We start from the raw sequence: 72,089 nt of genomic DNA on the forward strand, positions 1-72,089 counted from the left end.
CCTATATGCATGCAAGTATGTATATACTATCTATACCTATATATCTATCTATAGTATTCCATCGATTTGGTGAAAACAAATAATCAAATTTCCAAGCAAGTCTATAGACAAATAGGGCCAAGCAAAGAAATAATCCAATGCAATAAAAAATCTAAAGAATTGATTTAACTCATCAAAATGAAGCAACTTGCAAGAATACATGATAAGAAGTATGGAAACATACAGTTGAGGGATCAAACCCTCACTTGGTGCGTATACACTCTAGTCACTCGGTATTTAGGGTCAATTCACTCAAGTTTCCTCTAATCATGTTTTCAAGGATTTGCTTTTCATCTAACAATCAACAACAAGTGATGCATGAATGCAGTTATCATGAGGACTTCATATGGTTGTAATGGGGTTAGGGTCAAGGTGGGATAGATATGGCTAAGTGGACTAAAATGATTGGATCTTTGATTAGCTCAAGTATCTCACTCAACCTATATCAACCAGATCACAAATTACGCAACCTAACTTCCCATTCCCTTTTTATACACATTCATGCATCTTTTTCATCCAAATCCACATATGCATTTCTTATTCATTTTTTTCTTTTCTTTGGGGCAACCTTTGTCCCTTCTTATTATTTTTTTCCATATAATTTTTTTTCTTTTTTTCTTTTTCTATGATAAATGCATATGGTTAAAGCAAATTAATACATGAATTCACACCCATTTTCCAAATTTTTTTTTCAATGCATACCCAATACAAACTTTCTCATTGACTACCAATGTTTTCCAAAATTCCCCCCACACTTAAATGAAACACACTCCTCAACCTAAGCTAATCAAAGATGCAATTCAAGGTAATTCATGGTTATCCGCTTAGGGTTGTGATGTGCTAACAATTAGAACAAAGGGGATTAAAAAGCTCAAAAGTGGTTAACAAGGGTAAATACAAGGGTAAGTCCATATGGGTGAGTGAGTTTAATTTAAAAATGGCCTCAATCATGCTAAATGCATTCAAGACATCAAACATCAGAAATAAAGAATCAAGCAAAACCAAGATCACAATCATAGAAGAGATATAGCACACAATGAACAAAATAGTGGTTAAAATATGCAACCACTCATTAAGGCTCAAATACTCACAAGGTATTTGTTCTTTAGTCTTCTATGTTCCATAAAGAAATCATTCAAGCAAGTTTGAAAACAATTATCTCAATCAATTCAATAGAATGCCCTTGAAACAAAATTCTAGGAAATCTTTGTTGTTTTTCACCAAAATTATTTCCTATATGTATGTATGATGCGATGGATGCAATTTCAAAAACTTCCCTAGTTCTTCCTAATTTTCAACATCCAAAAATTAACATGAACAATTAGGACAAAATTAAACTAGGTGCAATACTATTCACATCATCCAATCACAACATCTATCTATAAAATATATACTAAGAAAAAGATGCAAAAATGCAATATGCAATAACTAGAAATGAAGTATGCATAAGCTAAGATATATATACTAGAAGAAAAATGCAATGCAACAAACAAATGCACTCTAAATATCTACAAGAAACATAATAAAAAGAAACAAAAATAAAGTGCAAAGTGTTCGGTAAAGAGAATTTACACCCCAAAAGGACGAATCCTCCCCCACACTTAAGCGGTGCACGGTCCTCCGTGCACGAACATAATCTGGGGAGAATGTCTCTAAGTTCCTCCACCTTCGGTTGGCAGATGCAGGGGCTCGGGTTGTGTGGATATCCCCAAGTCTAATGTATGCTCGGCATCTCCATCCTTAGTATCCTCCTCCTCTCCCAGCTCCTTGCCTTTATGTCTTATCCTAAAAAAGAATGAATAAAGTATATCAAGAATCATAGGGCAAGTAGCATGAAAGGGTAAAGTAAGAAGCCGATAAGCATCTAATTGAGGAGGTTTACATAGTGGTGTGGAATACACACAACGGCTGCTTAAAATGGCATCCATACAATAAAAAAATAAGCATGAGTTCCTAAACTAAATGGCCTAAGATGCAAGCAATGAATGAGCATCAATTAAACACAAGCAAACTTAGGCAACTACAAGAGTGAATTGAATTGAGGAAAAATTGGATATTGAAGTTGTGCAAGTCAAAGTGCAAAATTAATGAAATGGCACACAAGCAATAACCAATTCAATGATGAAAAGAAAATTACTTATTCATCCTTAGGAATAAGCAAATAATGACATGGTTAAGGTGTTTGTTGCAAAAAGTGACAAGTCTTGATAGGAATCAAGTCAGGTCAACTAAAAAAATGCAAAGTATTAAGAAAGAACAAATACCTTGTTATGTTATTATATTGACTTAAAAACCACGATGAACAAGCAATTCCATTCAATTCACTAAATTCAACATGTACTTGTTAAAAATCGCACCAAATAAGAGATAAAATGTCACTCTTGCATATCAATTTGATACTAGCAACCCAAAGCAATAAACAACAAGTACATTATCGAAAATATAACCATTCAAAGGTGCACAATTCTTGATTAGAATGCCAAACAAGGATATAGTCTAACACATATGGTCGCGACAACACATGCATTAAACAAAAGTTCATTCAGGCAATATGTCAAACATATGGAGTGCATTGCACATATTCATCAAGTCAAGTAAAAATTCAAGCATCGATAACCCACAAATCAAAATTGAACACTTGCAATGCAACAAACAAATAAATGATTAAGCTAACTTAAACTAAATAACCAAAGTTAAATATAGAAACCAAAAATCAAGCACGAAACTAAACATAACAAATAAGATTAAAATAAGAAAACTAAAAAGATTAAGGATAGAAAAGAAAAAGATAGGTAACAATGGCACTTGTGTTAGCCACTGCGAGGCTCACGACGGTGGAGCTTCCTCAGAGAAGAGAAGAAAGAGATAAGAAAAAGAAAGAAGAAAGAAGAAATAAGAGAAAGAAAAAGGAGAAAAGAAGAAGAAGAAAAGCGAAGAAAGAGATACGAAAAAGAAAGAGAGGGAGAGAGATAAGAAGAAAGAGAGAGGGATGGTGGCGGTGGCGGTTCCAGCGGCTCCGGCGGTGGTCAGACGGCGACGGTGGTGGTCGGCGGGAGAAGGGTTGGGCTGGGTTGAGGGGTGGTAGAAGAGAAAAGAAGGAAAGAAGAAAGGAGGTGAAGAGTGGCACAACAGGGTAGCTTTTCTCATTACTGCCCAGACCGCGACTCGTGCGTACGCACAGGAAAGTGTGGTACACATACCAACAATAATCGGGGGCTTTCATACGCACAGGACGTACGAGTGCTGCCGCTAGAGGGGGTGTCAAGACTTGTGCGTGTGCACGAGTGTGTGCGCATGCACAAGACTCTTTTTTTTTTTTTACCGAGGATCATGTGTGCATGCGCACACTGGTCCGTGCGCACACACAGGGGAGAAAAGGGTTGGGTGTGCAGGTGCACAGGCTGAGCCAGCGCTCCTACCAGAGGGGCCGCAACTTGGCGTGCAGACGCACACGTCAGTGCGGCCGTACAGATGGTGAAAATAGCAGTTGTGTGTGCACGCACAACAAGGTGCGTACGCACAGATGTCCTATTTCACAAAAAATTTTCTTTCATTTCTAAGGTGTTATGCCTTAACTCACTCAACATTTCAACCCCAAAACATTCAAAACATCACAAAATCATGATCCATTTGCAATTCAACTTATCTAAACTCAAAATTAAACCAATCCTAAGCTAACCAAGATAAACAAAAAATGAAATAAATCAAGACTATAAACAAAGAGAAAGGGTAAGAAAGATGTTACCATGGTGGGGTGTTTCCCACCTAGCACTTTGGTTTATAGTCCTTAAGTTGGACTTATTGAGGAGACTCTAGCTAGGGTGGCTTGTGTTTCCACTCCTTCTTGAATCTCCATCCAAGCTTGGTCTTTGACTCTTGACAAACCCCAATTTGACGGTTTGTTTTGTATTGATTTTTGGGGATTTTATCACCTTTTACCCATATTTATTCAAGAAATAGCATGGTTTTGTATATTCTCCTTTAATTGTGCTTGAATGTGAAAACATGCTTTTTAGGACTCAAAATAGCTAAATTTAATTCACCTTGATTCTATTAGATGCCTTGATATGTTTGTTAAGTGATTTAAGGTTTAGGAGGCAAAGATTGGATCAAGGGAATGAAGAAAGAAAGCATGAAAAGTTGGAGAACTCATGAAGAAATGAAAGAACCGGAAAGCTGTCAAGCCGACCTCTTTGCACTTAATCGGCCATAACTTGAGTTACAGAGGTCCAAATGATGCGGTTCTAGTTGGGTTGGAAAGCTAACATCCGGGGCTTCAAAACGATATAAGATTTGCCATAGTTGCTACACGTATGGTGGCGCGCACGCGCAAGGTACGCGCACGCGCTGTTGCTGCCACCTAGTTCACTTAAAGCAAAACGTGGCCAACGAATTCTAAAGCCTTGTGGGCCCAATCCAACTCATTTCTGATGCTATTTAACCCAAGGAGTGAAGAGGGAAACATATGTTAGTTACCATTAGTTTAGTTTTAGCTTAGTTTAGTAGTTAGAGTTAGTTTCTAGAGAGAGAAGCTCTCACTTCTCTCTAGAATTAGGATTAGGTTTAGTTCTTAGATCTAGATTTTAATTCATCTTCTTCTTCTCTCAATTCCTTGTTGTTACATTCATTCTTCTTCTACCCTTTTGTTATAATTTCCTTTATGTTGTTCTTGCATTTTGTTGTAGATCTACTTTTGTTCCTTCCTTTCTCTTTCAATTCAATTCAAGGTAAATCATAATAATTGTGTTCATTTGATTTGTTGTTGTTTAATTCCTTGCAAATTGAGTAGTGTAGATTTACTCTTCTTGCAATTTTACTATGCTTTCCTTTTATGCCTTCCAAGTGTTTGATGAAATGCTTGGTTGGATTTTAGAGTAGAGTTTTATGTTCTTGGCTTGGAAAGGTAACTTAGGAACTCTTGAGTTACTAATGTCCAAGTAATTGATGATTGGGATTCATTGACTCTAGTTCTCACTAATTGAATTAGTGGAGAGTTAGGACTTATGGACTAGGATTGATATAGCTCATTTGACTTTCCTTTACTACTAGTTAGAGGATGATTTAATGAGACTAATCCTTGCCAATTCTCATATTGTGGTTAGTGATTAGGATAGAGATCCTTGACCACCAACCCTTGCCAAGACCTTTTTAGCCATTAGTTTACTTTCTTACCATTTATCTTTCATGCTTCATATCAAAACCCCAAATATAACTCACAACCGATAACAAGACACTCCATTACAATTCCTAGGGAGAACGACCCGAGGTTTGAATACTTCGGTTTATAAATTTTAGGAGTTTGTTTTAGTGACAAATAACTTTTTGTATGAAAGGATTAGTGATTGGTTTAGAAACCATACTTGCAACGAGATTTCATTTGTGAAATTCTAAACCGTCAAAAATCCATTCATCAACTCTCCTTCGGGATCCCATGCAAAGTACATCAAGCTCTCAAGCAACCTCAGGCAAACAATTGGGATCCAAAATTGTTGGTTGTAGAGATGTATGCCTGGATCCCACACGTTGGTTCCTCTATCATCCTCTTGTTGACTTTCACTTGTACCCTTGGATGAACAACCTCTCCAAGAACCTTTGAAGCACTCACTCAAACCTTGGAATCCTCCTAATTGTATCTTGCACCATTTATAGCTTGTATTCCTATTGCAACCAACACTCATTGCTTCACCATTTAACACCCCAAGAAGCACCTTAAGTTGGTGGTCCGTTTCCAAGAGAGCATGCTGGTATGGGCCTATGAAGCTTATGGAAGAAATTGTTACCCACTCAAATTGCCCTTGGGTTGGAATCACTCTTGTAAACCCTTGTATGTATGCCTCCACTTCTTGGGTGATAACCTCTTCATCACAACTCTTTTCAAGCTCTTCCCTATCTCTCTCATACTCAAGAGATAAGAGTTCTCCTAGATCATTGAGGTGGTTGACCAAGGTGGACAAAAAATCATTGTTGATGCAATCCATTTCTTGATCAAATTCCCTCAACTCTCTATTTACCTCTTCCAGTTCACTAGCTCTACCTTCCTCCTTATGTTGCAATTCTTGTCCTAGCTCTTCTTCTTTCCCTTGAGGCTCCATGTTTTTCTCCTCTCTACACTCCTTCCTTGCTCCTCCACATTCCTCAAGGGAAATGTCTTGATTGCTTGAGCGCAGTGAGGCTAAGTGGTTCACCGCCTCGGCTATGGTAGCCATGGACTTCCCTTGTGTCCTTCGGAACCCTTCTTGCTCTCGAAAGAATGCTTAAAGGTCTTGTTATTCTTGGGGCAAGGGTTGGGGAACTTCACAATTTGATGGAAGAGAAGGTTCAAAGGTTAGGAGAAAGGTTGTGTAGTTAGAAAGTGTGTCATGTGGATAAGGGAATTGAGTTGGTGTATACGGGTGTGGCGGTTCATATGGTTGATGGTAAGCTGTATAAGTACCTTGATTCCATGGAGGTGCCTAGGGTGGTGGTTGAAGGTTTGGTGGTTGAGGGTTGTGTATGGGGTATCTCTCATATCTTTGGGGTTGATATTCACAAAGGGGAAAGTTTGGCTCATTGTAGTATAAAGGGGGTGTTTGCCATGAATGTTGCTCATACACAATTGGTTCCTCCTTAAATTGATTCTCCCATTTCATGAAGCAATCCTAATTGGAAATTCATCACACCCTACAAAACACTCACAATCAAGCTCCAAGCAACAAGGGTGATAGCTCATAGGGAAAGTAGAAAATAAAAACAAAAGACATCAACAAACAAGAAAAAACAAACACCTAGATATTAACAGAAACAACCAAAAAGTAAGATATTTACACTATCAACATATTTACAACAACCAAAAGATAGCACTCAATTGCATCCTCGACAACGGTGCCAAATTTGATAAAGAGAGATTTATTGTTGATTTAGATTTTCACAAAATAGAATTCTCTCGTTGAAAGTATAGTCTAGACCAACAATGAATTCCCCAATCAAATGTTTTAAATTCGAAACATAATAACCGAGAGTCTTTTAACCCCGGGTCGTTCTCCCTAGGATGCAATTGGAATGTTACTCTTTCAGTTGTGGAGGCAAAAAAGGGTTTTGCAATCAAAGAACAAAAGATTAAAAGAACTAAGAAATCAAAGAACTAAGGAATGAGCAAAATTGGGAATTAATGCAAGTAAAGAGAAAACAAGATCAAAACTAGTGAAAATGATATAAATGCAATAAAGAGCCTTGACTTGGGAAAGAGAGGATCCAAGGAATCCTATCATTGCCATAACCACAACTATGATAATTATGATGAGTCAATCTCACCTAATTAACCCCTAACATCGAGGAGTAAGTCAAGCAAGCATAATTGACCTTAATCCATAAGTTCTATCCAACTTACCAAACTAGTTTATAAAAAGCTAGCGTCAATGGAAACAAGAGTCAATTAACTATCCAAGAATTACCACTAAATGTCGGACATTATGACTCTAGTATCCTAGGAACTCAAATCCCAAGCCAAGGTGTGAAAATCTACTCAAAATCCATAATTGGCATTTTCACAAACACCTTGTGTGCATAAAAGTAAAACATGGAAAATTGCAAGGAAAAATGGAAAACTATAACCAACTATCAACAATATCTTCAAGAGACAATCCAACAAACATAAAGAAAACATGAAACATTAAATTCATCAATCAAAACTTCAAGAAACTCAAATTTGCAAATATGAACAAAGAAACTTGAACCAAAAGAAATTGAAGATAAAGACAATGTAATTAAAGAGGAATTAAAGAGTACTTACAATTAAAGAGGTGATGGGATATTTTCGCGGAAAAAATGAATTTCTCCAAAACACCCAAACTTAACCGGCAAGTGCCCCGGGTCGCATCAAGTAATAATAACTCACGGGAGTGAGGTCGATCCCACAGGGATTGAAGGATTGAGCAATTTTAGTTTAGTGGTTGATTTAGTCAAGCGAATCAAGATTTGGTTGAGAGATTTGTGATTTGCAGAATTTAAATTGCATAGAAAGTAAAGGGAATGGGTAATTGGCATGAAATTAAAGAGAACAGGAATTAAAGTACTAAATCTTAAAGAACAAGAAATTAAATGGCAGAAACTTAGAACGCAAGAAATGTAAATTGCGAAATCTTAAAGTGCAAGAACTGTAAATGGCTTGAATTGTAAAGGGAATGGGGAGTTGGATTTGCAGAAATTAAACAAGGAAATGTAAAATTGCAACAAGCAGAGAAATAGAAGAAGACTTGGATTGAATCGGATCTAAACCAGAAAAGTAAAATGAGCATGAAAGCAGTAAACAGAGGATGTAAAATTGGAATTCAGATCTCAGGACCCAAGAGACTAGAAAACCAAGTCTAGATCTCAATGCCTTCCTATATCCAACAAGAACAATTGCAAAGGAGATTGTAAATTGCAAAGAAAGTAGATGAAGAAGCAAGTAACCGAAACTGAAATTCAATTAAGCAGAAAATTAAACAAGATCCCAAGGTGAGATTGAAACAGAATTTCTTCAATTCTCCATCCAAAATCCAAGACAAGAAAAGTAAAGAGTGCTGGGCAAGAACAAGGAAGAAGAGAGATCAATTCTCCTCCCAAATTCTCTTCAATTAAACAACAATGCTAAGAAAAATAAAAGTGAGCTCTCCGCAAAACTCAAAAGAAAGCTATTCTGAAAAACTAAAAGGGAAGCTCCCTTAAAAACTTAAATCCTATGCTATTTATACACTTTCTTCAAATGGTCTTAAAGCCTTCAATTGGGCCTTTGCTCTTGATGGAATTGGGTTGATAGAGGCCTTGGTTGATTGCTCTTGGAGTTTGGAGAAGAACCGAATTGAACCGGGTTGGAATCATGAAAGCTTGAGTAAAAGTTGGAGTAAAAGTTAGGGTCTAACTTTTGCTCCAACTTTTCACATCAGCACCCTTCCTTGCTGATACCAACGTTGGGGCAAAAGTTAGGGGTCTAACTTTTGCTCCAACGTTGGCCTCCCCTTGCTTATTCATGGCTCCAACGTTAGCCAAAAAGTTAGGGGCTAACATTGGCGCAAACTTTTGCTAGCCCAGGGAGTGTTTTTCATGTGCCAACGTTAGCCAAAAAGTTAGGGGCTAACGTTGGCGCAAACTTTTGCTCATCCAGGGAGTGTTTTTCATGCCAAAAGTTAGCCAAAAAGTTAGGGGCTAACTTTTGCTCCAGGTTTTGCCCAAAAGTTAGCCAAAAAGTTAGGGGCTAACTTTTGCTCCAGCTTTTGCCCAAAAGTTAGCCAAAAAGTTTGAGGCTAACTTTTGGTCCAGCTTTTTGCTTCCTGGTTCATTTTCAATTAATCCAAAAGTTTGAGCTAAATTTTGAGGTAAACTTTTGCTCAAACTTTTTGTTCTCTCTTCCTCCTAGTCATTCCTTCTTGCATCAACCTTTCTCCAAGCTTTCTTCACCTATCATTAATCAACCAAACACATCAAAGCTATGCTCAAAATCATGAGATATTCATTCTTTCATAATATGTGACAATTATAGCATAAAACCTCATGAAATAGCATGAATTCATACATGGTTGATTAAATCAAAGGAAACATGAAAATCTACCCAATTGGCTTGCTTTTGGCTCAAGAAAGTGCATAATTCAATTGAAAACAAAAGAAAAAGGCTAGTGAAACTAGGCTAAGATGACTTGTCATCACAACACCAAACTTAAAGCTTGCTTGTCCCCAAGCAAGAAATGATTTATTGAGAAGAAAGAATGAAATGGAAGAGGATGTTCATGCTAGTAGAGTGTTATTGGTAGTTCATGGGGTTTTATGTGGATATGTACACACTCACCTCTTATTGACTCTTAAGCCTAGAAAGCCTCCTTCAAGCTTCAAGTAACATACTGCTATGACCTCTCATTATTCCTTTATCCTTGGCTATTATCTTGTTCATAAGCTTTATTTGAGTGTCATGTGTAGCAAGTTCATTTCCTTTTCTTTATACTTGACACATTATTCACTATAGACACTTGGCTCACATTCCTTCTTAGAACATTGATGCCCAGCACCTCTTTGGGCTACTAAATGCCTTGTAGTTAGGTTGCTCTTGATAGTGGACTTTCAGCTGATGATCCCGGGTTAGTTAACCCAAGTCATCAAGTGTTGATGCACTCCAAAGAGCTTAATAATCCAAGCAGATCCTAATACAAAGACACCACAGGCATATATTCTAAGGTTCAAGCTATTGGTGTCCAGCTTTGTTTCTTTTTGTTTTTCTTTTGTTCTGCCATTTTTTGGCTATTTCTTTTTCTCCCCTTTTTTCTTTCTTTTTGTTTTTCTTTCTAACCAAGGATTTTTATTTGATTGAGATTCATAGACAGTAGCTACTTTCTACTTAAGAGGAGACATCCTAGTGTTCTTATTCATTAAAGGTGAGCTATTATACAATCACACACATACCACCACTTACTTTTATTTTACTTCTATCTAACAGAGAACTATCTCACTTCACATTCAAACATTTCTTCTATTGAATTGAAAATGCAGGGGACAAAGCATGCTTTTTGTTAAGTGAAAGTAAATACACAAGCACATACATAGACTAGCTTACTTATTCTAAGAGAAACAAACAAGATGCAAAGACTATTAATTATGACAACTACTTAAAGATGCAAGGACCACTTAAAACAGACACAATGCATGCTTTCTTAGTGCTGAACAAGGAGCAAGTCCACCTTTTATTTGTCATGCTTTTTCTTTCTTCTTTCATACACCTGGTTGCTGGTGTTCCCTATGTCCATGTCTGTTGTCTGTTGATCCCGCCAGAAACCAGCTCTATTCATTGCTTCCTCTACTCTATCTTCAAGCTTCATTGCATTGCTTACTTCTATCTCACTTCTCCTTTAGAAGAATTCATCAAAAGTTGGAAAAGCTGGATCCATGTTGTGCAGATGCTCTCTAATATAGTTCAGCTTGATTTGACTATTTATGTTGTAGTCGGCTTGGACTTCATATCTTGCATCTTGGAGTGTTGTGAACTCTTTGAGAGCCCTCAAATTTTCAGCTTGCATTTGTTCCAACTTTCCAAATGATTCATGAGATTGAAAAGCATGTTCTTCTTGCATCACAAGGAATTTTGACTCGAATTCACTTTGTTTGTTCATCATTCTTAGCTCCCGTTCTTCTTGTGCTTGTTGGTTTTTCATGTATAGTGAATGGTATTCCTCTTGCCTTTCTTGAATTCTCATGTACTGTTGTGATAATCTTCCAATTGCTTCCTGCATTTGAGTCATGTCCAGATTGTTATGTAGAGGAATGTGCTGCTGTTCCTCCTCCTCTTGTGGCTCTTCTTCCTCTTGTAATTCTTCTCCCTCCATTGGTTCCTCTCTTTCCCTTCTTCCATGTGGTCTTCGGCCTTGATGTGCTTCAGGGGGCATCATCATTCTTTCAATGGTTATAGGCATGCCTTGTGTAACAACCCCGATTTTCGAGTACGCGAGATCATTTCTGAATACACGGATTTCTCCGAAAGATCAGTAAAGGGAATACCTCTTCTGTATCATCAAGCATCTCAATCCTCATTGTCATTATATTATCTTTAACTCAGAACCTTAGTTGAGACAAGCTCGATAACGCGGTCACGAAGAACCTAGTTTTTGAACCGTATTGGTTAGGAGTTTTGATTCTGTTTTTCATAAATAGTCTCAGTTTGATGAACTGGACTCGATTTATGAGAGAAGAGAGATAATAGGATGATATTATCATTATATTAGTATTATAAGATGCTTGAATGATATTATAAGATTACCTAGTCTGTTTTAGTTAAAAACAGAAAATCGGTTTAACCGGGTTCACAGTTTACTAGTGCAGCTTAGCACCAGCACTCTCTGATGACTTTAGCAATGCTAAGGCCTCATCATACATGTTCTATTCTCATAATAAATATGTTACTAGTGTCATTTATGCTAGTAGCTCAGAAAATAATTTTTAGAGATGTTTTTACGATTGTTCCGATACACCTAGTTTTAGTAGTTGTACACCTGAGATATTTTAATATTATTTTAACCCACCTCCAAGCCAACCAATCACAACTCACCTTACACCCCCAAGACCTCCAAGGCTGTCTCATTTCATCATTTTGGCCGAAATTGAAAGGAGAGAAAAGAGAGAAAACTTCATGAACACTTAATCTTCAAAGCTTGATTTCTTCTGAACCAAAACTCAAATCAAAACTCCGATTTCACCAAAATGATCCTCTCTTCTTCCTCTACATAACCATGAGACTTATCAAGGCTGTAAATAAGGTGAGATGGCTGTCTCCCTTCCTCTTCAATTCGGTTTTCAAGGAAAACCATGCAAAACATGTGTTTTCTTGATGTTCTTCCTTAGGAATCATGCTTAACTTGACTTGAGGGCCAAGAAACATTAATTTTCAGCAAGTCTAAGGTGAGATATCTCTTCCTAACTTTCTGAGGGAGATTTGGTCAGTTGAGAGTTTGTGGATTTAAAGTTGTTCTTGATGTGTTTTAGGAGGAAAAAGTGCTTAAGGACCACCTGAAGGTCTAACCGAATTTGGAGCAGCAAATCAAGGTAGGGATTGACGAATTTAATCTTGATTGATTGTGTTTAAGTTGTGTGATTATGATATGGTTTGGTTATGCTTGAAATTGATTGTTTATATGAGTAATTCTTGTTGAAATTTTGGTGAAATTTTGATGAAATTTGATGAAATTCAAGCTTTAAAGTTCATGTTCTTGGGCAGCTGGAAAAACGAAACCCTAAGCTTAAATTGAGGTTCAATTTGTGTTGAAACCATGTAGAAAAGATGGGGTTTTAGTGGCTGCTAATTTATTATGAATTATAGTAAAAATTGGTTGCTGAAAAGACTGAAAAACGGGTAAAAACAGAGAAAGAATCTGAAGAATTTATGAAGAACATGAAGAACACTTTGAGTGTGGTGAAGAACAATGAAGAACACCTTTTTGATTCATAAAAGGGCAAGGAAGTAATTAATTTGGTGTTTGGGGGGTTATTTTGTGATTTCTGAAAGTTAGGGTGGTTAAAGTAGAAATATTAAAAGTTACGGGTGGTAAAAAGTGAATTTATAAACTAAAAGGTTAAAAGAAGGAAATTTTCGAAAATATATTAATAAAATAATAAATAATAATAAAATATTAAATAATAATATTTAATTAAAAATAATATTTTAATAAAAATAATAAAATAATGCAGAAAAGGCAGTTTTCTGTAAAAGCTTTAGAAAGACAACTTTAAGCGCTGAATCTCATCATTACCTTCATAAAACACTTAGGGAGTGGTAAGAACATATTAGTGAGGCAAAGATAAAGAAAAGATAAAAAGTTAAAGAAAAGATAAAAACCAAAGAAAATTCTGTAAAGTTTTAATGACAGAAAAACAGACAGAGACTAGTGAACAAACTAGGGCAACATAGTTAGTCCTTGAGTTGCGACTAGGGTTAGGTATTATATGAAAAGTTAAACTGTTTCAGTATAGACTTAATGAACCTATACTTGGGACAGGCATACTATTCATACCGAAATTTACATAAGCTTTAAATGCATACGTTAAGCAGAAAAATCAGAGCAGAGTAAAGAAAACACAGAGAACAGAGTAACCAGAGAAAAGTAAAGAGATATAGAGAAAAGATTAATCAAAGCAGAGTAAAAAGATAAAGTGAAAGATGTAAAGTCTGTATAGTATGATTGAACAGAGAAAGAAAGAAGTACTGCATAAGAATGTGAAAGTGATGATGAATAATGGGAATGATAATGAATGATGATAATGAGAAAAGAGTAATATCACAAAGAAAATAAAGGAGACGAGTATAAGAATAAAGAGTTAAGCCTTGTGGTATGATGTTCTGTTGTATGTTCATCTACTGCTTTTCTATTGGCCCTAGAGGTCCTGTAGGCCCAAGTTCACCTACAGTAAGTTGATATTTTTGTAGGCCGAAGTTCACCTACAGTGAATATCAATTGTGTATCTCAGGGTGTTGCTCCTGTAGGTCGAAGTTCACCTACAGAGAGTTGTGATACCTGTAAGCCAAAGTTCACTTACAGGGGCACTATTTCTGTAAGCCGAAGTTCACTTACAGAGGTGCTATTTCTGTAGGCCGAAGTTCACCTACAGAAAGTTGTTGTGATTAAACCATTTCTATAAGCCGAAGTTCACTTACAGAGGTGTTATTTCTATAGGCCGAAGTTCACCTATAGAAAGCTGTTGTGTTGTGTTTAGACTATTCCTATAAGCCGAAGTTCACTTACGGGAGTGCTATTTCTGTAGGCCGAAGTTCACCTACAGAAAATAAGCCATATCTAGGACTAGTTCCTGGGTAATGTCGGGCTGCAGGGTGTAAACCGACACGTGAGCTCATGGCCTGCATAGGACAGACATGCATCATACTTGGTTGCGCATTTCCTCTGTTATGATTGTTGTTTGAATGTATGCTTTCTTTGTTTTCATTCTATTCTCTGTGTCTGTGTTTTGTTTTCTTGTATTCTTTTGTTTGTGTTTTGCTTTCTATTTTCTCCATTTATCTATTTCTTCTGTCTACTGATTCTCGGTATTCTGCTATTTATCTGCTAAACAACACGGAATTAATGAACTTAACTAATAACCCCGACCCTACTAAGAACTCCCCAGTTCTTACCCCTTCTCTCTCCCTTTCCCCTTCAGATGGAAGTAAGAGTACCTTACCATAGTTCGTTGATGACCGTTCGCAAGAAGAGGATTCTGCTCTAGATAGTCTTCTGAGTCTAGAGTGAACTCCGTTACCTGTTTATATGTATATACTTTGAGGCCAGCCAACGTCTGTACCCCACTTTTCTACAAACTTTAGCCTAAGTCCTCCGTACGATGTTGCTGTTATGTGGCCACTCGATTAAGTACTTGAGAGACGCTCTTTGATGACATATGATCGTGCAGAGGAGTAGCAGATGATGTTCTACCTTTTGGGGACGTTCCACCTGACTTGAGTTTTGAAAACTTAGAGCGTACTTTCCCTCGCTTAGTAGTTTAGAGGGAATAGGTGAGTATAGAGTCTAGGCTAGCCTGGGCGCCAGCTTAGGGACTTCTTGAACAGGTCAGGGCCTAGGATGTTGTATGTATATATATGTATATAGTTAATATCTAGCTATATCTAGGGGTGTTCTAACTAACAGTCTATATTCTAATAAAGGCTGGATCACTAAATGTTGTTAGCTACTTGTGATGTATTTATGCGTGGTTGCTTATAACTGTTTTATCTGTTATTATTTGTGAATTGATTATGAATGATTCTGTTTATTAATTCAAATGTTTTCAAAAAAAAAAAGTACCTCGCTAACTAACTACGTTTTTAACAACGAATCAGGCTCATATAATAAATCATAGATAATAATTAGGATGACAAATTGGTAGCACTCAGTTTCTGGTATGTCCTAGGCGTACTGAAAATTGGGTCGTTACAATTTGGTATCAGAGCAGTTCGTTCCCAGTAGAGCCTGGGGAGTGGACTGACTATGCTTCATTGCATACTCTCTTGTGTGTCTCATGCTTATAGGATATCTATGTGATATGTGTTGCATGATTGTCTCTGTGTTTTCATTCTGGGAATGTTCACACTTGCTTGAAGTGTTAAGACTGATCACCTTAACAATGATTGTTTGGTGTGAACAAGACTACAATGGGTTCACGGAGACGAGGCGTACGGGAAGGAATTCCTAATGTTAACTACGAGAGGGAACAGGAGACGTTTATGATTACCATGAACGCTATCCCCGATGTGGGTAACGCATCTACAAAAACCATGGTGTTAACAAGGCCCTCCCTTCTCCTAAATCCCATTTTTTATTTAATTAGACTATGGGGAAACTCGCATACCCACTTTTGATTCAGCTCGCAGGTTGGACGATGGCTCGATGATTGTCTTTTAGTAGCTTTTCCAGGTGCTGAATTTGATTTATGATTAGCTATTGAAGATGCTTACTGTGCTACTTGATAAATGTGAACATACATACTCTCGCCTCCTGTCCCAGGAAGGCCACTTCTACTATACATCCAACTATACATCTCCAACAAGCCATCCTTGTAATCAGAATGAACATCTTTGGCTTCCTTATAATAAGGGATTTCTCCCGTTACTGAAGGAAACACTCCGTTGATTGCTCCGATGATCGTGACCCCGGTGCCGGTGGAACCTGTAGCTGAGGCAGTGCGTGAGGCTGCAGTAGTAGCGGCTAGGGCTGTTGAAAGTCTTGGGGTGAGAAACGGGAATAAGAATGAACATGGAGAAGATAGTGGGAATGATGAGAATAACTTAGGGCATCTTGAAAGACCTATGACCCTTGCGACTTTTCTGAAGGTTAAACCGCCTAAGTTTAAAGGTACACTCATTGCGACTGATGCTGACAACTGGTTTCGAGCTATTGAATGATCACTGCGAGCGCAGCATGTTCCAGAAGGCCAACACGTGGAGTTTGCTACTTATATGCTGGAAGGAGAAGCTGAGCATTGGTGGCAGGGGATACAGCGACTGTTGCAACAAGATGAAGGCGATATTCCTTGGAATACTTTTAAGGATGAATTTTATAAGAAGTATTTTCCGAGGGCAGCTCGTGACGCTAATGAGATGGAACTTATGCAGCTGAAACAGGGTAACACAACTGTTGCAGAATATGCCCGTAAGTTTGATGACTTGTGCCGTTTCTCCAAGATCTGCCAAGGGAATCCTGCTGACTTTGAAGAATGGAAGTGTTTGAAGTTTGAAGGGGCCTTCATGAGGATCTGATGAGTTCAGTAGTTCCATTAGAGATAAGAAATTTTGCTGAACTGGTGAATAAAAGTAAACTAGTGGAAGAATGTTCGAAAAAGGTGGCGATAGCTCGAGCAGATCGTAAGGAAACCTCAGGAAGATACTTTATTCAAGATCTAGCCCCTCAAGGTCGTAACTTTAAGTTCAGTGGTCAGTTCCATCGCCAAAATAGGAATCAATGAAATGGTAACTTTCTCGCTCGTAACAATGGCAAATACGACAACAATAATCTGGGAGAGGAAGAAAGAGGTCAACCTTAGGAAATTCAGGATATTTCAGTATGCTCAAGGTGTGGGAAAGATCATGGTAACATACCATGTCAGTATGGGACAAACCATTGTTATGCTTGCGGAGAACCTGGACACATAGCTAGGATTTGCCCAAGGAGGTTTGTTCGAGATCCAGCAAGGCCAAAACAACAAGGAAGGGTTTTTACCGTAACTGCTGGCAACACAAATGCATATAATTCTTCCACTCGAGGTGAGTACCACACTATGGTTTTGTTTGTGCTAGATAATACTATAACTTCTTATGCGCATGTTAAATTTTGAGGGCAAAATTTTCTTTTAGGAGGGTAGAATGTAACAACCCCGATTTTCGAGTACGCAAGATCATTTCTGAATACACGGATTTCTCCGAAAGATCAGTAAAGGGAATACTTTTTCTGTATCATCAAGCATCTCAATCCTCATTGTCATTATATTATCTTTAACTCAGGACCTTAGTTGAGACAAGCTCGATAACACGGTCACGAAGAACCTAGTTTTTGAACCATATTGGTTAGGAGTTTTGATTCTGTTTTTCGTAAATAGTCTCAGTTTGATGAACTGGACTCGATTTATGAGAGAAGAGAGATAATAGGATGATATTATCATTATATTAGTATTATAAGATGCTTGAATGATATTATAAGATTACCTAGTCTGTTTTAGTTAAAAACAGAAAATCGGTTTAACCGGGTTCACAATTTACTGGTGCAGCTTAGCACCAGCACTCTCTGATGACTTTAGCAATGCTAAGGCCTCATCATACATGTTCTATTCTCAAAATAAATATGTTACTAGTGTCATTTATGCTAGTAGCTCAGAAAATAATTTTTAATATTATTTTAACCCACCTCCAAGCCAACCAATCACAACTCACCTTACACCCCCAAGACCTCCAAGGCTGTCTCATTTCATCATTTTGGCCGAAATTGAAAGGAGAGAAAAGAGAGAAAACTTCATGAACACTTAATCTTCAAAGCTTGATTTCTTCTGAACCAAAACTCAAATCAAAACTCCGATTTCACCAAAATGATCCTCTCTTCTTCCTCTACATAACCATGAGACTTATCAAGGCTGTAAATAAGGTGAGATGGCTGTCTCCCTTCCTCTTCAATTCGGTTTTCAAGGAAAACCATGCAAAACATGTGTTTTCTTGATGTTCTTCCTTAGGAATCATGCTTAACTTGACTTGAGGGCCAAGAAACATTAATTTTCAGAAAGTCTAAGGTGAGATATCTCTTCCTAACGTTCTGAGGGAGATTTGGTCAGTTGAGAGTTTGTGGATTTAAAGTTGTTCTTGATGTGTTTTAGGAGGAAAAAGTGCTTAAGGACCACCTGAAGGTCTAACCGAATTTGGAGCAGCAAATCAAGGTAGGGATTGACGAATTTAATCTTGATTGATTGTGTTTGAGTTGTGTGATTATGATATGGTTTGGTTATGCTTGAAATTGATTGTTTATATGAGTAATTCTTGTTGAAATTTTGGTGAAATTTTGATGAAATTTGATGAAATTCAAGCTTTAAAGTTCATGTTCTTGGGCAGCTGGAAAAACGAAACCCTAAGCTTAAATTGAGGTTCAATTTGTGTTGAAATCATGTAGAAAATATGGGGTTTTAGTGGCTGCTAATTTATTATGAATTATAGTAAAAATCGGTTGCTGAAAAGACTGAAAAACGGGTAAAAACAGAGAAAGAATCTGAAGAATTTATGAAGAACATGAAGAACACTTTGAGTGTGGTGAAGAACAATGAAGAACACCTTTTTGATTCATAAAAGGGCAAGGAAGTAATTAATTTAGTGTTTGGGGGGTTATTTTGTAATTTCTGAAAGTTAGGGTGGTTAAAGTAGAAGTATTAAAAGTTACGGGTGGTAAAAAGTGAATTTATAAAGTAAAAGGTTAAAAGAAGGTAATTTTCGAAAATATATTAATAAAATAATAAATAATAATAAAATATTAAATAATAATATTTAATTAAAAATAATATTTTAATAAAAATAATAAAATAATGCAGAAAAGGCAGTTTTCTGTAAAAGCTTTAGAAAGACAACTTTAAGCGCTGAATCTCATCATTACCTTCATAAAACACTTAGGGAGTGGTAAGAACATATTAGTGAGGCAAATATAAAGAAAAGATAAAAAGTTAAAGAAAAGATAAAAACCAAAGAAAATTCTGTAAAGTTTTTACGACAGAAAAACAGACAGAGACTAGTGAACAAACTAGGGCAACATAGTTAGTCCTTGAGTTGCGACTAGGGTTAGGTATTATATGAAAAGTTAAACTGTTTCAGTATAGACTTAATGAACCTATACTTTGGACAGGCATACTATTCATACCGAAATTTACATAAGCTTTAAATGCATACGTTAAGCAGAAAAATCAGAGCAGAGTAGAGAAAACACAGAGAACAGAGTAACCAGAGAAAAGTAAAGAGATATAGAGAAAAGATTAATCAAAGCAGAGTAAAAAGATAAAGTGAAAGATGTAAAGTCTGTAAAGTATGATTGAACAGAGAAAGAAAGAAGTACTGCATAAGAATGTGAAAGTGATGATGAATAATGGGAATGATAATGAATGATGATAATGAGAAAAGAGTAATATCACAAAGAAAATAAAGGAGACGAGTATAAGAATAAAGAGTTAAGCCTTGTGGTATGATGTTCTGTTGTATGTTCATCTGCTGCTTTTCTATTGGCCCTAGAGGTCCTGTAGGCCCAAGTTCACCTACAGTAAGTTGATATTTCTGTAGGCCAAAGTTAACCTACAGTGAATATCAATTGTGTATCTCAGGGTGTTGCTCCTGTAGGCCGAAGTTCACCTACAGAGAGTTGTGATACCTGTAAGCCAAAGTTCACTTACAGGGGCACTATTTCTGTAAGCCGAAGTTCACTTACAGAGGTGCTATTTCTGTAGGCCGAAGTTCACCTACAGAAAGTTGTTGTGATTAAACCATTTCTGTAAGCCGAAGTTCACTTACAGAGGTGTTATTTCTATAGGCCGAAGTTCACCTATAGAAAGCTGTTGTGTTGTGTTTAGACTATTCCTGTAAGCCGAAGTTCACTTACGGGAGTGCTATTTCTGTAGGCCGAAGTTCACCTACAGAAAATAAGCCATATCTAGGACTAGTTCCTGGGTAATGTCGGGCTGCAGGGTGTAAACCGACACGTGAGCTCATGGCCTGCATAGGACAGACATGCATCATACTTGGTTGCGCATTTCCTCTGTTATGATTGTTGTTTGAATGTATGCTTTCTTTGTTTTCATTCTATTCTCTGTGTCTGTGTTTTATTTTCTTGTATTCTTTTGTTTGTGTTTTGCTTTCTATTTTCTCTATTTATCTATTTCTTCTGTCTACTGATTCTCGGTATTCTGCTATTTATCTGCTAAACAACACGGAATTAATGAACTTAACTAATAACCCCGACCCTACTAAGAACTCCCCAGTTCTTACCCCTTCTCTCTCCCTTTCCCCTTCAGATGGAAGTAAGAGTACCTTACCATAGTTCGCTGATGACCGTTCGCAAGAAGAGGATTCTGCTCTAGATAGTCTTCTGAGTCTAGAGTGAACTCCGTTACCTGTTTATATGTATATACTTTGAGGCCAGCCAACGTCTGCACCCCGCTTTTCTACAAACTTTAGCCTAAGTCCTCCGTACGATGTTGCTGTTATGTGGCCACTCAATTAAGTACTTGAGAGACGCTCTTTGATGACATATGATCGTGCAGAGGAGTAGCAGATGATGTTCTACCTTTTGGGGACGTTCCACCTGACTTGAGTTTTGAAAATTTAGAGCGTACTTTCCCTCGCTTAGTAGTTTAGAGGGAATAGGTGAGTATAGAGTCTAGGCTAGCCTGGGCGCCAGCTTAGGGACTTCTTGAACAGGTCAGGGCCTAGGATGTTGTATGTATATATATGTATATAGTTAATATCTAGCTATATCTAGGGGTGTTCTAACTAACAGTCTATATTCTAATAAAGGCTGGATCACTAAATGTTGTTAGCTACTTGTGATGTATTTATGCGTGGTTGCTTATAACTGTTTTATCTGTTATTATTTGTGAATTGATTATGAATGATTCTGTTTATTAATTCAAATGTTTTCAAAAAAAAAAGTACCTCGCTAACTAACTACGTTTTTAACAACGAATCAGGCTCATATAATAAATAATAGATAATAATTAGGATGACAAATTGGTAGCACTCAGTTTCTGGTATGTCCTAGGCGTACTGAAAATTGGGTCGTTACACCTTGGCTTAACCACATTGGATTCTCCTCTTCCATTGGAACTTTAGCCTTTGCACACAACCTCCAAATGGTACTTGGATAGTACAACCAAGATCCGGCCGAATTCTTCTCAGCAAGCTTTTGAATGTCCTTTGCCAGAATTTCATGAACTTTTACCTCTCCTCCCACAATTATGCAATGCAACATAATAGCTCTATTCTTGTTAACTTCTGAGGTGTTTACTGTGCCCAGAATTGATCTTTTCAACAACTCATACCATCCCTTTGCTTCCGGCGTAAGGTTAACTCTCTTCAAATACTTGTATTTATTCTTGTCATCTCCTTCCCACTCTGTGTTCTCCATACAAATATCTCTAGCAATCCCATCATAATCCGGATCACCATTTACCCTTTGGTGGTATCCCGGTTCACTAAAGCGAACTGATTTTAGTCCCAAGACTTTCTTGATTGCATCCGAGCTAAAATCTACTTCCACTCCCCGCACATAGCTCTTGTATGTTGGCGCCTCACTCATGTCAAGCCTTGAGACATTGGCATAGAACTCTCTTATGATATTAGCATTGATTCGGGTGATTGGTGATATGAGTTCCTCCCACCTTCTCTTTTGAATTTTGTCCTTCATTTCTTGGCATCCATCGTCCGGCAGCAAGAGTGGAATTTCTGGATATATCTTCTTCTCATTCATCCATTCAATTTGCATCTGATGGTACCGAGATTTGAATCTCCATTGGTCATATTCAGGGGTGCTCTCCTCCACCATGGGATCTTTCCCTCTTCTTCATTTGGTTCTTGAGGAAGAGGCCATGATCACTTGGTTGTTTGAGACTCTTGAGGTTAAAGGGAGTGTGAAGATTGTTAGAGATTTTGATGTGTGTCTTGGAGAAAGATGAAATTTTGAGGCCGAGCTTGTTATGATGAGAAATGATGAAGGGAGGTTTAAATGGTTGGAGTGCAAGGATTCGGTCACATGCATGGCTTGGAGGTGGTATGTCATTTAAATGAACAATGAAGGGCTAGGATGCAATTAGATACTATGTGAATCAAAGGTGTGCATGTAAGGATGAATGAAGACAAAACTTCCTTCTTCAATTGTCTCTGCCGTGATCATTTCAAGGAGTGGCAGATTCTCTTTTTGAGGCATGTGATGAAATTTTGTCCTCATGCTACGCTTTCCTTTGTCTTGTCTCTTTCATAAAGTGTTCTTTGACCACCTAGTCATCACAACAAGACAACACACATTAGCTATATCAAACCGTGGCAATAGTGCTTCTTTTCATTAACACTATATGAATCATCATTCCTTATATCCATTTGAACTGTGACTTTCCTTGGAGGACACCAAACTTAATGTTTGGTCATATAGTTGAAAATATGTGGTTCTCCCTCCAACTAGTGAAATTGAAATCCCAATGTCATTCTTGGTCAAATGTTTATAAGAAATGTTTTCATCATAATTTTCCTTTTTCTCTCTCTTTTTTTTTTTTCATGAAGGATCAATTGTGTCCCTAAATCCGTGCATCAAAGTTTGGTGAACACCAAACTTGTATCTTGCTTAAGGGGTAAATGTGAGATGCTAGTGGTAAGTCATAATTGATGCCTTCATCACAGACTATGATTTCTTTTTAATTGATAAGTCTCAATAAGAGATAATGTATGATCATTGATGCATGATTTTTTTTTTCATGAGAAGAGAAACACCAAACTTAGTGTTTGGTCATATGCTAGGCATATAACGTGAAAATATTTGTAACACTGGTTTGGTGTGCTTGAAGGCACACCAAACTTTAGAAGTCTTAGCATATGAAAAAAAAATTTTGCATTCATTGAGTTAGTCCATGAAAACAAATTTCATGCTCAGATGATCATAGCTTATTGAATTTAAAATGACATAAATCTTAAATCATGGGTTGCCTCCCATGGAGCGCTCTTTTATTGTCACTAGCTTGACATTGGGGTTTTCTTTTATGGTGGTTGAGGATTGTAGTGCCTCAGCTTGTCTCCCCTGACTGTGATCCTCCTCTTTGTTCTCTGGTGTTCAATTTCAGCGTGCTCTAATGAGAGTATATTGCTGACAGTGTAATAGTCATCAGTCTGTTGGCTTGCTCCCAGCTGTTGATATGTCAGTTGCACTTTGTCACCTTTGGAAAGCCCCTCTATTGGGATCTTCCTATTCTTCCAACCCCTTTTTGTTTTGTTTCTGCGTTTCATCCTTTCTTTCGTTGACCTTTCTTTTCTGGCCGTAGGCTTACCTTGGGGATCTTTCATCCTTTCAGTGGCTAATACTCCAATATTCTCTTGGACTTCTTCATCAGTTTGCACAATCTTTTGCCTTGGGGTGTTGTTGTGAATCGCCTTGTTGCTTTCTTCCTTTAACTGTGATTCTTCCTTGTCAAGTTCCATATAGTTTTTCTTCTCATTACCAAACTGTGCTTCTGGTAACACCTTCAGAGTGACACTCTTATCATGCATTCTAAGAGTTAATTCTCCTTCCTCTATGTCTATGATAGCTCTAGCAGTGGCCAAGAATGGCTTTCCCAGAATAATAGAGTCACCATCATCCCCTTCTGAATCTAGAACCACAAAATCTGTAGGGTATATGAAATTGTCCACCTTGACCAGAAGGTTTTCAATCATACCCCTGGGGTATACTGTTGACTTATCTACTAGCTCTAGAGATATCTGTACTGGTTTAACTTCCTCTATATGTAGCTTTTTTACCAAGGAGGATGGTATTAAGTTGATACTTGCTCCTAGATCGCACATTGCTTTAGTGATGGTTAATTTCCCAATGGTGCAAGGTAGCAAAAAACTCCCTGGATCTTCAAGCTTAGGGGGAAACCCTTTTTGAATCAAAGCCCTGCATTCCTCAGTGAGCAGTATGGTTTCCTTCTCATCCCAACTTCTTTTCTTGTTGATAAGCTCCTTCAAAAATTTGGCATACAGAGGCATTTGCTCAAGTGCTTCAGCAAAAGGAATATTGATTTCCAGCTTTTTGAAAGTTTCAAGGAACTTGTGAAAATGCTGGTCCCTGGTTTCTTTGTTGAACCTCTGGGGATATGGCAGTGGAGGTGTGATGCTCTTTCCTATTTGCTGCTGTCCCTGAGTCACTTCTGTTGAACCGTGTGGCTGGTTGTCTTTCTCTTTGAGTTTCTCAATTCTCTTGCTTGGCATCACAACTTGATCCTTGGCTTCATTTGCCTTTGTTTGCTCTTCATCTTCTATTGCACTTTTGCTGCTCTCTGCTTGCTTCTTTATAGTGTCATTATTGCTCATCAATGTTCTCCCACTCCTTAATTGTATCGCCTTGCATTCTTCCTTCGGATTTGGAATCGTGTCACTCGGCAGAGAGCTTGAGGGTCTCTCAAGAGAAATCTGCTTTGAGATTTGCCCCATCTGTCTCTCTAGGCTCTTTAGGGATGCTTCATGATTCTTGGTTGTCATTTCCTGGTGTTTCAACATTTTGTCTATCACGGCCTCCAAGTTAGTGATTCTTTGGGCTTCAGGTGATACTTGAGGTGGGTTATGAGATGTGGGTGGTGGATGGTAGGCATTTTGGTTGGTGGGTTTGTTATTAGATTGGTACTGGTTGGGGTTGGGGTAGTTGTTTTGAGGTTTTCTGTAGGGGTTTTGGTTAGTCTGCTGTTGGTTGTGGTTTTGGTTGCTTCTTGGGTTGTTTTGGTTTGAGTTCCTCTGCCATGGTTGTTGGTTTTGGGTATGATTATCTCCCCATCTGAGGTTTGGGTGGTTCTTCCAGGATGGATTGTATGTATCACCATACACTTCATTTGGTCCTTGGTTGTGCATATACTATACTTGCTCTTGTTGTTGTTCTTCTTGAGTTTCTTCATTTTGTCCCCATGTAGTTGATGGTTGGCTAGTGTTAACTGCTGCAACTTGGAGACTATCAATCCTCTTGGCCATTTGTTCAAATTGTTGTTGAATTTGCTGCTGCATCATCTTGTTTTGAGCCAAGATTGAGTCCACTCCTTCTAGCTCCATTACTCCTCTTCTTTGTGATGGTTGGCGGTTTCTTTGATGAGCAAAGAAATATTGGTTGTTAGCCACCATATCAATGAGATTTTGAGCTTCCTCTGCAGTTTTCATGAGTTGCAAGGAACCTCCAGCTGAATGATCCAAAGCTTCTTGAGATTTCAATGTTAAGCCCTCATAAAAATTCTGCAGCTTATCCCACTCAGTGAACATTTCAGGAGGACATTTTCTGATTAGAGACTTGTATCTCTCCCATGCCTCATGGATGGGTTCAGCCTCCATTTGTGTAAATATTTGTACCTCAGTCTTCAACCTTGTGATCCTTTGAGGTGGGTAAAATTTGTCAAGGAACTTGGTTACCAGATCATCCCAATTGTTGATGCTGTCTCTTGGAAAGGATTCCAACCATTGAGTGGCCTTGTCTCTGAGAGAAAATGGGAATAGCAATAGCTTGTAGCTGTCAGGAGGCACACCATTAGTTTTAACAGTGTTACAAATCCTCAAGAAGGTGGATAGGTGTTGGTTTGGATCTTCAAGTGGTCCTCCACCAAAAGAGCAATTGTTTTGAACCAAAGTGATGAGTTGTGGCTTTAGTTCAAAATTGTTTGCATTGACATTTGGAGTTAAGATGCTACTTCCACAATGTCTAGGATTTGCAAAAGTATAGGAAGCTAAAACTCTCCTCTGGGGTGGATTGTTATTGTTGTTGTCTGCTCCACCTGGTGGATTGGTTGAATGTTCCTCCATATCTTGGAATTCTTCTTCTGATTCCTCTTCTCCAACAATATTTTTCCCTCTTTCCGCTCTTCTTAACCGTCTAAGAGTTCTTTCGTCTTGTTCATGAAAGATGGGTGTAATTCTTCTTGTACCTGACATACAAGCAGAACATAAGAAACACACAAACCAGTGACACTTCAATCTATTGCTAGAATGAAGTTTTAGTTAGCCTAAGCAAATATTCAAACAGTTAGTGGGTTAATTGAAAATTAAAGGACAGAAAATAAAAAGTGCTTGATCTAGATTACCACCTCACTTAATCATTGTCAATCTAATCAATCCCCAGCAACGGCGCCAAAAACTTGATGGGATATTTTCGCGGAAAGAACGAATTTCTCCAAAACACCCAAACTTAACCGGCAAGTGCACCGGGTCGCATCAAGTAATAATAACTCACGGGAGTGAGGTCGATCCCACAGGGATTGAAGGATTGAGCAATTTTAGTTTAGTGGTTGATTTAGTCAAGCGAATCAAGATTTGGTTGAGAGATTTGTGATTTGCAGAATTTAAATTGCATAGAAAGTAAAGGGAATGGGTAATTGGCATGAAATTAAAGAGAACAGGAATTAAAGTGCTAAATCTTAAAGAACAAGAAATTAAATGGCAGAAACTTAGAACGCAAGAAATGTAAATTGCGAAATCTTAAAGTGCAAGAAATGTAAATGGCTTGAATTGTAAAGGGAATGGGGATTTGGATTTGCAGAAATTAAACAAGGAAATGTAAAATTGCAACAAGCAGAGAAATAGAAGAAGACTTGGATTGAATCGGATCTAAACCAGAAAAGTAAAATGAGCATGAAAGTAGTAAACAGAGGATGTAAAATTGGAATTCAGATCTCAGGACCCAAGAGACTAGAAAACCAAGTCTAGATCTCAATGCCTTCCTAGATCCAACAAGAACAATTGCAAAGGAGATTGTAAATTGCAAAGAAAGTAGATGAAGAAGCAAGTAACCGAAACTGAAATTCAATTAAGCAGAAAATTAAACAAGATCCCAAGGTGAGATTGAAACGGAATTTCTTCAATTCTCCACCCAAAATCCAAGACAAGAAAAGTAAAGAGTGCTGGTCAAGAACAAGGAAGAAGAGAGATCAATTCTCCTCCCAAGTTCTCTTCAATTAAACAACAATGCTAAGAAAAATAAAAGTGAGCTTTCCGCAAAACTCAAAAGAAAGCTATTCTGAAAAACTAAAAGGGAAGCTCCCTTAAAAACTTAAATCCTATGCTATTTATACACTTTCCTCAAATGGTCTTAAAGCCTTCAATTGGGCCTTTTCTCTTGATGGAATTGGGTTGATAGAGGCCTTGGTTGATTGCTCTTGGAGTTTGGAGAAGAACCGAATTGAACCGGGTTGGAATCATGAAAGCTTGAGTAAAAGTTGGAGTAAAAGTTAGGGTCTAACTTTTGCTCCAACTTTTCACATCAGCACCCTTCCTTGCTGATACCAACGTTGGGGCAAAAGTTAGGGGTCTAACTTTTGCTCCAACGTTGGCCTCCCCTTGCTTATTCATGGCGCCAACGTTAGCCAAAAAGTTAGGGGCTAACGTTGGCGCAAACTTTTGCTAGCCCAGGGAGTGTTTTTCATGTGCCAACGTTAGCCAAAAAGTTAGGGGCTAATGTTGGCGCAAACTTTTGCTCATCCAGGGAGTGTTTTTCATGCCAAAAGTTAGCCAAAAAGTTAGGGGCTAACTTTTGCTCCAGCTTTTGCCCAAAAGTTAGCCAAAAAGTTAGGGGCTAACTTTTGCTCCAGCTTTTGCCCAAAAGTTAGCCAAAAAGTTTGAGGCTAACTTTTGGTCCAGCTTTTTGCTTCCTGGTTCATTTTCAATTAATCCAAAAGTTTGAGCTAAAGTTTGAGGCAAACTTTTGCTCAAACTTTTTGTTCTCTCTTCCTCCTAGCCATTCCTTCTTGCATCAACCTTTCTCCAAGCTTTCTTCACCTATCATTAATCAACCAAACACATCAAAGCTATGCTCAAAATCATGAGATATTCATTCTTTCATAATATGTGACAATTATAGCATAAAACCTCATGAAATAGCATGAATTCATACATGGTTGATTAAATCAAAGGAAACATGAAAATCTACCCAATTGGCTTGCTTTTGGCTCAAGAAAGTGCATAATTCAATTGAAAACAAAAGAAAAAGGCTAGTGAAACTAGGCTAAGATGACTTGTCATCAAGAGGCAAAATCCAATGTTAAAGCTTGCTATAAAATGATACAATGGAAATTAAAGTAAAAATCCTAAGAGAGCTCTCCCTAATCTACACAACTCCTACTCCTACTATGTAAAACTATGGAAAATTATGTCTAAGTCCTAATAATAGCTAATACCTTCATATGTGTTGAATTCCCCTTCATATAGCATCCAAAATCAGCATCCAAGCCTTCCAAAATGAGCCAAGAGGCCTAAAAAATCACAAAGTACGTGTTTCATTAATGCAACCATGTGCAGGGACCTGTGCATATGCACAGGTGGTTGTGCGCACACACACATGGAAATTCCTTCTTGTGTGCACGCACACTTCGCCGTGTGTGCTTTTCGTTATTTTCTTCATGTTTTCTCACTTGTACATGCTTTCATCCACTGTTGGCTATCCATTCTTGCCCCTGAGACCTTAAATCACTCAACAAACATGTCATGGCATCAAATAGAATAAAAGTGGAATTAAATTGATCATTTCAAGCACAAAATTGCATGTTTTCACATTTAGGATCAAATTGGGGACAAAACACAAAAGTATTCTATTTTGGTGCTTAAGTGTGAGTTCATGTGCTAGAATCCATTCAAATTGAGTCAAAATATATTATCAAATATGGACTCATCATCAAGCTAAGCAATAGAGATTGTTGAGTGCAGAATTCTAAATTAGCAGAAATGTAAATGACTTAAAGGTAAAGAAAAGCAATAAAGTGCAGAAAAGTAAATAACAAGAATGTAAAGTGCTAGAACATAAATGACTGAATTGTAAATGGGGAATGAGTAATAGCAGAAATTAAAGAAAGCTATAAAGAATAGGAAAGATAAGAATAAGGAAGATTCCTTGGGATGGGAGATATTGCTCTCTTTGGATTAGATCTAGATCATCTCTTCTTCAATCATGCAACTCATTGACCTCTTGAAAATTATGATTGATTGAACCCCAATCCCTTGGTGATTCAATCTCTCAAATCTTGATAATCCGCCAATTCCTTGGTCTAATTGCTCATGAAGAGAGATAAGCTTGGTCCCTGATTATACCACACATCCTCACAGATCCAAATAATGGGTGGATTTCATGTCACCATATCCAATCCCAAAACCCAAATCTACTCAAGTGTGAGAAGGGATTTCAAGCATGGTTACATGCTTCCTTTTCGAAGGTTCCCATGAAACCCCTTTTGCATTCAACCTCTTTTTCAAGATGATTGAACACTAACATGAAGAACGAAATTCTTTCTAGAAAATCAAAGAGAAAATGAAGAGAAGAAGAAATTCACTATCATTAATCCATCAAGTACAACAGAGCTCCCTCTCCTAATTAGAGGGAGTTTAGCTACTCATAGCTTAGAGAAAAGTACAAGAGATGGAAGAAGATAAAGTGAAGTGTAAAAGTAAAACTAAACTATCAACCCAACTTTCTAACCTACTAGCCAACCCCCTTTTCAGTGCTCCTAGGGGATATTTATACTACTCCTAGCACTAGAAATTAAAAGTTACAAAAAGAAAAAGAAAATTACAATTGAAAATAAGAGGAAAAACTCATAAAATGAACCATGTGCCTGGCGTGTGAGCGGCGTGTCACACCCAGCTTCTCAACTTGGCTTGGCGTGCCAGGCCTGGCTTCCAAGTGGAATGCCCTTCTCATGAAACTAGCCTGGCATACCACGCCTTCGAGCTTAAGTGGCACGCCCATATAGCCTTCTTCTCTTCTTCCTCTCTGGATACTTGAACTGGCGTGGCACTCTCAGGTCTGACGTGCCATGCCCTCAATAAAGCATGATCATCTTCTTTTGGTAATTTGAACTAGTGTGGCACGCCCAAGTCTGGTGTGCCACGCCCTTAGTGAACTCTTCCACCTCTTCTCTGGAATGTTAAACTGGCATGCCACGCCCTTGATGAGGGCTTCATTCTCTTCTCTGGTCAACTATACTGGCATGCCATGCCTAGGTCCCAAGTGGCACGCCCTTGGTGAAAGTGATATTGGCGTGCCATGCCTCAATCATCAAGTGGCACACCCCTCTTCATGTTGCCTTGGCGTGCCATGCCTAAAGTCCAAAGTGGCACACCCAATCATCTTTTTCCATGGGGGCTTGTGCTGGCGTGTCACGCCTTCAATCTCAAGTGGCACGCCCCCTTGTAGAAGCTGCATTCTTCCTCTCTGGACTAATGAACTAGCATGCCACTCCTTCGATCTCTAGTGGCACGCCCATTATGAGGACGAGTTTCTTCAAGCTTTGGTGTGCCACGCCTAGAACCCAAGTGGCATGCCCATTCATTCTTGACTTGGCGTGCCACACCATAAGTCTCAAGTGGCACGCCCTTGTTGGTGCTTCCTCCATGCTCCTCTGCTCAAATGTATTGGCATGCCACGCCTTCGACCTCAAGTGGCACGCTCATTGTAGATGATGGAGTTGGCATGCCACGCCCAGCCTGGCGTGTCACGTCCCTTATGGACCTTCAAGAATGCTCTTTGGAATTTATGGTTGGCGTACCACGCCTGGCCTTGGCGTGCCACGCCCATACTAAAGCCCATTATCCCTTCTCTGGAGTTTATAACTGGCGTGCCACGCCTGGCCTTGGCGTGCCACGCCCATTGTGCGTCATCTCCCTGGCGTGCCACGCTTGGCCTTGGCCTGCCATGCCCATTGAAAGCTCCATGGACTTCTTCTCTAGATTTACTAACTAGCGTGTCACGCCCTTTGGCTGGCGTGCCACGCCCATACAATTTGGTGGCATTTGTACCAAGTGGCACGTCCTACTCACACGCCCAACTTCCCTTTCTTGCTTCCTTCTTCTTTTATTGCTCTTTTCACCTGTGATTCAACAGAAACTCATTTCAAATCAATGTACCATAATATTCACCATTTAACTCATGAAATTGCATTGATTGAACAAGATTACACTCTTTTTATGGTCCTTTTAGATAAGAGAAAGAGGTAGATGATGCAAGTCATCAATATCCATTTCCGATGTGAAGTTCTAGGATTGCCTTTGGCGTCCCGAAATGTTACATCTTATATATTGGGCACTGTTACCATACTGAGAACCTCCGGTTCTCATTCCATACTTTGTTGTTGTTTTTCAGATGCAGGTCATAACCCACCTCGGTGAGTTGTTTGATAATGATAGAGCGGAGGACTTTATTCCATTTTTGTTGCCATTTTGGGCACTTGACTAGTTCTCTCACTTTTGTGTTTATATTGCCTTAGAGGCTTACTTTGAGAGAGGTACTTTGTATAAGCTGCTTTACTTTTGAAAATTCTGTATGACTGTATATACTAGTCGGCTTAAACTCCGTGAGCTGCGGCTAGTTCCTTATAATTATTATACTCTTATATCTATGTATGTTCTATTCTCTTGCATCTATACCTTGTATCTTAAGCGTTAGCTTCGTGTGAACATTTTGCGCTTTTGTAATTCTATTTTTTAGCTTAATCCTTCATCGGTCTTCTAGAATATATTATTTCCTTCTATATAAATATGTATAAGCTTTAGAATTGTCGTAACCTTTGTTTAACCTTTGCTTTACGGCTAAAGGTAAGGCTTAGGATAATTAGGGTGTAACATATAGTGGTATTAGAGCGGTTTGTCCTCGTGAGCCTGAGGGATAGACCGATTGTGCTTTGTTGCACACTCTGGGTCGTTTTTCTTTCATGCTATTTAGGTTCTGCTTGATATGCATAGCATGCTTGTTTGTGAGTGCCTTTGGGGATAATTGAAGCACTGAGCTCAGAATATTGAGACTGATTACCTCAATATCGATTGTTTAGCTTGGGAAGACAACTCGAATGGCAACTCACAGATGAGGTCGATCACATTCACGGAGAGATAGTGAAGATGAATAACCTAGACAATGTGTTTCGAGCTCAACATGTTCAAGAGGACCAGTTCGTGGAGTTTACGGCATATCGGTTGATGGGTACGGCTTAGCACTAGTGGCAACGAAAGTAACGATTGATGCTTTTGTGGTTTTAACTATGATTTTCAGTTTCTAACTGGTATAGTCTTGAATCATGCTGAAAAAGTTTTTGAGGTTTAGAATGATTTTCAAATTTGGTTTGGACCTTTGGTTTAAATGATTTAGTTTTGAAACTAGGTCGGAACTTTTTGGTTAAATGATATGATTTAAAAGGGAAAGTAGGTTATATGATTTTGTTAACTTGTTGGTTTGTAATTTAACTTATCAAACCAAACGGGCGTTAATCTTAAAGGTTTTGGCCCAAAGTGGGCCAAATGGGCTAAAAATGCTAACGAGTTGGACTGGGCCTAAACCGGGCCCAAGGCCCAACATTTATATGCTATATTAATGAGCATTCAGCTCATTCTTGCCCTAATATGATGAGAAGGGCGCTAAAAGAAAGAAGAGAGGAAGAAGAGAGTGCACTATTCACCTCCTCCTTCTTTTGGCCATAACTTGAGCTACGGAGCTCCGATTGACGAGCTGTTTGTGGCCACGCGAAGCTCTCAATGAGCTCTTCATTTCTATTTAGGTTTTACTGGTAAGATTTCGAAACTCAAGCTCCAGTTTCCAGCCCTAAATTTCTGCGTTTTTGGGTTAGAGCTTTTGAGTATATTTTGTGATTTTGCTTGTTTAAGTGATCTCTAGTAGCGGGTAATTGTCGGGCTTTACCCCAATCACCATTGAATAAGGTAAGGAACCTCTATATCCTTGTAATTTGATGTAGTGTGAGCTTTAGTTGATAATGCATGGTTATGTTGTATGTATGAAGCTTGTTTTTGGAGTTGGTGGTGGCTTTTGGTTTGGCTTTGGTGGTTTGGAGCATGGTGTAAGCTTGTTGGATTCAAGTTTGGTCTTTGAGCATATTAGAAATTGGCCAAGGTATGATTTTGGTTTTCTTTATGTAATATTTAATGTTTCGTGAACCTTAGGCTAGTTGACCTTAAGATAGGATTGGATGTTTGGGTGTATGTCTAATTGTATGTAACTTTGATGTTTGAAGATAAGTTGTATGGTGGTGATGATGATATAGAGTTTTGAGATATGGAATATATTAATTTTGATGTTGATTGTTGGTATTTAATGACTATGAAGGTTGATGATGAATGTTGTGATTTATTATTGTTGATGTGGGTTTGTTGATATGGTTGATGATTAATGATGAATATTGATATTGTTGGTAATTGAAGGAGAGTGTTGATATTGTTGATAAATGATATGGATTATGAATTTTGGATGATGATAAATTGATGCTTGGTGTTGATAAGTATTGTTGGTGATTTTTTATATTGATGAATAATGAGGATTATAAGAATTCATGGTAATAAGTTAATGTCAAATATTTGTGATGGTTTGGATTAAAGGATATTGATGATTATGATGTGTTATGATATATGTTGACGATGATTTTGGATTTTAGGATCTTGTGGTTGATGTGGATATTAGATGGTGGTTGAGGAAATTTGATGTGAATTTAGGTTGAATTTTAAAGTTGGATGAGGTGAGTATTAAATGATTTAGATGATTGAATGGTTGATTTTTGAGAAATGAGTGGTAGGAACCTTTGTGTTGTTTTGGTATTGTTTGGACTATAAGTAGTTTGGTGTTGAATTGAGAGATTTAGTGAATTTGAGTTTTTAAGGTTTTTGGTAAAAATGAGTTTTGGGCTAACTTTGACGGATCATATCTTGAGCTACGATTTTCGAAATTGAATGATTTTTGTAACAAAATAAAGATAATGATTTTTGTAGAGAAATATATGATCATTGAAAGTTGGTGTCCAAAATTTGGTTTTTGTGCACGCACACTCTTGTGCGTCCGCACACATGGGGATATGGCTGCTGTTGGGAGCGCTAGCACGCTCTGTGTGTAACAACCCCAATTTTTGAGTACGCGATATCTTTTCTGAATGCACGAATTTCTCCTGAAGATCACTAAAGGGAACACCTCTGATATATTATCAATCATCTCAATCCTCATTATCATTATGTCATCCTTAAGCTAGAACCTCTCTTTTGAGGCAAGCTCGATGACATAGTCACGAAGAACTTAGTTTTTGAACCGTATCGTTTACGAGTTTTGATTCTAGTTTTCGTAAATAGTCTCTGTTTAACGAACCGGACTCGATTCATGAGAGAACAGAGATAATAGTATAATATTATCATTATATTAGTATTAGAAGATGGTTGAATGATATTATAAAGTTACCTGGTCTGTTTTAGTTAAAAACAGGAAATCGGTTTAACCGGGTTCACAGTTTACTGGTGCAGCTTAGCACCAACACTCTCTGATGACTTTAGCAATGCTAAGGCCTCATCATACATGTTCTATTCTCATATTAAATATGTTACTAGTGTCATTTATTCTAGTAGCTCAGAAAATAATTTTTAGAGATGTTTTTACAAGTGTTCCAATATATCTAGTTTTAGTAGTTATACACCTGAGATATTTTAATATTATTTTAACCCACCTCCAAGCCAACCAATCACAACTCACCCTACACCCCTAAAACCCCCAAGGCTGCCTCATTTGCTCATTGTGGCCAAAAGTCATCAAGAGAAAAAGGAGAGAAAGTTCTTAGTTCATAAAAATTGTAAGGAAGTAAATATTTTTTTTGTTTGGGGGTTATTTTGTAATTTCTGAAAGTTAGGGTGGTTAAAGTAGAAATATTAAAAGTTACGGGTGGTAAAAAGTGAATTTATATAACTTTTAGGGTAAGGAAAGGTAAATCTCGAAAATATATTAATAAAATAATAAAAAATAATAAAATATTAAATAATAATATTTAATTAAAAATAATATTATAATAAAAATAATAAAATAATGCGAAAAAAGCAGTTTTCTGTAAAAGCTTTAGAAAGACAACTTTAAGCGTAGAATCTCATAATTACCTTCATAAAACACTTAGGGAGTGGTAATAACATGATAGTGAGGTTTTAATGACAGAAACTAACAGAGACTAGTGAACGAACTAGGAGCAACATAGTTAGTTCTTGAGTTGCACCTAGGGTTAGGTATTATATGAAAAGTTAAACTGTTTCAGTATAGACTTAATGAACCTATACTTGGGACAGGCTAACTATTCATACCAAAATTTACATAAGCTTCAAATACATATGTTAAACAGAGTAATCAGAACAGAGTAAAGAGATACAGAGAAAAGAGTAACCAGAGCAGAGCAAAGAGGCAAAGAGAAAAGAGTAATATAAAAAAGAGAATAGAGGAAAAGAGTGTAAAAATAACGAGTTAAGCCTTGTGGCATAATATCCTATTATATATTCATCTGCTGCTTTTCTGTTGGCCCTAGAGGTCTTGTAGGCCCAAGTTCACCTACAGTGAATATCAATTGTGTATCTCAGGGTGTTGCTCTTGTAGGCCGAAGTTCACCTACAGAGAGTTGCTATTCCTGTAAGCCGAAGTTCACTTACGGGGTGCCATTTCTGTAAGCCGAAGTTCACTTACAGAGGTGCTATTTCTGTGGGCCGAAGTTCACCTACAGAAAGTTGTTGTGTTGTGTTTAGATTATTCCTGTAAGCCGAAGTTCTCTTACAGGGGTGCTATTTCTTTAGGCCGAAGTTCACCTACAGAGATAAAGCCATATCTAGGACTAGTTCCTGGGTAATGTCGGGATGCAGGGTGTAAACCGACACATGAGATCATGGCCTGCTTAGGACAGACATGCATCATACTTGGTTGCGCATTTCTTCTGTTATGATTGTTGTTTGAATGTATGCTTTCTTTGTTTGTATTCTATCCACTGTGTCTGTGTTTTATTTTCTTGTATTCTTCTGTTTGTGTTCTATTTTCTCTATTTTCTCTATTTATCTATATCTTCTATTTACTGCTTCTCCGTATTCTGCTATTTATCTGCTAAGCAACACAGAATTAATAAACTTAACTAATAACCCCGGCCCTACTAAGAACTCCCCAGTTCTTACCCCTTCTCCCTCTCTTTCCCCCTTCAGATGGAAGCATGAGTACCCCTCCATAGTTCGCTGACGATCATTCGCGAAAAGGATTCTGCTCTAGGTAGTCTTCTGAGTCTATGGTGAATCTCGTTCTCTATTTATATGTATATACTGTGAGACTAGCCAATGTCTGCACCCCGTATGTACGTGAACTTTAACCTAAATCCTGTGTACGAGACTTCTGTTGTGTGGCTACTTGATGAGGTACCAGAGAAATATCATTTGGCAATGTCTGATCGTGCAAAGGATTAGTAGATGATGTTCTACCTTTTGATGACGTTCCACCTGACTTGAGTTTTGAAGACTTAGAACGTACTTTCCTCGCTTTAGTAGTTTAGAGGGACTAGGTGAGTATAGAGTCTAGGCTAGCCTGGGCGCCAGCTTAGGGACTTCTTGAACAGGTCAAGGCCTGGGATGTTGTATATATATATATATATATATATAGATATAGTTATTATCTAGCTATATCTTGGGGTGTTCTAACTAAAAGTCTATACTCTAATAAAGGCTGGATCACCGAATATTGTCAACTGCTTGTTATGTATTTATGTGTGGTTATTTATACCTGTTTTATCTGTTATTAATTTTGAATTGATTATGAATGATTCTATTTATTAATACAAATGTTTTAAAAAAAAGTACCTCGAAAAATAACTACGCCTTTAACAACGAACCAGGCTCATATAATAAATAATAGATAATAATTAGGAAGACAAGTTGGTAGCGCTCAGTTTCTAGTATGATCATGACGTACCAGAAATTGGGTCGTTAGACTGTGCGCGCACACAACCAATTAAGTTTTGCAAGCTGTGCGCACGCATAGCCTTGTGCGCACTCACACGTTGGAAGGTGCACTCTGTTGAGGGCGTTTGCACGCATTGTGCGAATGTGCAGAGTTGGAAATTTTTACTCCTGTTCATACTCACACCTCTATGCGTACGCACACTTAATGAAAATTCCTATGGGCGTGCGTGTGCACAACCTTATGCGTACGCACACTTACCTATTTTTCAACGAAAACCTTGTTTTTAACTGTTTTACCTTTCCGGCAAGCTTGCAAACTTCTGTAACACTTACTTAAAACCTTTTTAACAATTTTAGGCTTGGAATCAGGGGAGAAAATAATAAGTGAATAAAAAGAGGTATTTTAGTTATGAGTTTAGAAGACGGAGACTTAAGTTTCTGAAGTTGTGGGTAAACTAGCGAAGTGTTTTATTGGCAATGGCTTGAGAACTTATGAATGGATGGTAACTTGTGGAATTAAGAACTGATGATGGTTATTATGAGCTTGATGGATATCGAAGGAAAGTGTGCCAGGCACTATATCCTTGGAATGTTGAGAATTGTTAATTGAAAATGATTTGTGATGAGAAATGGTGATGACTGGTGATGATTTGAGGTCGATGGACTTGTTGGATGGGGATAATGTGCCAGGCACTATATCCTTGAAATGATAGTGTACCTATGATGAAATAGATGTTGTTGTTGTTTTCCTTCTCTTTCGCAAGAGTGTGCTAGGCACTATATCCTCAGAATGAATCCTTGGAATTTATTCATTTAAACAAGAGATGAAATTAGGCAAAGCAAACAAAACACATAGAAGATGCACATGATGAATGCCTGTCCTATTGGCTCGTGATATCACTTGTCGGTCTATAAATGCCAACCCGACACATCCTTTCGGATGTCGCCTTTCTGCCATGTCCGAGGGTATAGCGCCTGGCATGCTTTTATTCCAAGGATATAATGCCTGGCACACTATCGTTTTGAAGATATAGTGCCTGGCACATACACTTATTTCCTAGTTGTTTTACTTGCTATATATGTATATTACTTGTGTTTTACTTGCTTGTATTATCTGTGATTGTCTGGTGCTGAGGAGGTTAGGTAGGCAGTGGCGATGGGATCACACAGAGGTTAGGTTGGTGACGACTGTGGGATACAGCGGTGTGATTTAATATTAGTTAGAAATCCCCTAAAATAACCCTATTTATGATTTATGGTTTAAGTTATTTATTTTGTTAAGCATGAATATCCATTTTCGATGAGAAGTTCTAGGATTGCTGACGAACTGATTTTCTGCCAGTAAAGAATTTTATAAAAATAATCACGTTGTAAGTATAGTTTCTAAACCAACAAAGTTACAAAAACTTTGGTTGTCACAAGTAACAAAACCCAATAAAATTTATAACCGAAGTATTTAAACCTCGAGTCGTCTCTCATGGAATTGCAGGGAAGTATGATTTATTATAGGTTATGAAAAAGGATATATTTTTGGGTTTTTGAAATAGAGAACAGGAAAATAAATTGGCAAAAAATTAAATTAATAACTAGAAAAACTTTTGGCAAGGTATGAGAACTGGAAATCCCATCCTAGTTAACCTTATCAGGTGTGATGAGAATTGTTATCGCTCCCACTTAGTTAACCCTTACTAAATAAAGGAAAGTCAAGTGGACTAATTAACTTGATTTCCCAAGTCCTAGTCAACTCCTGTGGAAAGACTAGCTTTAGAGGGATCCAAATCAATCAGCAATTTCTAATTTTCAATCAATAGCTGAGTTTGACAACTCAAGTGTCACCAATTACTTAACCAAAGCCAAAAGGGGAAAAATCCAAATTATTTATATCATAAATAGAAGAAAGCAATCATAATTCTAAAATAACTCAAATTGCATTAAATAAAGAAATCAAATCTAACATGGAGAGTTCATAAATCAAATTGGGAAAATAAACAAACTAAAGTAATAGAACAAATAAAAGTAGAAGAGAAACTAAATTAAAGGAACATTGAACCTGGAATGAAGAAAACGAAGAAATCCTAATCCTAAACCTAAGAGATATCCTAAATCTAAAACCTAAGAGAGAGAAGAGAGCCTCTCCCTCTAGAAAACTACATCTAAAACCTAAAATTATGAATTATAAAAGTTGTATTGATAAATGAATTGATTCCCCCACTTTATAGCCTCTAATCTGTGTTTTTTGGGCCAAAAACTGGGTCAGAAACAGCCTAGAAATTGCCCCCAACGATTTCTGATACGTACAGGTCGCTGCAAAGTCACGCGTGAGCGTCATCCACGCGTGAGCGTCGTCCACGCGTGAGCGTGGATTAGATTTTTGCCAGGTCACGTGTGCTCGTGATCCACGTGTGTGCATCACCTATATTTGGAACAGCTACGGAAAATTATATATCATTGTGAAGCCCCGGATGTTAGCTTTTGAACACAATTGGAACCGCATAATTTGGACCTCTGTAGCTCAAGTTATGGTCGATTTAGTACCAGAAGGTAAGGCTGGACAGCTTTAGCAGTTCTTTCAGTTTCTTGTATTCCTTCCACTTTTGCATGCTTCCTTTCCATCCTCTAAGGCATTCCTGCCCTATAAACTCTGAAATTACTTAACACACATATCAAGTCATCGAATGGTAATAAGAGAGGATTTTTAATTAGCAATTTAAGGCCAAAGAAGCATGTTTTCAATCATAGCACAAAATCAAGAAGGAAAATGTAAAACATGCAATTTACATGAATAAGTGTGAGAATAATGGATAAAATCCACTAGATTAAGCATAGGATAAACCCTAAAAATGGGGTTTATCAACCTCCCCACACTTAAACATTAGCATGTCCTCATGTTAAGTTCAAGAGAACTAAAAGAGTGAAGAGGAATGGTAGATAGAGAGTATGAAATGCAACCTATCTATGTGAATGAGATAAGCTCAAGGATTGTTGTCGGTCTAGATTTTCTTCTTAGAGAAAGGAATTACTTCGTTGCAAGCATAGCTCCAAACCAACAAACAACTCTCGCATCAAATTAAGATATGGTTTTGTCACAAGTACAAACCCCAATAAAAATTTACCGAAGTATTTAGACTCCGGATCATCTCACGAGGATGGCAATGCGGTGGTCAATTATTGGCTTTGAGAATGCAAGGGGAGTTTGATTAATAAGAGGGCAAGAAATTAAATGAGCAAGAATTTAATTGACCAAACGTGTAAATCAAGCAAGTAATTAAGGGAAGCAAGATAACGGACTCTTGGCTGAGACGTAGGTAATTGAGATCACTATCCTGGTCAACAATTCAAATATTTATAATTATAAGGAACCGAGCTTATTAGGTCTACTCACTAAAGCCTTAAGTACGTAATGTCTACTCCTAGGCTTGGAGTACGTCAAATGGCTTGATCAACATCAATCCATAAGTCCCAACCTAGCTACTAATTGACTTAGTAGTAGGCTAGAGTCAACGGTTATCAAATTGATCCCCAAGGGTTCTAGAATTACCAATTCAATGAAGCCCAAGGACTCAAGATCACTCAATCCCCTTAGCCTCGGCCAAGGTTCAAGAGAACTACTCAAAAACTATAGGAAGCATTATATCAAACACCTAATGTGCAATAAAAGTAAACATCACAAAATGCTAAAATTAAATAGACCCATAACTTTCATAAGTGAGAAACCAATAATAACAAGCAAGATCAACATAAAAGAAACATAGAAACATGGAATTGCATTAAAATAAAATTGGATCTAACAATGTTCATCAACATACAAGAGAGCAAAATGAGAAATTAACATTACAACTAAGAAAATCAAGATGTAGACATGAGAAATTATAAAAGAAACAAGATGAAAGCAAGGAATTAAACAAGGATCTATGATAATTTAACCTAATCCTAACCTAATTCTAGAGAGAAGAGGGAGCTTCTCTCTCTAGAAAACTAACTAAAGGCTCATGTTGACTAACTAATTGCTCCCTCTTTGCTTGGACTTTAATTCTGCATGAAATACACTCAGAAACAAGTTGGAATTGGGCCTGGGCAGCTCAGAAATTGCCCCCAGGGTTTTGCCTTTAAGTGGGTCACGTGAGAGTATCGGCGCGTACGCGACATGTGCGCGTGCGCGTCAATTGGCTATTTCTTCACCCGTGCGTATGCGGCATGTGCGCGTGCGCGTCTCTATGCAAAATCACTTCTGCGCATGCGCGCCTTGTATGCGAGCGCGCCGATTGATGCATTTCTAATTTTTGTTTCTTCATGCATTCTCCACTTTGTATGCTTTTCTCCCCATTTCTTCCATCCAATACTTGCCTTATGAACCTGAAATCACTCAACAAACACATCAAGGCATCGAATGGAATTAAAGTAAATTAAAATCATCAATTTAAGGGCCTAAAAAGCATGTTTTTATACTTAAGTACAATTCAAGGGAGGATTACAAAACCATTCTATTTCATTTGAATAAATATGGGAAAAGGTGGTAAAATCCCTTAAAATAAGCACAAGATAAACCACGAAAAGACAATGGTCTTATTCTGACGCTAGCGGGAACCGACAGATGATTAGCCGTGCGGTGACAGCGCATATGGATTGTTTTCATCCGAGAGGATCATACAACTTGCCATGGAAGGAGGTAACGCATGATTGGAAGAACGCAGTAGGAAAGTAGACGTTCAGAAGCAACAAAGCATCTCCAAACACTTATCTGAAATTCCCACCAATGAATTACATAAGTAACTTTATCTTATTTTATATTTTATTTATATTTTAATTATCAAAACTTCATAACCATTTGAATCTGCCTGACTGAGATTTACAAGGATGACCATAGTTTGCTTCAAGCCGACAATCTCCGTGGGATCGACCCTTACTCACGTAAGGTTTATTACTTGAACGACCCAGTACACTTGCTGGTTTATTACTTGGACGACCCGGGGGATTGTTCGAGTTTGGACAACTGACGGTTCATCTTGTTGCTCAGATTAGGTAATTTTATTTTAATTTTAAGCTTTTTGTTTTTATTTTTTTATTTTCGAAAAAAATCATTCAAAAAAAAATAAATAAACTTTTTTTTCTGAAGAACAAAATAAAATATGTTTAGTTTTCAAAAAAAAATTCTTCAGAATTTTTAAGAATGAATTCTAGAGTTTCAGATGATGCTTTTTTCATCACAGGAGCTAGTTGATTCCCATCAATTTGGCTGTTGTATGTAATGTTCTACTGAAGCTTGGCTAGCCATGTCTAATCTTTTTTAGACTGAAGCTTTAGACTAACATTGCATGATTCCTGGAATTTCTATTAAAATTTTTGAATTTATTTATTCTCTCTTTTTCCAATTAATTTTCGAAAAATTAAAAAAAAAATTAATAAAATCATAAAAACAAAAAAAAATTTATGTTTCTTGTTTGAGTCTAGTGTCAAATTTTAAGTTTGGTGTCTTGCATGTTTTTCTTTTCTTAAAAATTTTCAAAAATAAGTTCTTGATGTTCATCATGATCTTCAAAGTGTTCTTGGTGTTCAACTTGACATTCAAAGTGTTCTTGCATGCATTATTAGTTTTGATCTTAATTTCTTGTGTTTTGCATCATTTTTTTATGTTTTTCTCTCTCCTCATAAAAATTCATGGATTTGGATCCTCTAAAGTTTGAATTTTACTTTAGAGAGTAAAGTGTGATCTTCTATCCTTGAATAGTTTTTCTTTCATATTTATTTTTGGTCCCACCTATGAAATCAATGGTGAGATATCACACTTTACTCTCTAAAGTGAAATCCAAACTTTAGAGGATCCAAATCCAAAATTCATAAATCAAAAAAATATCTTTCCCTTATTTCACTCATAAATTTCGAAAATTTGAATTGATTTAGTCATAAAATTTTAAAATTTAATTGTTTCTTATTAGTCAAGTCAAATTTTCAATTTAAAAATTCTATCTTTTCAAATATTTTAAAAAAATCAAATCTTTTTCAATTCCCTTCTTAATATTTTCGAAAATTTTAAAATTTGATTTTCAAAATCTTTTTCTTATTTTTATTTCATATTTTCGAAATTAATACTAACATTTAATATTTTGATTCCAAAATTTTTCAAGTTGTTACTTGCCTATTAAGAAAGGATCAATCTTAAAATTCTAAAATCATATCTTTTAGTTTCTTGTTAGTCAAGTAATCAAATTTAATTTCAAAAATCAAATCTTTTTAATTTCCTTTTCAAATCTTTTTCAAAATGATTTTTAATCATATCTTTTTCAAAATTTAATTTCAAAATCTTTTCTAACTTCTTATCTTTTCAAAATTGATTTTCAAATCTTTTTCAGTTAACTACTTGACTTTTTGTTTGATTTTAAAAGTTTTCTATTTCAATTATATATTTTCTCTAAAATTTGAAAACTAAATAAATTAATTACTATTTCTTATCTTTTTCAAATTTTATTTTATTTCTTCTCTTAATTTTCGAATACTAACCAATAATTAAAATAAAAACAAAAATATTTTCCTTTTATTTTAATTTAAAATTTGAATTCTCTCTCTCATCTCTTTCTATTTATTTATTTAATTACTAACACTTCTCTTCTTCATATAATTCAAACCCTCTCTCCCTCACTGTGTTCGAATTCTTTATCTTCTCTCTTCTTTATTCTACTCTTCTATTCTTCTACTCACATAAAGAAATCTCTATACTGTGATATAGAGGATTCCTGTTCTTTTCTATTCTCTTCTTTTTCATATGAGCAAGAGGAAGGATAAGAACATTCTTGTTGAACCTGATCCTGAACATGAAAGGACTCTAAAGAGGAAACTAAGAGAAGCTAAAGCACAACACTCTGGAGAGGACCTGGCAGAATTTTTCAAAAAAGAAGAAGAGATGACCGAACCCAACAACAATGGTGGAGATGCAAGGAAGATGCTTGGTGACTTTATTACACCCTCTTCTGACTTCTGTGGAAGGAGCATCTCAATCCCATCAATTGGAGCAAACAACTTTGAGCTTAAGCCTCAATTAGTTTCTCTGATGAAGAAGAATTGCAAGTTTCATGGACTTCAATTGGAAGATCCTTATCAGTTTTTAGCTGAATTCTTGTAAATCCGTGACACTGTTAAGACCAATGGGGTTAATCCTGAGGTTTACATACTTATGCTTTTCCCCTTTGCTGTAAGAGACAGAGCTAGGACACGGTTGGACTCACAACCTAAAGATAGCCTGAACTCTTGGGAAAAGTTGGTCAATGCCTTCTTGGCCAAATTCTTTCCACCTCAGAAGTTGAGCAAGCTTAGAGTGGAAGTCTAAACCTTCAGACTGAAGGAAGGTGAATCCCTTTATGAATATTGGGAATGATACAAGAAATTGATCAGAAGGTATCCTTCTGACATGTTTTCAGAATGGAGCATCATATGTATATTCTATGATGGTCTGTCTAAACTGTCCAAGATGTCATTGGACCACTCTGCTAGAGGATCTCTTCATCTGAAGAAGATGCCTGTAGAAGCCTAGGAACTCATTGAAATGGTTACAAATAACCAGTTCATGTATACTTCTGAAAGGAATCCTGTAAATAATGGGACAACTCAGAAGAAAAGAGTTCTTGAGATTGATACTCTGAATGCCATATTGGCTTAGAATAAAATATTGACTCAGCAAGTCAATATGATTTCTTAGAGTCTAACTGAAATGCAAGCTGCATCAGGCAGTACTAAAGAAGCCTCCCCTGAAGGAAAAGCTTATGATCCTGAGAATCCTGCAATGGAAGAGGTGAATTACATGGGAGAATTCTATGGAAACACCTATAATCCTTCATGGAGGAATCATCCTAATCTCTCATGGAAGGATCAACAGAAGCCTAATCAAGGCTTCAATAATAATAATGGTGGAAGAAATAGGTTTGGTAATAGCAAACCTTTTCCATCATCTTCTCAGCAACAGATAGAGAATTCTAAGCAGAGCCACTCTAACTTAGCAGCTATAGTCTCTGATCTATCTAAGACCACTCTCAATTTTATGACTGAAGTAAGGTCTTCCATTAGAAATTTGGAGGCACAAGTGGGTTAGCTGAGTAAGAAAGTTACTGAACTCCCTCCTAGTACTCTCCCAAGGAATACAGAAGAGAATCAAAAAAAGAGAGTGTAAGGCCATAAACATGTCCCACATGGCCGAACCTGTAGATGAGGGAAAGATAGTAATTTCCAATGAGGAAGACCTCAATGGATGTCCACTGGCCTCCAAGGAGTTCCCTAATGAGGAACCAAAGGAATCTGAGGCTCATATAGAGACCATAGAGATTCCACTAAACTTACTGTTGCCATTCATGAGCTCTGATGAGTATTCTTCCTCTAAAGAGGTTGAAGATACTGCTGAAGAGCAAGTTGCTCAATATCCAAGAGCAATCATGAAGCTGAATGCCAAGTTATTTGGTAATGAGACTTGGGAGGATGAACCCCCATTGCTCATCAATGAACTAAATGATCTGGTTCAACTGAAATTACCTCAGAAGAAACAGGATCCTGGAAAGTTCTTAATACCTTGTACCATAGGCACCATGACCTTTGAGAAGGCTCTGTGTGACCTGGGATCAGGGATAAACCTCATGCCCTTCTCTGTAATGGAGAAACTAGGGATCTTTGAGGTGCAAGATGCAAGAATCTCACTAGAGATGGCAGATAATTCAAGGAAACAGGCTTATGGACTTGTAGAGGATGTCTTGGTGGAGGTTGAAGGCTATTACATCACTGCTGATTTTATAATCCTAGAGGATCATACAGCTTGCCATGGAAGGAGGTAACGCATGATTGGAAGAAGGCAGTAGGAAAGCAGACATTCAGAAGCAACAAAGCATCTCCAAACGCTTATCTGAAATTCCCACCAATGAATTACATAAGTAACTTTATCTTATTTTATATTTTATTTATATTTTAATTATCAAAACTTCATAACCATTTGAATCTTCCTTACTGAGATTTACAAGGATGACCATAGCTTGCTTCAAGCCGACAATCTCCGTGGGATCGACCCTTACTCACGTAAGGTTTATTACTTGGACGACCCAGTGCACTTACTAGTTAGTTGTGCAAAGTTGTAAAAAAGATTTGAGATTACAATTGTGCGTACCAAGTTGTTGGCGCCATTGAAATTAGAATTTCGTGCACCACTCATGCACCTCACGTATAGGTCCTTGCAAGTCACGCATGGAGCCTTTGTGCTTCACGTGGCTGGCTCTGCGTCTCACTCATAGGCTTCCCTCCAAAGGCCCCACAACCAAACCTAAGTTTGGTGTGGCACATGCCCTCCTCACACACCTAAGCTCATGCATGCATGAATCCATTTAAGTTGTATGTGGTTGCATGCACCTTTTTCCCTTAGGTTTACAATGTTTCTATTTCTCATATATCTATTCTCCTTTTTGGTTAACTTGTTTGCTCTGCATGCTTTAATTACATATGGTTTCATTATTTGTGTGATTCTTGCATTCTTCGTCTCTATTCTCATGTTATTTTGCATGCATTCATACTAATTCTCTTTCGATATTCTTGCTTGCATTAATCTTATTTTATTTTGCTACACATTCATAATATTCTAGTTTTCATTTAGGATTATTTTATTTTGCATGCATTCTTCATATTTAGTTCTATTTGTTTGTTTTGCATGCATACATATACATTCTTACCATTTTTGCTATTTCATTTTCATTTTGCTTTCATATTTTTTTCCCTCCTAATGTTTGTTTGAATTTTGAAAAGTGATTCCCGTAATCACCCAAAGGAATCTCATTCCTGTTGACCCTTATCATGAATAAGTCTTTCAAAGCACTACTCAAGAGTCCTGATGAGCGGATATTTTATACGCTTTTTGGCATTGTTTCCTTAGTACTTTTATTACATTTGATTAAGTTTTATAATGTTTTAGTAGGTTTTAGTGCAAAAATCACTTTTTGGATGCTACTTTGAGTTTTTTTGGCTTTCTTATGATTTTAGGTGATTTTTGGGTGATTCTGGCAAGTTTTGGAAAAGCCTGATTCAGAGAGAAAGGATTGCAGATGCTGTCAAATTCTGACTACTGTGCATTCAAATGAGCATATCTGGAGCTACAGAGATCTAAATGATGCGCTCTCAATGGCATTGGAAAGCTAACATTCAGGGTTTTTCAGCAATATATAATGGTCCATACTTTTCGTTGGAATTGATGGCCCAAAACGGGGGTTGAACACTCATCTGACCCCCTGCCTGGTGTTTGGACGCCCCAAAAGGACCAAGATGGCGTTTGGATGCCCAAAAGGGAGAAAGCCTGGCGTCCAACGGCCCAAGAGGAGTCTAAGCACATGGATTCACCCAGAGCTTAGCCAAAACACTCACCAAGTGGGCCCAGAAGTGGATTTTCGCACCCATTAGCTTAGTTTATCACATTTTTTGTAATTTTTAATTAATAGTAACATCTTTTAGGTCTAGTATTTTGATTATAAATAAGAAACTTCTTTCCTCCTGAGGATCATGCCTTCCAGGAGGGGAGAAGCATAGACATATTACTACTATTGTTTTCTGTAAGCTGTGAGCAACTAAACCTCCTAGGTTAAGGTTAGGAGGTTGACAAACCCCAATTTGACGGTTTGTTTTGTATTGATTTTTGGGGATTTTATCACCTTTTACCCACATTTATTCAATGAAATAGCATGGTTTTATAACTTCTCCCTTAATTGTGCTTAAGAGTGAAAACATGCTTTTTAGGACTCAAAATAGCTAAATTTAATTCACCTTGATTCTATTAGATGCCTTGATATGTTTGTTAAGTGATTTAAGGTTTAGGAGGCAAAGATTGGATCAAGGGAATGAAGAAAGAAAGCATGAAAAGTTGGAGAACTCATGAAGAAATGAAAGAACCGGAAAGCTGTCAAGCCGACCTCTTTGCACTTAAACGACCATAACTTGAGCTACAGAGGTCCAATTGATGCGGTTCCAGTTGGGTTGGAAAGCTAACATCCGGGGCTTCGAAACGATATAAGATTTGCCATAGTTGCTACACGTATGGTGGCGCCCACGCGCAAAGTACGCGCATGCGCCGTTGCTGCCACCTAGTTCACTTAAAGCAAAACGTGGCCAACGAATTCTAAAGCCTTGTGGGCCCAATCCAACTCATTTCTGATGCTATTTAACCCAAGGAGTGAAGAGGGAAACATGTGTTAGTTACCAATTAGTTTAGTTTAGTAGTGAGAGTTAGTTTCTAGAGAGAGAAGCTCTCACTTCTCTCTAGAATTAGGATTAGGTTTAGTTCAATAACCTTAGATCTAGATTTTAATTCATGCTTTCATCTCCTTCTACCTTTCAATTCCTTGTTGTTACATTCATTCTTCTTCTATTCTTTTGTTGTAATTTCCTTTATGTTGTTCTTATGTTTTGTTGTAGATCTACTTTTGCTCCTTCTATTTTCTTTCAATTCAATTAGAGGTAATTCATAATAATTGTGTTCCTTTTGATTGTTGTTGTTAATTCATTGCCATAATTGTTGTTAGATTCTATTTTTGTTATCAATTTACTTTGCTTTTCTTTTATGCCTTCCAAGTGTTTGATAAAATGCTTGGTTGGATTTTAGTATAGATTTTGTTCCTCTTGGCTATGGTAGAGTAATTAGTGATGCTTGAGTTATCTAATGTCTTTGTTGATTGATAATTAGAAGTTGCTAATTGATTTAGATACCACTAAAGCTAGTCTTTCCCTTGGGAGTTGGCTAGGACTTGTGGAATCAAGTTGATTCATCCACTTGACTTTCCTCCATTATTAGAGGTTAACTAAGTGGTAGCAATGGACAATTGTGGTCACAATCGAGGAGGATAACTAGGATAGGACTTCTAATTCTCACAACCTTGCCAAGTCCTTTTTAGTTGTTAGTTTATTTTCATTGTCATTTACATTTCATGTCTCTTATCCCAAAACCCCAAAATACAATCCATAACCAATAACAAGACACTTCATTGTAATTCCTAGGGAGAACAACCCGAGGTTTGAATACTTCGGTTTATAAATTTTAGGGGTTTGTTTTAGTGACAAACAACTTTTTGTATGAAAGGATTAGTGATTGGTTTAGAAACTATACTTGCAACGAGATTTCAATTGTGAATTCTAAGCCACACAAAAATCCATTCGTCAAAATGGCGCCGTTGCCGGGGAATTGCAATGGTGTTATGTTATTGGTTATTGTACATATGTGAATAGTGTGAATATCTTGCTTTTTGCTTTAATTGCTAGTTGTAGAATTTTGTTTCTTTTGTTTTCTATTAGCTTTTGTTTTTATTTTATCTTTTCACCATGAATTCTCATTTTGGCTATGAGTGTGATTACAACTATGCTGTAGGTGATGGGAGCTACAATGAAGATGTGTGTCAAGGATGGGATAACCAAAGGTGGGAGGAGCCATATGCTTATGATCAATCCTCTTGGCAACAACCTCCACCAATGCACTATGAAGAAGAGCCATTCTATGATGCATATCAATCCAATGGCTATGGTGAATCTCCTTGTGACTTTCAAGAACCACCACCATATGCCTATGAGTCATATCCTCAACATGAACCTCAACCACACTCACAAGCCTATTTTCAACAAACACCTCCATATGACCATGATCCTTACCTACCATACCAACCTCCTTTTGAACCATATGAGCCATACATGGAACCACAATTCCAAGATTACTACTCCCAAGAACCACCTCAATACACACCACCACCTTACCAAGAAGAACCACCTTCCTATAATGAACTCTTTCTCCAAGACAATGAACCCTCTTATCCACCCCAATTCTCAATGGATGAAACCCTTAGCCTTATACTTCAAGGGCAAGGAGAAATGCAAAGGGAGACACTAGAATTTATGGCTACCTTGACCAAGGTAGTAAGCATTTTAGCCTCCCAATGCTTGAGCACTCAAAGCACTCCCATGGTCACATGTGGAGAACCAATTAAAGAGCATAGCATGAAGGAAAGATTGGAAACTCCGGTGGAAAAGGAGGAATGCTACTTTGTGTTAGAACAATTGGAGGAGCCTATGATTATTAAAGAAAAGGAAGAAGTGGTTGAAGACTTAGGAGATGCGGAACTTCCATGGGAAGCTAAAATCAAAGAAAATCCCTCCAAGAAGAGTAAATTTGATGTTGAGGAGGAATGTGCACAACCTCCGAGGCATATTCTATATGAAGACTTGGAGAGAATGAAGCAAGAATTGAGTTCCCTTGGTGATGAAGATCATGCACCCAATCTTCTTGGTGAAGAATCCTTTGAATTTGAAGAACCTTCTCCCAATGAATTTAAAAGTGATGTGGAGGTAGATTTCTCTCAACCTCCCATTTATGACTTGAGTGATGTTGAAGAGTTAGAGGAAGTTGATGAACAAAGGATTGAAAATGAAGAAGTTTATGAAGAGGTGGAGATTGACAAGGAAGCAAACAAGGGAGTAGAGCTTGCAAGCACATTGGAGATACCTCTCCCCAAGCCACCACCATCCATTCTCTCATTCAAGTGGGTAAATTCCTTATACTTAAGCTTTGTTATTCCCTTTGAATATGGTTTGCTTGAGACGGATGGTCAACTTAGAAAAATTAGTGGCTTTAGGAGTAAAAAGGAGATGGTTAGTGGTTGGAAGCATCCTTCTAGGTTCATTATGGTCACATGTCCAAAGCTTGATAGCAAAGGTTGGTGTATAACTAGAGTACATGGGTCTAGAAGGATGTTTAGTCACTTTGTTGAGAATTCACCTTGCTCACCACCCACATGGATTAATGATAATCAACTTGGAGATGGGTGTGAAGACAAAATATGGGATCCGGGAACACATGAGGATCAACATTGGGAGCCCATGGTTTGTGAAGAACTCCATCAAAGCTTGGAGATATTAATCTTGAATGATGGAGCTTATTGGAAGTCCAAGCATTGGTGGAAGTTCCAAGATGAGTACAAGCACAAGCCACCTTGAGAGAAGCTCCCCATAAGTCCAACTTAAGGATAATAAACAAAAGTGCTAGGTGGGAGACAACCCACCATGGTAAAATCCTTTCATTTTCTCTTTTGTATATATTGGTAGAATTAGCTTAATTTCATGTTTTGTTTAGTTAGTTGAGTATGTTTGGTAGTTTAAGTATGTTAAATAAGGTTTTATGGTGTTTTGGTAGCTGTTTGGAGGTTTGGAATGCTTGGATTGGTGCAAAAACATAGAAAAAATTTTGAAAAACAGAGCACCATCCACGCGTACGCGTACATGGCGCGTACGCGCACTTACAGCATTTTCGACCATCCACGCGCGCGCGCCATGCGTGCGTACGCGTGGATTGAGAAGTTCCACCATCCATGCATTTTTCCAGAGAGTTGTGCCTGCGCCGCGCCAACATTGTGCCTTTGGCACAAACCTATTTGCGCGCTCGCGCACATGACGCGTACGCGTCACTCTCGAAATAAGCCATCCGCGCGCGCGCGGCATGCGCGTGTACACGCGGATTTCCCTCCTTCACCACATTTCTTTTCTTCTCCTCTTTCTATTTCTTTCCTTCTCCTTTCTCCTACCCCTCATCCAACACTTCCAAACACCATTGATAACCATTTATTTTAGTTAGTTAATTAGTTAGTCGGTTAGTTAATTCGTTAGTTTTAGTTTAGTTTTCATTTTATTTTCTCTCTTTTCATCATAAGTGTTGGTGTATTGACTTTGTTTACTATACATTGCTATATCCCTTATTGCCTAAATGCTATTTTAGCATGAATGTTTTTAGATAATCTTTGTTGGATTCTATGATTGAGGTTATATTTTGTTACTTGGTTTTGAGTTCTTCATGCTTACCTTTTGAAAAAATACCAAGTGATGAGAATTGTCTTCGAGCTTATAACTCTTTTGAATTGCATGTTGTAGCTAGCCACCATGTGATTTGGATCCTTTTTCCTCGATTAGGCAATCTCTTGATGGATGATGTTGTGCATTTACCTTAATGCATTGTGTTCATGATTATATCCATCCATATGTTTGACTTGAATGCTTTCATGCTTCTCTAATGCTTGTCTTACCTTACAAGCTTACTTAAAGCATCTCAAGCACACTAGGATAAGTGAAGTGCATGCTTCTTTTGTGAAATAGCTTTTATGCTAATGTGTATTCTAAACCGCGCAATTTAGAATTCACACACCTAATATTTCTTAATGTCACACTAATTCACTCACCTCATTCTAGTGATTTACCTCATTCCAACAATGTATGCTTCCTTGCTTTTATATCTTCTCATCTTATGGTGTTATATTTTTGTTTTTCATAACGAATGCACCACAAGCAACCATGGAAGCGGAAGAAAGAACACATAGCAATCCGGAGAGTCGCCGTACCCCCTTGCTCATCTTTGAGTGCACCGAGGACGGTGCAAACTTTTAAGTGTGGGGAGGTCGTCCGACCGGTCGGCGATTTTGGGTGACAAATTTCTAATCCCAACACTTTTGCATTTCATTTTAGGTTTTTTGGATTCTTGTTGCATTTTCTTATTTTTGCATATATATACACAATAAGCTTAGTCAAAATAATGAAATTTTCCAAGGATTTCTATCTATAGGGCACCAATTGATTTGAGTGGAAAACTTTTCATAGAACTTGCTTGAATTATATATTTTGTGGAACATGATTTATGAGCTAAGAACACAAGCTTGTGAGATTTGAGCCCAACGGTGTGGTTACATCTTATAACCACTTATTTTTCCTTCTTGTGTGCATTATTCTCTTTCTATGATTGTAATCTTTGATTTGCTTGATTCTTTATGTCCATTATTTTGTGTATTCATGCATTTATGTGATTGAGGCCATCATTTCATTTAGCTCACTTACCCAAATAGCCTACCTTTTATCTTCCTTTGTTAGCCAAATTTGAGCCTACGCTTAACCCATTTATTCTTTAATTTAGCACATTACAAGCCTTAAAGCGAAAAACAATAAATGTCCTTAATTTGGATCTTTGATTAGCTTAGGCTAGTGTGTGTGAGTATCATTCAAGTGTGGGAACCTTGGGACATTGGGTGAATAAAAGGGTAGTTTTGTAATGTTATTGGAAATATTGGGAATTGGGTACATACTCATGTATTGATCAAATGTAAAACCTTATGCATTGAGGTTCTTGTATATAAAAAGAAAAAAATAAGAAAAACAAAAGAAAAAGAAATAAAAGTGAAAAAGAAAAATAATATGGAAAAGAAAAAAAAATAGAAAAAGAAAGAAAAAAAGAATAAAAATAATAAAAAGGGGGCAAAATGCCCCAAAGTGAAGCTCAATAAGATCAATGCATAAGTGCTGTGAAATGAAAAGAAAATGCATGAGTATGTGAAAAAGTGAGAAATGGGTAGTTAGGTTAGAACTTAATTGTATAGGATGTCATAGGTTAGGTGAGAAGTTTAAGCTTATCAAAGATTCAAATTTCAAGCTCACTTGACCAAATATGCATCCTACCTTGACCCTAGCCCCATTACAACCAATGAAAAGACCTCATGATACTTGTATGCATGCATGAAATAAATGTTAATTGTTAGAAGAAAAACAAATCTTGGAAAGCATGAAATAGAGGAGAATTGAGTGAATCAACCCTAAACACTTGAGCGAATAGAGTGCGAACACATCCGTTGAGGGTTCGATGCTCAATTACATGTTTTCACCTATGATCATCATTCTTCATGCAAGTTTGTAAAAATATTTAATAACTCAATTCAATTGTGGATTAGACTTGCTAGTCCTTAGCCCTTGTGCATATATGTTTCTTGGGAATTGATTTATTTTGACCAAGCACTTGCATTCATTTAGATAGTTGCATATAGGAAGATTGCATTTAGTTAGTTTCCATTGAATAAATGCCATACCCTTACTTCATTCTTGGTTTAAGCATGAGGACATGCTTGGTTTAAGTGTGGGGAGGTTGACAAACCCCAATTTGACGGTTTGTTTTGTATTGATTTTTGGGGATTTTATCACCTTTTACCCACATTTATTCAATGAAATAGCATGGTTTTATAACTTCTCCCTTAATTGTGCTTAAGAGTGAAAACATGCTTTTTAGGACTCAAAATAGCTAAATTTAATTCACCTTGATTCTATTAGATGCCTTGATATGTTTGTTAAGTGATTTAAGGTTTAGGAGGCAAAGATTGGATCAAGGGAATGAAGAAAGAAAGCATGAAAAGTTGGAGAACTCATGAAGAAATGAAAGAACCGGAAAGCTGTCAAGCCGACCTCTTTGCACTTAAACGACCATAACTTGAGCTACAGAGGTCCAATTGATGCGGTTCTAGTTGGGTTGGAAAGCTAACATCCGGGGCTTCGAAACGATATAAGATTTGCCATAGTTGCTACACGTATGGTGGCGCGCACGCGCCGTTGCTGCCACCTAGTTCACTTAAAGCAAAACGTGGCCAACGAATTCTAAAGCCTTGTGGGCCCAATCCAACTCATTTCTGATGGTATTTAACCCAAGGAGTGAAGAGGGAAACATGTGTTAGTTACCAATTAGTTTAGTTTAGTAGTGAGAGTTAGTTTCTAGAGAGAGAAGCTCTCACTTCTCTCTAGAATTAGGATTAGGTTTAGTTCAATAACCTTAGATCTAGATTTTAATTCATGCTTTCATCTCCTTCTACCTTTCAATTCCTTGTTGTTACATTCATTCTTCTTCTATTCTTTTGTTGTAATTTCCTTTATGTTGTTCTTATGTTTTGTTGTAGATCTACTTTTGCTCCTTCTATTTTCTTTCAATTCAATTAGAGGTAATTCATAATAATTGTGTTCCTTTTGATTGTTGTTGTTAATTCATTGCCATAATTGTTGTTAGATTCTATTTTTGTTATCAATTTACTTTGCTTTTCTTTTATGCCTTCCAAGTGTTTGATAAAATACTTGGTTGGATTTTAGTATAGATTTTGTTCCTCTTGGCTATGGTAGAGTAATTAGTGACGCTTGAGTTATCTAATGTCTTTGTTGATTGATAATTAGAAGTTGCTAATTGATTTAGATACCACTAAAGCTAGTCTTTCCCTTGGGAGTTGGCTAGGACTTGTGGAATCAAGTTGATTCATCCACTTGACTTTCCTCCATTATTAGAGGTTAACTAAGTGGTAGCAATGGACAATTGTGGTCACAATCGAGGAGGATAACTAGGATAGGACTTCTAATTCTCACAACCTTGCCAAGTGCTTTTTAGGTGTTAGTTTATTTTCATTGTCATTTACATTTCATGTCTCTTATCCCAAAACCCCAAAATACAATCCATAACCAATAACAAGACACTTCATTGTAATTCCTAGGGAGAACGACCCAAGGTTTGAATACTTCGGTTTATAAATTTTAGGGGTTTGTTTTAGTGACAAACAACTTTTTGTATGAAAGGATTAGTGATTGGTTTAGAAACTATACTTGCAACGAGATTTCAATTGTGAATTCTAAGCCACACAAAAATCCATTCGTCAGAGCTCTGCTAATTCTCATGGATTAATAATATTATTGTTTCGGCCATGGATTCCTTGCTCCTACATTTTTGTACCCCGTTTTTTTTTTTTGAAAAATTTATTAAATAGATATTGATCCCTTTAACTTTTGTTATTTACACTTTTTCCCTTTATCTTTTAGTTTCAGATTCAAAGAAGAAGAGAGGTATGCTAGGGTTTATAGAATTAATTTCAATCAACACCATTTTCTCATCTTCTTCCTCTGCTCTATCTCTGGTTCGCCTACCTTTGCCGCCACAACACGCATCAGACGCCGCCGCTCCCTGCCTCCGCAGCCGCTCCCTGCGTCCGCCGCCGCTCCCTGCGTCTGCCGCCCCTCCCCACATTCTCGGAGGAACAAACTATCAGTATCACCACCCTGTTAAATTTCACAGAGAAAGAACGAGAACCAGAGCGACCCTTGATGACACTGAAATAGTACAACTTTCCTCAACCCCACTTCTTGTTGAGGACGACAAACCCAGCAAGGTATACTTTTTCCTCTACCTTCTTTTCAGTTTAGTTTGATTTTTTTAGAATAGTTAAGATGATGAATTTTGAATCCTTAGGGTAGCTTTTCAGGCAATGATTTTTGCCCTGCTTCGAGTGTCCTTGGTGTTTTGATTTGAATTATTATTATTATTATTATTATTATTATTATTATTATTATTATTATTACTAGATGGTTTTAAATTAATAATATAATTACATGGGACCTAAGTTTATTTACTACATGTCTCTTAATAGAAGGAAGTCAAATTCCATTATATTTAGGATAAAGTTATCATAGCTGGATGTCCTTGGCTTTTCCAAATGATGGTAGTAATTTAATCAATAGAAATTTCTAACAGAGATCTGGTTGTGCAGCTAATGGAGAGGTAGGGATATGGAGAAGAGTACATTAATCGTTATAAAATGATGACAAGGTTAGTATGCAATCTTTCTATTGGAGATAATTTTTGTTTCTACAACATGTACCTGTGTTAATATCATAGCTTCTTTTGATTGTTTGTTGATTCCTACTATGTGCTGAATGTACATCATATCTGTTTCATCGTATGTGTGTGTGTGTGGAAGAAAATTTACTTGATAATGCTTTTAAAAGATATGTAAAAACAAAAAAAGAAGACTCTTGAGGGTGATATTTTATAGTTCTAGTAATAATGAAGCATATTTCTGCTTTTATCTTCCTTTAAGGTTTCATCATCAAAGAGTTCCATTGGTAATCCTTTTTTGTGGAACTGCTTGTGTTGGGAAGTCTACTATTGCCACCCAGCTTGCGCAGAGGTTAAATCTACCAAATGTGTTGCAGGTAGCAATCGTGTCTATAACCCTGAATCTTCCTGTCATATAAAATAAGGACAGTTTTAGGCTTTCAATTGAGGGTAGCTGACTGGAATTATATACAACTGATTTTGACATTCCTTTTGTTGTTGACTCTAATAGACAGATATGGTTTACAAATTGTTGCGCACATCAACAGAGTATGTCCTGAATTTCTTTGTTTCATTCTTAAGCTGACTAGTATTTAGCTTTGATTTTAAGCTCCTGTTAGTCAAACCTAGTATTTGTTCATAATGATATCATAAGAGACCTGGTTAAGAGTAATCAAGTTAACATCAAAGAGGACCTAAACCCTATAAATTTGTATATCTTATCTGAATGATTATTTTCTTATGTTTGATAGTGCACCATTGGCGTCAACTCCTGTATGGACGCGAGACTTTAATTCATCGGAGGAGTTAATAACTGAATTTTGCAGAGAATGCAGAGTTGTTCGCAAAGGTTTTCTCAGTTCTTTGTAGCTTGAGATCTCATACATTTTTTAAATTCTCATCTTTCAAACTTATTTTAGGTTTGGCTGTTCATTTGAAAAAAGCAATGAAGGATAGAAACCCAATTATAATTGAGGTATGTATGGATATGTATTTTGGGGATGTTTCCCTGTATATGTTGTATTAGATAATTGAAGCTTTTATACTGGTCAATGTATATTTTATTGATATACAGCTTTTCAAGTTTACTGTGAAGTAATAAATGTTTCTCCTATGGACTTGTTGTGAGCTCATTTTCTTTGTTTTTATTTTGATGATGAAAGTGAATTCATTTGGACCCTAGCATTTATTTAGTAGACGATGAGAAATCACCTGCTTCTATACAAGCTGAAAATAAAAGGGATGAATTCAACATCTGCGGCACCAGACGATAGTGCTACAGTTCAAACGGAAAATTCTAATGAAGGTAGTCATGATGAGAATCATGGTGGTTCCAGGACTCTGAGTTCAAATGAAGGAATATCTATGGACCAAGTTGATGCAGTATCAAATAATGTCGCATCCATTAATCTAGCTGGAAGCACATCTGGGCATGAAGGTTGGTCTTTATTATTTGCAATACTTTGAAGCTGTTTAGTTCCTCTTGGAGTCACATGCACTGAGGAAGTTATAATATTTGCATGAGTAGGTATTGTGTTTTACTTGAATACTAAAGTGGGAAATTATATGTCTACCAAGTTTCTCATGCAGGTGCTGTTTCTCTCAAAGAAATAGAGGCAGACAAAAAAAATTGTTACTAAAAAGTCAGGTCCTAAGCCAATAATTGCGCCTATTGTTCTGAAGATGGCTGAATTTGATCATAAGGTTTGTCTCATTGTCCATAGCTTTTATGAAAGTAACAATTATCCTCATAATTGGTTATTTTCTTAGTTTGTAGTATGTATAACTTTGGGATTTTTTAGTCAAAGAGTTGACCTGCATGTATTTCTATGTTCCCAGTCATGCATGGTGGGAAGGTATTTTCATCATATTCCATTGTTTAGTCGTATAAATCGCATGAAATAATGTAGTGAGACTTCTTACCATATTTTTAGGCATTACTTGAGGAGTAGATCTGCTCTCGCACGTTTACCGAGAAATGCCCAGACAAGGTACTCTAACTTTTGAAAGAACTCAGATATATACACTTGGCACTCTTGAGGCAAAGGTGGTTAACCAACCATATTTCTCCTTGGAAAAAGAACCATAAGAGCAACCTACATCTGTTCAATTGGATTTTTATCTATCAGAGCTGGTTTCTGAATTTTGTTGTTCAATTTACAGGATAAAGATAAGCTTATAGAAAATTTGAAAACCATACGAGATTACCTGTGCTCTTTCACCTCACAAGTATGTCTATACTTTACATTTTTTGCGATGTTATTTATTTTATTGATTTCCATGGCCATTACAGTTTCTATGATCTATATATAGCAAATCGCTCCAATTCATTAACTAGTTAATATGAAGTTGATAGGAAAGCAGATTCACTGGTTGCAGTATATAAAACTTTTAACCATCTAAGTTTAATTATTATATGCTATGAATGCTTGTAAGATGTTTTCTGTTTCAGGGGTTGACTGTGGTGAATGTATCAGCAACAACATTTCCTAAAACATTGGATTGGCTCCATAATCACCTTCTTCAGGTATATAATTTGATCGTAAATATTTGCTTGCATATTTTTGTGTTTATCAATTCTGATCAATGCTTGATGAAAGAAGGTTTACAAGTGATGCAGAGAGAGGAATATATGACATCTTTGTTAACAGAATGAAACAATGAAAACAATCAGACATTTTTTTCTAGAAAAATGTATCATAGTTATTTTTTGAAAATGATAGCAAGGAAAGATCGAAAACTGGCCTGAATTTTACTACTCTTATTCTACTGAAAATATGCTACATTTTATCTTTGCTTAGTAAATTTTGTCTCTCTTTGACATTGCACAAGTTAGTCACTGATATTTCAAAAGTTTCTGAAAGCATTTCCTTGACATCATAAATTACTTGTTTTCCTTTTCATCAGTAAGGTCTTATAATTTGATGTCTTCCAATGTATTGAGCAAGGTACTTCATTAGGATCAATTGAACATGTTACACAAGCTGGTGCAGAATAGTTGTAATTATCCAATTCTGACAGGTATAATATTAAATATTAACTTCCTTTAAGCATTATATATATTTTTTTATCTAAAAATTTACAAATGTACTTTGAAAGTCAATGGCCAACAAGTTAATGGTTCATGTTTTTAGTTAGCCATGTGCTTTCAACACACTCTGTAGAACAATTTTTTGCCATAGTTCTTGGTTGGCCATGAATTGATCTTAATCTTCTGTTGGCATATAAATTAAGTATTCAGCACCAGGAGCTCCGCAACTTGCAAGGAAGGTAAGAGATCTACTTCAAAAATCTGGCTTCAGCGCGGTGGAAGAAGACAGAAGGACGGGGCTAGATCATGGTGCTTGGGTTCCATTGATGTTGGTGTACCATTGTTTTATTTAATTTAATTTATACAGTTCTTACCTAGTGAGATAAGATTTCGGTGTTGTTAACGTTATCTCATGTAAGTTTGATAAAGAAATCTTCTTATTTGTTTTCTTCTCCTTGTTATGTACTGTTGTTGATATTTTGACATGTATTTTCCTTTACTCATTCGAAGAAGCTAAATATAAGTTTTTCATTATTGCACAAATAATAATTCATTCCAATACATAAGGCTACCATAATGTTCAAAACCGAAGTCTCTTGGGTCATGTGACTGGTTTCATCGTTATTTACGGAAATATATAGGTTATGAATAATTTATATTAACCGATAAAGTAAAAGAAATTAGTAATATAGAATTGTAATATAATGAAGGATAAATTAGTGTAAAAATAAATGAAACATAGCTTAGTACTTTGTCTTTCAAAGAAACTATTAAAAATATCTAAAAAGATAATTCCTCATTCCCAATTGTCTTCATGCTTTGTTTCCACCTTGGTCCTATATTGCCAAGCATTTTCTTGTATTACGAGGCACAAATCATTGTACTCATCTAAAACCAGATCCACGGCAAGTCTCATTCATGTGGAGTCGTTAATCTGCTTAGAGCACCAACAATATAATTCTAATTAGAAGTGTGTTAGAAAAATTATGTTAAAAATACTTTCTTATAAATATGACCTGAATATTAAAGTCATCTTGTAAAGTACATTCTCTCATCTAACTGGTCACCCAAACTCTGCTATCATTCCTATGATAAAAAGCATTCAACAAATAGTTATTATATACATATAAGATATAATCCATTGAACGAGTTATGATATTTTAAAAAAAAAATTTAATATTAGACTTATAATCTATTTTTTGAGTGGGTAGGCCAAAAGGTGTCATAGGCCAAAAAGTGGAGCAATCTACAAATTTAGACTTATCATCATCAAAAATATGATCATCTAACATCACTTCTAAATAAGTTGCCTTTACAAGAGTGAATTCATGACAAAAAAAATTGTGAATTGTAAATGATTTAAATTGACTAAGAGTACTAGTTACAACAAATGGTTATTTAAATTGTTAAGTGTTTATAGATGATTGAGTACTGATTTAGAACAAATAATTACCACTTTAATTGCGTTCCTTTTGCTTTGTTGATGTTTTTCGACACAAGGCAGTGAATCCAATATAATTAGACGACGACTCGTAAAGTCAACAATAACCAGATACCAATGTAGTTCCTCACAGACAGGGATAAAAACCTGTAAAAAACCTTAAATCATTATAAACACTAAAAACAATTTAACAGTATATTAATGGGAATAAATTGGTCACTTGTACCCTAGCGACATGGCTAATTTTCAGTGAAATATATGCTCCAAGGAAATCAGTGATAACCTCAGCAGGTGTGTATTTGTCGCTTAAAGCATATCGCTGCATACAAAAAAAATTGTTAAATGAAAATATGTCTTCAATTTAACAGCTATTTTTGAATTGATAATTTAATTATACAAATTACTCGTGTGAGTACATAGCATGGTTTAGTCTAGAAAAAAGAACTTCCTTATAAATTAGTATATCCACTCAAACTATTAGCCACAAAAAATTAACTTATAATTTTGAGATATTATAGGGATAACTTTACTGCAAAATGTTCAGGCATGAACCAGCAAATCGGATCTTCATTCCTACGTCAAAATACACGTGTCATCATAAGTGCCACCAGATTTATAACCTACAATATGTTAAAATTATATGTAAAACATGTTTATAGGTAAATAGAGGCTTAAATATATAATTACAAGAAATTGTATAACATGCATTGACCTCTATACTTACTCATGATTCGACACATATCTCCGACACAAGACATCTAAATGTACTTCTATAACCTTTTTCATCTGAGATTACCAACTCTTCAGAACTGCCAAATTCATAAAGTGGTTAGCTGGGAGAATCATAGAATTTTTACACCATTACATTATACACAATCATTAACCACACGTACGGATCTAACGTATCCGAAAAAATATAGGCTGCAATAGCAGCTTGAGAATCGGTTAACATCATCAAAGCAGTAGGCTCAAATGCAATAAGTGTCCACCACTGCAGATAAAAAATTATTTTTAAGGTTACACTAAAAAATAAAGAAAAAAGAAAAAATAAACGAAAGAAGAAAAAACTTAAGGTTACCTTTGGCAGTACAGCTCCTACTCTAACATGTGGTTGTCCATTAGGTGGAGTTGTAGCTTTACGAGTAATATCCAAGTGGAATAACTTCTTGGGTTGAATTGGCATGATACCAGTAAGATCACTAGTTTTTATACTTTCCGAAGAATGCACAACAATAGTAGGATCCAACATCAAACTACTATTTGTGGAAGTTTTCTGTTGTGCCATGATCAAATCAATTTTTTGGTGTAGAACATGAAGGACTGATTCTAAATTTTCTATCCTTTTTGTTATATCGTTAAAAATACTCTTGAACTGCATATTTTTCATTGGAGCCATCTTCTACTACTCACTCAGATAGTATCAGAGTCTTGTACGGTACCATATAACCCCTTATGATGAATATATAGCATATTCGGTTATAAAAGATAAGATAAGATAAAAATAATACAAATTCTAAGATATTTTATTCTTATCATTATTTTTTAAAAAAATTATCTAATTAGAGTAAGAAGATAAGAAGTTAAGAATATTAAGATTACATATAAAAATCTAATATTATCTTTTTCAAAAAGATAATATTAGAATTATAAAACAAAAATTTATTATTCATTTCATACAAGATAAAATTAGGGTACTTTATGCCGTGGAAACTATTTTAATTTTGGATATATATTTTTTTAAATTAAAGTATAATAACTAATTTTTGGTTATCATATTTAAATTTAAATTTTAAAAGAGAATTAGTTGTGGGAAACATAATCTTATTCCTATATATAAATGCTCAAGTATATAACACTATTAACTATCTCTACTAAAACTAAAATTACAATCTAATAGAGCAATGGAAGAAAAATTAATAGATGATCACATTGGATCTTCTTCGATGAAAATTATTGAAAATTCTCCGTTGAAACAAATACTACAAGCCATAGAGGTAATATATCCAACTCATGATAATATTGCAATGTTATTTATATATACCAATGCTAATTTTCTATTTTATAATGTAGTCTTTATCCAAGAGAGTTAATGAGATGGAGAAGGCAATGTGGATGGTGAAGAAGTCTCTTGATAAATTAACCGCCCTTCAATGTAACACTGATGAGAAGCATGAGAAATTTGACAATACAGACCTATATGAGATAAAGAATAAATCATGTGATGATGTAACAAAGAAAAACTCTAGCCCGTTGGAAGTAAAGTCCGACAATTGTGTGTTTACGGATTTATCCGACGAGAATAAGGACTTTGAGATTTTGCACAATCTACCCTCATCATTCTACAAAGGGACGCAAACATACCTGGATGGAGAAGAAAAATCGAAGCCAACGTCAAGATTCGGTGTTCAAAGAAATACCAAAAATAATAAAACTGTGCAAGAACTTCCGAGTACGTTTGTAAGGTAAAAGGACAAATTGGCAAGAGTCAATAATCCACCATCTCTCCAAAACAAGGCGTTTGCATGACCAGCTAAAATGCCAAAAATTGAGCACAAAGGTCAACTATCAAGTAAGATGGCGGAAACTATAGTACGCAATGGGCCTCTAACATTCACCAAAGACAAAGCACGGTTAACGACCTCTGTGAAACAAAAAAAAATGGCTTTCAAGAACACTTCTATCCCAAAGGTATTTGATTTAGTTAAAAGAAATTCATTGGCATAGCTTTCAAGTATGTATATTATGGATTACCTTTATGTTTTGTGTAGAATCTTAACTGTTCATTCAAACCACCACAAGATATGAGGTTGAGTGAGGATTTAGTCAACATGGCTATATACATCTTTAATGCTGATATTGACATAGCATGAGCATTTTTTTTATCTTTTATTTTTAATTTTAATTCTCCCTGTGGCTAACGTGTTGGCTTTGTGTTAGTGAGGATTTGGTTCATATACAAGATACAACTGCAACTAGAGGGGATCTGTTCTGTCTTGTACCTGGCAAGCAAGTATCTGAACTGGTAATAAAGTTGATGGCATTGAAGATAACATCAAATATTACCATGACCAAATTAAAAAATATTTGGTCCCTTCCACCATCATTTACGGTAAATCAAAATCTTGCTTTTTTTCTTTTAACTAACCAAAATAAATAACCATTGTCCTCAAACATTCCTAGGATGACATGTCGTTACATATGGAGGATCATGACCTACTGGAAAAATATGCATATTATATGCCACCAACCCGAGACCTTCAATTCGTACGTTGAAGATAATTATTGGAGTAATTTTATTATAATAAAAAGTACTCAAACTATGACTTATACATATTACATCCTATTTGTGATACATATATATGTCCCAATCAAGGAGAATGATCACCGGTATCTGATGGTAATGAGCATTCTTAACAAAATACTTTATCACTTAGACTCTCACTGTAAGGTTGAAGATGATGAACCACGCAAGCATCATATTAGAAATATAGTAAGTACTCCTACTATAGAAACAAAGTTAATAATATCATTACTTCAAATAGTAAAGCACACTATTATTACAGGGAGTGACTCTTTCTGAAATAATATCATCAGAGAAGTACGCAGAATGTGGTATACAAGACATAGTGAATTTCGAGGGTTGGGAAGTCCGTAATGCAATAGGTATTCCTAGGTGCATAAATAGGTAATTATTCAAATTGTTGGTTATTTAATTTTATATATATGTTGTATTCGACTTCCTTATGTTGTATTGCATGATACGTTTTCACACAGCAATGATCCAGCTATATGGGTTATGCAATGGATGGATGTGCAACAGGAATTCACTCCTGTGGTCCCTCTGAAGGTAACTCTTAACATAGACAATTTCGCTCTTTAATTACATATAATACATGCGTTAACATTTGGTAAAATAAATAACAGCTGCATGCGGAAAGTAGTAGAATGTATTTAGCATTGGATTTCGTCACCGGAGATTGGAATAAGATACGGGCAGATGTTAACGAGAGGTTTCAATTATGGTGGCTTATGATACACCCATAACATCTTTAGTTAGACTTACAAAAATAGACGAAGAGAGGGTGCCCCATCTTGCAAGAAATCCATTGATGATGGGTACTCTACAGATTACATTATCTATTAGATAGGATTTTGTATTGTTTTCTTCTTTCCTTGTCCTTTTTTCTATTTATCCTGAACCTGAATTATGGCTTATGAGTGACATGGAAAATTTTTAAATCAAACAATGCACGGGTTCAACCAAAAGACAAATTTCACACGTTTGGGCATATATATCTTCTTTATTATGTTTTCTTTCTATATTTCTTTCAAGTGAATAATAACTATTTATATTTTTTGTGATGTTTTGGTTGAATCAATCAAACTAAAAAATGTTTGATGAAGAATGTTATTAACCTAATCGATGATATTATGTGATCAAGTCATTTTGATAATTAAGTTCAACAAAATTGTTCCAATAGCTTATTAGCACAATAAAAATTAGTTCAAAAATAAAGACGAGATGCATAAAGCAAAAAAAAAAAAAAAAGAAAAGAAAAAATTATACTTAATCATAAAAATAACTTATTTACCTAATATTTTTCTAATTTAATATGTATCCTCATTTCTTGAACCTATATTTTATCCGATAGAAGTAAAAACAGATATTTGGTTATGTATTTTTATAGTAAAAATTACATTTTACACATGCTATTTAAATATTCATTAAGAAAATTATATTGTATCAAAATTAAAATTATCTTTTTTAAAATAATTAAGCACGTGAAAATTAAATAAGATTTTAATCCTTATAAAATACTAGTATTTTGATTTTGAGTTTTATTAATTCACTTTTTTGTTTTTGGACAAGCAACCTTTGAAAGGTTTTTATTTTAAACTATGATGTTAGTTTGCTCCATTAGGTACTGACGAGTCAGATTAAATACTAACTTAGTAATATGCTGAAATGTTGATGTTGTTAGACATATCGCACCAACACTTAAGAGAATAAAGTCTTGAAAATAATTAAAATAGGGATTATTTAAATTTTATTTTAACCAAAATAAAAAGACTTTAGAAATCAGAAATTATTTAAGCCGAAAATATTTAATAAATCATTAATGTTAGGATAATTTACATCTATTCGAAGGCCACCATTCCTAAAAAGACGGGAAAAAAATAATTTTTTCTAAAATTATTTATTTACCAAAGTTAAAATACGCGCACAAAAAAATATGAATTAATAAAAATATAAATTATGTATAAAATTTAATCAAAGAATAAATTAAAAGATTTTAAAAAAAGAAGGAATTAAATTATCCAAACTAATAGGCTAAAAATAATTATTCTAACTAATATTAATTCAAACGCATTGAATTTCTCAAATCAATACAAAATGTATCCAACTAATTTTCTAACTTAATCTATGCAAAAAGATAGATCCAGAGGAACAAACGCATAATATAGGCTGCATAGCAAGTATATTGCAATAAAATAAAGGTTTCACTCCAAGTTTTCTAACTTTGGTCCCCAATCTTGATATCCACTATCAGAAGTAGAAAAAGCAAAGCAGGACTTCAAACTTTGGTTCATAATAGTAAATAGCAGTAGCCTAACATGTAAGGAACATAATATTTGAATAGATCAATGTGACAACGAACACAACAAACACAATAACAAATAAAGGAAAGCAAATTTTTCTTTTTTCATTTCTATGATGGAACAAAAAAGCAATAGCTTCACATTTCTATGATGCCATAAAAAAGGGTACAAACCTCAACCTTTAGTCATAATCATGAACAACAATAACCATCGCAAAAGCTGAATTCTAAGAATATTAAATATAACAAAAAAATTAAAAAAGAAACACCAATCCCAAATAGAATAAAAATTAGAGAATACCAGAAACTTAAACCATTAACCATACCTTATTACAGCACTTCATTGCTGCTGCACGAAGCATTCTCATCATATACCTACAATATCAGTAATATAAAATCATTAGTACAAGCTAATAAGCAGCAATTAAAACTTAGTCATACCTCATTGGTAAAAGTACTTACCAATGAGTCATCTTCAATTTTCATGTGATCATCTGAGTCATTATCAAATGTGTCATTTCCACGGCCTTCTAACTGTGAAATGCCACGACGAACACGACAAGTTTTTCGATTGTGGCCCTCCATGCCACACTGTCTACATCGATGTTTTCTTTTATTGGACTGCAAAGCCCCCCTTTTGTCCTACATTTTCTTGGGTCCCTTGGCATGCTATGTCCGAGATCATTGGTTGCAAGCCCAGCTCTTGAAGCATCCACTTGCACATCATCTCTTACACTATCTGCATCATTGACCAACCCTTATTGTCCAGCATCTTCCTCCTTAAATTGTTTCAACAAATTCAAAGCCATTTCCCGTGTAGAGATAAATCTCTTGTTATCTCGGCAAGCAAAGTTGGCTAGTTGTCTAAACCAATCCATCAAACAACCGTATTGACTAAGCATAAAAAAATCCCAATGAAATCCGACTGCATTTTGCAAACCAACTTTGGCAGTCTTGGTCCACCTAGGCAAGACTAATGACCCTGGCAACTCTTCTATATCTTCATGCACTAAGACGTAAACTATGTGTTCACAAGGTATGCCAAATGATTCTATTCTCATACATGAACAATTGAATTCCATCTCAATGTCACAACAGAATACATGCCACATCTCATTTGGCGTTCGGTCCAAACCGACAGAGTAAATCACATAAGAGCATGTTTGCCTCATATTTATTACCTTCATTGATGCAGCCCGTACAAGGATTGGTTGGAACATATAAAAATTGATAGGGTGTAAACATTGGCAGCACTCCTCTCTAACTGTTGAAAACAGGTTTGCATACTGGGTCTCCCATTCACAGAGGCGAGGTCAGCCTGGACCTCTTTCCACCTTATATGGTCGACACAACAATTAAAGTGTTGAATAAACTCAACCAGATTGTACCTTGAGTTGACATACTTTGCAATGATCGAGTTTAATCCCTCGCACCGAGAAGTAGTCTGAAAACCAGCAAAAAACTTCCCTCTTATATGTGCAGTTGCCCATGAATGTCTCTTTTTATACATATCTAGGACCCAATTCTTGTTTTCGACACCAAATCCCTCAACCATTTCAAACCACTTTTGACGAAATACATCAATTTCATAGTCGCCTAGCATACACTTTTTAAACATGGAGGTAAACTGGGGCTTGCCAATGTTACTTGTTGCATTGCGAATCAGATGCCATGCACATAATCTATGATGTGCATTAGGAAACTCTTTCTCAATGGCGAACTTCATTGATAGATCATCATCCGTGATCACCGAAACAGGTGCTTTCCAATTCATTGCCGCCTTCAGTTGTTGTAGCAACCACCTATATGTGTCTTTTTTCTCATCGCAAATTAAAGCAGCAGCAAAGATAATTGTTTGATTATGATGATTGATACCAGAAAATACCACCAGTGGACACATATATTTATTTCTCTTATAGGTAGCATCAAAAGCCAGCACGTCGCCAAATAATGAGTAGTCTGCCCTATTGAGACCATCGCACCAGAATAAATTGCGCAAAGTACAATCGGCATCCATGTGATGATTATAATAGAGAGAAGGGTCATTTGTTGCTTGATCTTCTAGATACTTCAAAGCTGCATATGCATCACCGGATAATTGGCACCTCTGCTTTGCTATTTTATTGTACATGTCCCTTTGCGTGAAAGAGAGATACTCGTAGCCACCTGCCTGATTTGCTAATGCCCGATATATCTGCCCAACACTAATCCCACCCTTTTTCATGTTAACCATGTGGCCAATATCAGCCTCGGACATGAATCTATGCCCAGGGAACAATCCAGTCAACCGAGGATCCAGAAGCGGATGATTGTGTTCATCTGAAAAATATGAAAAAAATTAACGACCACTAGGTGCATCTACGCGAATCTCCATCATTGCACTGCAGCCACACCTTGTCTTGGGTGTAGGTTTTCTCTTAAGGTTTCCGATGCCGTAATTATTTGGCGGTCTAAATCCTTCATGATGACATACAAAATTCTTCAACTTAAGTGCGCCCGCATGACTCTTCCTAGTCCTATTCTTCCGAGCACTAAAGCCTCTTTTACTTGCATATCTATTGTAGAACTCAAATGCAATGTCGACATCAGAAAAGTGAAAATGACATACATCTTCATCCCTGATGTTCCAAAATTTAATCATCCCAATGTCTTCGAGTGAGTCAATGTTATACCCTTCATCGAAGCCGTGATAATCGAACATTGGTTCCACATTTGTGTCATCCTCATCCATATAATCCACGTCAACTTCCTCATGTTTTTCTTCCTCCTGCTTATATTGATCATATGATGTATGCTCGCTATTAACCCCTTCATGAGAAAATTCCTGACCCATAACTTCCTAAACACCAATACACAATTCAAAATGAAACTTAAGTTTGTATATAAATTACCAAACACCGAGTACCAGTCATCACAAATCACAATCTTTTAAAATTAAAATCAATCTAATAGTGTCAATCTTAGGAATCATGGAATTGGACACGAGTTTCATTTATTGTATTAAGGGGAAATGAAGAAGCGTGAATCCAAAATCTAATGGTGAAAATATAAGAGTAAAAATAGAAAGATAAGAACAATTGGCAATGCCAGCTATGCATGCGGTGGGTGTAAAGGACAACAAAATATTAAAGAGTATATATCCTCTATCTATAATCTATCTATATTTCTGATCCCATGTCATAAAATCCCCGCCGCTCGCGACCACTAAAGAATACATCGTTTCCCCTTTGAGAACCCTGCAAAGTTTGCTTGGCTGCCACCTCAATCCATAGAAATAGATTGCTCGCAAGATTAGATATGCATATGCCATTCCTGCTGAAATGAACCTATTTTAAACACACTGCTTTCTTTGAGTTGATTGATGAGGTGTTTAATTTTCTCTTTATATATTGTGAAAGGCACTTTCCTGTGCCAGCTACTGCATCAGCACATAGAAGTGGTTTTGGCAATTTGTATAGAGTGGTGGTAAATTTACAGAGAGAGAGGTACTCAAATCCATAGAACATGGATGTAAGGAAATTTATTCATTAAAAGTATTGTGTTTGGAATCGTAGGGTTCTTAATTGCTAATGACTTGGAACAACATGACAACTATTTTGGACAAACCATGTTCAGTGGCGCCATTAAATACAACAACATTACAAGCCTTATGATAATTAATAACTATTCATTATTTCAATCCTTTCATTCAAACTGTAAAATCTGCATAACATTTAAGTTTTCAAACTTGTATCATGTCATTAAGATACAAGGTCAGAGGACCATTTTGTGACACATGATTTTCTCTATAAGTATACGTATGGATTTAGCTAGATTGTTTGTAACTATACATTTTAAGAATACTGGGCCAAGTTGAATGAATAATATAAAATAATGGTGAGGTCAATTTTACATTAATCTACATATATGCTTACAAATTACAAGAACATAAGAAAAACACCTACTTGTAACATAGGATGGTAGTGAAGTCACAAGATATGGAAGCTGTGATATGTTTAAGAACTAATAACCAGATCAGAAATGAACTAGATATGTCACATATATGGTATACAATAAATCAAGTGCTACTTCATCCTAACCTTTTGATGTTATCAAATAGTGATCTGCTAGATTGAAGACTCAAAGAATCCAGATGAAGAATGATTGGCCCTGATTCATCACCTTTATCCGGCATACAAATAATGATCAAGCTCCAATTAAGACTGAATACATGAAACATTACAGGAAAAAAATCCAGAAATGAGAGAATAGACAAGAGAGATTAAAATATAACAATAAAAATGACCATGCTGCCAATATAAAATTGAGCATGAAGTGCATTCATAGGAGCACAGAAAACATAACTATAAAAATTTACAGTTAAATAACCCATTCTTCATTTGTTTTTTCTTACCAGTTTTTCTTCTCCCACTATTTCTTCTAATATAAAAAACTCATAAGGCAGAAGAGACTTAAAATATATCAAAGAAAAAACTTATTAAATAAGCTAAAAGTTCTGACTATTTATGATGTGTTTTTATGTTCAACTTGGCACAAATAGTACTGGGAACCTGGGAGGTGAATTAGCCATCCTTACCATTCTCCCCGGTTTCTGGTTTGTGGCATAAAGGGTTCATGTTTTGGGCATTCTGAAAGGTTGGGGTTGTGTTGGTGCAAGAGGGTGTTATGGAGGAGTAAGAAAGTAAGACCAATAGCTTGCAAGAGTTTTGGGAAAGATGAGTATAAAGATGGATTAAAAGACGTGGTGCATGCCACTATTGAAAAGAGGAATAATGTTCTTGCTTTGAAAAGGGACCTACTTCAACAGGTATATTCTGCTTTATCCTAAAGTAGTGTTGTATTTACTCTATCCGTTTCAAAATATCTGTCACCTTAAAAACTCAGTACATTCACAATTCATTGTATCTAGATATATTTAGTATGGATGTACCAAGAGTACTATATATGCTTGTTTATTCATCTAGAAGGCTACTGTAACTATGCTTATGTTGTGCTTCATAGCAAATGTTTACATGGCCAATCTCAACTCATCAATTGCAGATTTCAGAAAGAAAGAAACTAATTTCTTCCATAGACAGTGACAATATTAGTAAACCAGAAGGGGGCAGTATTTCTTATGAACATGGCACCAATGGCAGAAGCCATTCTTTTGAGAACCAAAATGGTAACATTCTAGGCATTTATGGAGGCTTTGATGAATCTAACCAGGATGTTAGAGTCCCACCTCCTGAACCGGCTTCGTTGAGGCTGGATTCACTACCAGCCTTCTTTACAAATGGAACTAAGGTTAAGAATCAGGATGGTGTTATTGAATCAGGTTTGGAGAATATCACTGATGAATCTAATGAGATTGGGAGTGAAGGTGAAATACCGCAACCTTTGGCTAGGACCAACGTGATGAATGTTATAGTAGTTGCAGCAGAATGTGCTCCCTGGTCAAAAATAGGTAACTAAAATTCGAATCAAAACACTAAGGAAACTCGAAGCAGGGCAAAAATCATTGCCTGAAAAGCTACCCTAAGGATTCAAAATTCATCATCTTGACTATTCTAAAAGAATCAAACCGAACTGAAAAGAAGGCAGAGGAAAAAGCATACCTTGCTGGGTTTGTCGTCCTCAACAAGAAGTGGAGTTGA

At 36.4% G+C, this 72,089-nt stretch overlaps 1 protein-coding gene and 1 pseudogene across 1 annotated transcript; one reads left to right on the plus strand and one right to left on the minus strand.

The window, feature by feature from the left end:
- The first annotated feature begins 17,005 nt into the window (after positions 1 to 17,005).
- Positions 17,006 to 59,160, plus strand: LOC112763539 (uncharacterized; annotated as a pseudogene).
- Positions 59,161 to 67,211: 8,051 nt separating this feature from the next.
- LOC112763540 (protein FAR1-RELATED SEQUENCE 5-like) lies at positions 67,212 to 68,710 on the minus strand. The gene is made up of 2 exons (XM_025809187.1): positions 67,842 to 68,710; positions 67,212 to 67,317 (listed from the first exon to the last, which is right to left on the minus strand). The coding sequence occupies exons 1-2, from the start codon at positions 68,708 to 68,710 to the stop codon at positions 67,212 to 67,214; spliced, it is 975 nt and encodes a 324-aa protein (XP_025664972.1).
- Between the last annotated feature and the right edge of the window lie 3,379 nt (positions 68,711 to 72,089).

The sequence above is a fragment of the Arachis hypogaea genome, chromosome 17 (genome assembly GCF_003086295.3).
Source record: "Arachis hypogaea cultivar Tifrunner chromosome 17, arahy.Tifrunner.gnm2.J5K5, whole genome shotgun sequence".
Taxonomy (NCBI): Eukaryota; Viridiplantae; Streptophyta; class Magnoliopsida; order Fabales; family Fabaceae; genus Arachis; species Arachis hypogaea.

Coding starts and splice junctions, on each gene's coding strand:
- LOC112763540 (XM_025809187.1), bottom strand. CDS start 68,710: ATGTCCGAGGCTGATATTGGCCACATGGTTAACATGAAAAAGGGTGGG. Junction 67,318..67,841: donor GCAAAGTATGTCAACTCAAG/GTACAATCTGGT, acceptor GGATTGGTTTAG/ACAACTAGCCAACTTTGCTT.